At 35.6% G+C, this 72089-nt stretch overlaps 5 protein-coding genes and 1 non-coding gene across 6 annotated transcripts in view; 3 read left to right on the forward strand and 3 right to left on the reverse strand.

Annotated features, from left to right (window-relative positions):
• The first annotated feature begins 4810 nt into the window (after nucleotides 1-4810).
• On the forward strand, nucleotides 4811-18221 carry LOC131183355 (flowering locus K homology domain-like). The gene is made up of 6 exons (XM_058154142.1): nucleotides 4811-5122; nucleotides 6907-7144; nucleotides 7981-8129; nucleotides 15586-15855; nucleotides 16735-16929; nucleotides 17822-18221. The coding sequence occupies exons 1-6, from the start codon at nucleotides 4811-4813 to the stop codon at nucleotides 18053-18055; spliced, it is 1398 nt and encodes a 465-aa protein (XP_058010125.1). The 3' UTR covers nucleotides 18056-18221.
• Nucleotides 18222-35048: 16827 nt separating this feature from the next.
• LOC131183583 (small nucleolar RNA R71) lies at nucleotides 35049-35154 on the reverse strand. Its single transcript, XR_009151627.1, has one exon. It is a non-coding gene; the product is annotated as a small nucleolar RNA R71 (small nucleolar RNA).
• Nucleotides 35155-38496: 3342 nt separating this feature from the next.
• On the reverse strand, nucleotides 38497-42067 carry LOC110662300 (fructokinase-1). Its single transcript, XM_021821231.2, has 5 exons — nucleotides 41693-42067; nucleotides 40972-41216; nucleotides 40528-40819; nucleotides 39842-39994; nucleotides 38497-39423 (listed from the first exon to the last, which is right to left on the reverse strand). The coding sequence occupies exons 1-5, from the start codon at nucleotides 42065-42067 to the stop codon at nucleotides 39040-39042; spliced, it is 1449 nt and encodes a 482-aa protein (XP_021676923.2). The 3' UTR covers nucleotides 38497-39039.
• Nucleotides 42068-43283: 1216 nt separating this feature from the next.
• Nucleotides 43284-47958, reverse strand: LOC131182798 (iron-sulfur protein required for NADH dehydrogenase, mitochondrial-like). The gene is made up of 8 exons (XM_058152110.1): nucleotides 47932-47958; nucleotides 47702-47825; nucleotides 47140-47262; nucleotides 46468-46565; nucleotides 46062-46188; nucleotides 44586-44671; nucleotides 43943-44068; nucleotides 43284-43701 (listed from the first exon to the last, which is right to left on the reverse strand). The coding sequence occupies exons 1-8, from the start codon at nucleotides 47956-47958 to the stop codon at nucleotides 43531-43533; spliced, it is 882 nt and encodes a 293-aa protein (XP_058008093.1). The 3' UTR covers nucleotides 43284-43530.
• Nucleotides 47959-62026: 14068 nt separating this feature from the next.
• LOC131168933 (probable myosin-binding protein 4) lies at nucleotides 62027-65010 on the forward strand. Its single transcript, XM_058152111.1, has 2 exons — nucleotides 62027-63242; nucleotides 63341-65010. The coding sequence occupies exons 1-2, from the start codon at nucleotides 62027-62029 to the stop codon at nucleotides 64855-64857; spliced, it is 2733 nt and encodes a 910-aa protein (XP_058008094.1). The 3' UTR covers nucleotides 64858-65010.
• Nucleotides 65011-68767: 3757 nt separating this feature from the next.
• The window catches only part of LOC131183043 (cytochrome P450 94A2-like), a 3345-nt gene continuing 23 nt past the window's right edge, over nucleotides 68768-72089 (forward strand). The window contains exons 1-2 of the mRNA XM_058152769.1: nucleotides 68768-70401; nucleotides 71759-72089. The exon at nucleotides 71759-72089 is cut by the window's right edge and continues 23 nt beyond it. Of these exons, the coding sequence (XP_058008752.1) occupies nucleotides 68886-70401; nucleotides 71759-71958 (1716 nt within the window). The 5' untranslated portion in view covers nucleotides 68768-68885 and the 3' untranslated portion in view covers nucleotides 71959-72089. The remainder of the gene's footprint in view (nucleotides 70402-71758) is intronic.

A 72089-nucleotide genomic window follows, 5' to 3' on the forward strand; every position in this document is an offset into this window, starting at 1 on the left:
TAATTGAACTTTCAAAACATACAGAAATATCAGCAATATTATATGAATGGCATTTTACCATCAGCTCGAATTAGCATTAAATTAACCTTCTGGTTTGGTAAATTGGGTCTGCTGAATAATTACTGTTTCTTAGTTTTTCCTTTTGTTAACCTATTCTTCACTCCCTTTCAAGCTTTCTCCCAATATTATATTGTAGCCCTTATGTTTGGTAGAATTAAGGAAACTTATTCCCAGTACTGTATGTAAAATCCTTGTCCTAGAAAACATTTGTCTTCTCTAGCTAACACATGAATTGTATACTGATATTAATATAAAATCGATATACAAGTTGTAATTATATGGAAGAGAGTGATGGCTGAGGTGCTACAACACAACACAACGCAACCCTTTCAGTCAGAAAAGAAAAGAGAGGGAAATTGTCTATAAAATTTGCATTTCTTTTCTTGGATCGTTAACCTAGCTTATGATTACCTGTAAAATCACATAAAGAAACCAAAAGTTTACCAAGGTTTCCTTGAAGGCTTAGGTTTCGAATTAAAATGTTTAATGAAACAAGACATATATACAATGTTCATCCAATAGAGATAATGTATAATAAAAGGACACTTTTGTTATAAAAAACGCCAGACAAACCCTCGCATCACTTTGAAAAAAAAAAAAAAAAACCCTTGCATCATGCAGCTCTTGTTATTGGTCTAGAGGGCAATCATTCCAAGAAAAATCTCTTTTTTTAAGAGGTAGAGGATTCAAGCTCTCGACGATCTGTACTATGCAATAATTCTCCACTGCTTTTAAAGTCCAAATTGTCTAATCAAACCTACGATGCTAAAAGATCACCAGCAAAAGGGCTACTCCTACATCCTGAATTCAGGATAAATACAAAATAACTATGGATCCATCTTGGATCCAACATTAATCAGTATAGGGGATGTACTGGGTGACCAGAGGAAGCAAAGCCAGACAAGTTAGAAACAATAATTATGAGTTCCAGCTAAGGTACTCTGCATTATTATCACATTCCTGTGGACACTGGTCATGGTGGAGCTCCACCATGAAACTCAGCATCAACCAAAAAGAAGAAGAAGGAAAAAAAAAAAAAAAGGATGTGTTGTCGACACCTCTCTCACTCTCTTGCAATACAGCCAAACGATTCTTGGCCCAGAAATCTATATGTTTGCACCAAAATTGTAGTCTAATGGAAAATATGGAGTTAAAATAAGCCTTTTGGGTCCCCATTTGATGTAGACTTCCAAAGAAAAAATTGATAGATCTAACACCTATAAATTTGAACCAAAAAGCAAAGTGGAATCATTGCCTCTATGCAGATTTAATCCACATTTTGCAATTGAAATAGCATAAAAGTCAAAGAACCTTTTCAATAGCATTCTGTTTCTACATTTCAAGCAAGGTCCTCCCTGAAAAAGAGTTGCAGTTTTTAATTGTTGGGGTAGGGGTCTATAATTGAGAAGATTTCCACCAAGGATTTGTACCTATTCAAATTAGAGTATAGGCACCTTTTCCTTTGAGTATGCTAGAATTCCTCATTGTTAGACTGTAATTATTAAGCAATAATTTCATGTCCAATCTGTATTACATAGTAACTGGTAGGTCCCTTCACTCTGAAAATTATCTAATAATTGCTAGTATAAGGCCTTGTGTGATTAAATGTCACTTCATCTGAAAATGAGCAATAATTGAAAAAGAGGAGTTGAGAATCCCTTGCTTCTTCCAAGGAAATTAAATGTTATGATTTTGGTGCCAACGTGTTTGTCAAAGTATCTGCCCATTCTAAAATTTTCTAATTCATAATAAAAGTTCTTATTTACTTTATAATAGTAAAATAAAGGATGGACTTTATATAAGAATAAATTTAAATATTTATATTTAATTTTATTCACTCGTTTTATATATTTTAATTAATTATATATAAATTTTAATATAAATATTTAATTTAATAATTATTAAATTTATTTTTATATAAAATCGAGTTTATATTAAGAGGATATTTAATTTAACTTATAAATCAACTATACTTATCTATAAATAAAAATTATAAGTAGATTAATATTTAATAAAATTTATAAATTAAAAAAATATTATTTAAAATAAATTAAAAATTATAAGTAAGGATAATTTATCTATTAAATTTAAAACTACATTTTAACCAAGTAAAATACTTTATTACATATCCTAATAATTTTTATAAATATCTACATTACCTTTATTTTAATAACTATAACACTTAATTATATATATATATATATATATTTAATTTTAATCAATTAAATTACTTTTAAGTATTTTTTTAATTAAATATTTAAATTATTTAAAATTATTTTAAAGTAATTTTATTAAATAATAAATTATTTATTTTTAATTTAATTTATAAATTAAAAAATATACTTTAAGTTAAAAATAACTAAACTAAACATTCTCTGAATATACCTAAAATAAATAAAAAAAATCTCAATTTTTTGGCCTACCTTTTGACATGTTTAACAATTAATTTCAAATTGTCTGGCACTGGGGGACTGCAGTAGGATTCAGGAAACAAGATTTGGTCAGCAACAGCACATGAAGAAGTCTCCTTTTGCGAGCTTAAGTTGATGATTATAATGAAAAAATAATAAAATATTTAATCATTATAAAAGAAAATTATGACTTGCTTAGATAAACACCAATATGATCAGTTCTTAATTTGTTCCAAAATGTCTGCAACCTTTAATGACTTTTGTTTTATCATCTCTAAATGTTTTGCATTTAGGGTTCAAATTGATGTCTGCACTGTCCTTAATTAAATCTTTGCGCATCAACGCGCGTATGATACACGTTTTTAAAGCTTTGCTAGACTATGGGTTTCCTCTACTGGGCTTCTTTAGTTATATGGATTGGGCTGAAGTTTGCTAACCTACTTTAATTATGGACATGGAGTATAATAACTTCTTTAAAAAAATAATTTGAAAAATATAATAATTTTTTATAATTAATTTTCAACATTTTAAAATTTATTATTATTATTATTATTATTATTATTATTATTATTATTAATTCTATCAAATAATAGAATTTTTTTTTATAAAATTCATTAACGCACTAAAATCATATAATAATATAGTTATAATACTGCTCGTCAAAACACAAATATACATATTGTTGTCTCGTCTAACTACCGCCTCACCCTCGAGCACCGTTTACCAGTAGCCCAATGAAAAGCGATCTATTGAAAAAGGACAAAGACACTTGCCCTTTTTCCATTGGAGCATAATCTATTTAAGCGAGGCATTCGGTTTAATGTAAATGTTTCTGAAGAGAAGTCATGACGTTGTCACATTGACTGTTATAGTTGTTGCCATCACTCTGACGGTGCTAGTTTGAAAGAGGAGAAGGAGAGGAGAGGGACGATGGTGGAAGCAGAAAGAAGAAGAATTTGAGCTCACAAATAATCGATTTTAATATTCGTCTCCTCACATATTGACAAGTTAAATGGTTAAAATGAGTGATTTACAAATTGAAAACGTTAAGAAAATAAAGGGGAAAATAAAATTTAGTACCATGTATTTTCGCATTTTTTCAATTTAAAAATTAAAAAAAATTTTGTGATTAAACGAGGGTTTAAATTATCGTAATAATAATTTGAAAATTTAGTGGCTAATCTATACTGACATTAGCATCACGTGTATGCAGTGTAATTTGATGATATGGCGTTGACATCGGTATATACCTTATATGTTATGTAGGTCAGATGTGATGTTAATATCATGTCATTATGATACATTAGCACTACTTAAATAGAGTTAACGGCGTCAAGTGTGACGTTAATATCAATATGATATAATAGTGCCACGTAAATAGAGTTAACGGCATTAATTATTAATTAGCTAATGGTACGATAGTCTAATTATCGATATGTTAGGAAATTTTTTTCAATTTTTAAATTAAAAAAGCACAAAAGTACACTATCCTAATTGTACTATCTAATGAAAATATTGAAGGGCTTGAACTTGTGCTTCATTGCATTGCATGACCCTTGTTTTGTTGCGTCATAGATTGTCCTCCCATCTCGCTTAGGTGTTGCTTCTCTCTGCATATCTAGGTAGGTACCGCCAATTTCGTTTCGTAAATTTATCTAAGTGTAGTGACTTCAACATCTTTGTTTGACTTAAACATCTTTGTTTCTTTTATGTGATTTCTCTACTTAATTGTTTATTGTTCTCACAAAAAAAATATTTCATGTGTTCTTTGGTCTACATTGGATGCTTTGTGGCTTTTGCTAAAATGTGAAATGTTACTGTCATATCTTCTGTTTTTTTGGGGGGAATGTTGAGGAAATTGATGGAAATTTAAACAATGGCCCTGCTAATTTTGTCAAACTGCACTAGTTGACTGGGCCTTTTGCATTCTTTGGAAATAAATAGCTATGTTGTTCCTGGAGGCTTTTTTTTTTTTTCTTTCAATTTTTACTTCCCTTTCCTTTTAATTGTAAATGATTTTCGTTTTCTTGATCGTTATAAGGTAATGTTTTCATTCAACCATTGGGAATTTGAGGAAGGAAGTTGGAATTAATCATTTTTTGTTATGTTGGAATTTGTTGAGGATGAAAGAATTGTCCTCGAGGATGACTATATTATATTTTGTAGGCAAGTTTAATGCTGTTTTAATTGCAAGCTAATTAGCGGAGTAAATTATAGCAAACTGAAGTCTTTAAAAAAATTGGTAGGACTTGTAGACATCATGTCCTTATCCTGTATGTTTTGTGTTGGACATAAATATGAATTGATTTCATGGGTTGTATTTGCCTAGATAACTTTTTATGGCGGGGGAAGATTTACTGAAACGTAATGATGGAGGTGCACCAGAGGACTTGCAGTTGAAACATGATGATGTTGATGTTCTTGAAGACTCAGAGTCTCCAAAAATACAAGAATCTGACCCTGAATTGGCCCATGATGAGGGAAAGAGGTGGCCTGGATGGCCTGGAGAGAATGTTTTCAGGATGCTGATTCCTGTGCAAAAGGTTGGTAGTATCATTGGCCGAAAGGGAGAATCCATTAAGAAAATTATTAAGGAGACAAAGGCTCGGATTAAAATTCTGGATGGCCCTCCTGGGATCTTGGAAAGAGCAGTGAGTTTCACATTTTCATTGAGTTATATTATATACCAATGAGAAATTTTATAATAATTGCTTTAGTGCTATTTTCTACCTTATTGGTAAGTCCTTATGTCAGCAACTGAACGTTATACTGATTTGCTGATACTTAACCTGTTTCTAGTGCGTGAACTGTTCTCTGCTTTCATTGTTGGATGCATGCTCCCTCTGCATCCCCCACCTGTCTTTGGCACACATGTTTTATGGTTTTGATGTATGTATTTCATATTGAGCTGATATTCCTCAAATATTAATTGCTGAAGCATGGTTGACAACACTGAAAAGCTAGTTAATCTCAAATATTTTACCCCAATTTTCATGGTTTTGTTTTGGAACTCATCAATCGCATGTGTAGACTTGCCATCTCTTGCAAACATTATTAGATGTTAGGACTTGCCAAAAATTTTATTCTTCTAGGATCATCTTGAATAGTGTTATTAATGTTTCATGTCAAAACAAACTTGTTTCCTAGTTATTTTGATTTTCTTATAATTATGGAAGTGTATATTGTGGGAACCTCTTAGTGCGGTAGATGTTCTCCACTGCCATTTTCCCCTCAATAAGGCAAAATTTATTTGTGGTTGCTCCAATCATGGTTAATTAATAACAATCGGCAAACAATAACAAAACATACATTCTTAAATTAAAAGTTTTTGTTAAACAGTCAGACAGGAAAGATGCAAAGACATAATAAATGGAAATGCCAACTTAAACAACACATTACATGGATGTCTACAGGTTCTTCTCAGATCTAAAGCCACAAATCAATGATGAAAGTGGCATCAAACTAGAAGAACCAAACATCAAGATCGAAGGGGTGAGCACCAAGTGCTGAAAGTACATTTTGACTTAACTATCAGAATTCAGAAATACTTTACGTGGATTTCAGTTCCTAGAAGATTTGCATTGTATCTAGTAACTTCAGAACTTGGTCAGTTAATGTCTCACAAGAAATTGTTAAGCTGTTTAGAAGAAATCTTCAATAATTGACATAAATATTATCCAAAATTACTAAAAGAAATCTCAAACTAACAGCTCAGCTGTTTAAAATTTGGTCAAATGGTGTATTATAAAATATTTCTTGATCCATTTTATTACATGAGTGACATAAAACACATTAACACAACAGCAATCAGATTCTGTTTTGCAAATTATATTTACCTGGTGTAATGTTGTCTCATGGGTACACTCTCACAAGCAAATTCATGCAACCCTCAAGCAAGTCGGAGCAAATGAATATGTTGCTCCAGTTAGGGCATTGTTCCACTGTACCAGCCTGTGGAAACCATGAACCTGATATCAGAACCTGTTATTAGCATAATATCGGGATTGTTATTTTTTGCATCAATGAATGCAGTTTAGGGATTAGCATTTTTTTCTTTCTTCAATTGTCTTGATGTTTTATTTTACAAGTTATACATGTTTATATAACAGTTTATGTGTGCCAACATTTTGATGAGATATTTTGGTTTGGGATGAATCATCTAGCTAATGATGTATCAAAATTATGGATATTGACTATTTATTCTACATTTAATTGAAGTTTGATAAAGAGACCTTCAATGGGAGTTTAGAAAAATATTTTAGTCTGATCAATTTTTATCATGTGTTTATTTTGAATTTTTTGTACAGTGTTGCATAAGATGCTAGATTTTATTTGCATGTCCTAGTATTAAATTCTGCCGCTTGATCTTACTATACATTAAGTATGAGAATCGTTTGGAAAGTTATTGATTTACCATCTTCTGCTCTTTTTAAAGGTCATGGTTTCTGCAAAAGAAGAGCCCAATGTTTCTATATCTCCAGCTATGGATGGTTTGCTGAGGGTTCATAAGCAAATTCTTGGTTCAGATGATTCTGCAAGTCCTGCTACTTCAGACATCAAAGCCAGACTTCTAGTGGCTGGTGCTCAAGCAGCAAGCTTGATTGGGAAGCAAGGCTCCACTATAAAATCTATTCAAGATGCTTCTGGTTGTACCATTCGAATTCTTGGAGCAGGTAATCTTATGAATTGTAGTGTTGTTATGAATGCTACAACCTGGCACATGCCAAGTACAGGCACACACTTGAGTGAAGTAAAGTTCACATCTTTGAAATGAGTTGTATCATAAAATTTTAAAGAAATGACACTAAGAAAGCTAAACTTAACATGTTTGCTTAAATGTGGGGGCATTGGGCTGTGACACAAAGGTTGTAGTTCCTGGTCATTATGTTGTCTAATCTCATTAAAATTTCTATGCAGTAAGTAATTAAGCAAAACAACTATCGAATCATAAAAATGGTAACACTACTCTTCACATGATTTCCTTTTGCCTTAAAGGCACTTCACCTGAGGGTTTAGAAGTCCACCTTGGGGCTTCGTGTCTTGTGTCTTTGGTGTGCCTATAACAACACTATAAGCATTATGCTCCATATTAGAATGTTTGAATCATTCTCATACTTCAACCATTGCTGTAGAAATGTGGATGCACAATATTATGCTCGATTGGAGACTGCTTAAATCATGTTTGTGAAACTACTCTGTCTGTCTAATTTATTTATGGGCTTTTTTTTTTCTTAATTTTTTTTTGTTTAACACTTTTTGTCTCTAATTATCCCCTTGTGTTATTGTTTCATGCAACATTTTCATTTGTAACTGTCTTATATGTCTGTTACTTGAAACTTGTTCTGGTTGAGCTCTACGCACTTCCCCCCTCACCCATTTTTGTGAAATAAAGAAGGGGCTTAATTTAGAAAATAGAAAGTGAATGCATTTTGTTTATCAAACACGCTGCAGTAATATTTGAAGTGTTATGTCAATTTGGCTTTACTACTGTTTAATTAATTTACTGCAGAACGCCTGCCACCTTTTGCTCTGAAAGATGATAATATTGTTGAGATACTAGGTGAGCCAGCAAGTGTGCACAAAGGAGTTGAACTAATTGCTAATCATCTTCGGAAGTTCTTAGTTGACCACAGTATTATTGGAGTGTTTGAAACACAAGTAAGTTTGCCAATTCTTCTCTCATCTATGGTACATTTTTAAAAATGGAAACCGAATGTGGATGGGTTCGATCTAGGTTATTATAGTCAACTAATATCGAATGCAATTGTTTCCTAAAGTAGCAATGGCCTTGTTCTATTGGTGTAGAAAACAGAGAATTTAGAAAATTTTCTTTTATATTTCTTCATACTAAAATGATTTACAAGCATTCTAATTTATATACGAAGGCTAGTACTAACTAGGAAACTAATAATAGCCAATAAATACAATGATTTCTAATTATATTCTAATTTACAGCTAATTTACATTGATTAAGGGATTTACACTAATTGAAGAATTCTAACACTCCCACTCAAGTTGATTCATGTATGTTGCATATGCCCAACTTGCAAACTAAGGTATAAAACCCCTTACAACTTAATTTCTTAGTGAACACATCAGCTAACTGGTCTTTCGACCCTCTGTAAGAGATACTTAAGGAACCATTGACAATTTTTTCTTTTATGTAGTGTCTGTCAATCTCTATATGCTTAGTCCGATCATGCTGAACTGGATTGTGAACTATAGTAATGGTAGCTTTGTTATCACAGAACAGAGACAAACTACTAGTTTCCAGCAATTGTAATTCCTCCATCAACTTTCGTAACCACAATAGTTTATAAATACCTTGAGCCATTGCTCTAAACTCAACCTCTGCACTGGATCTAACTGTCACATTTTGCTTCTTGCTTCTCCAAGTGACTAGACTACCACCAACAAAAGTACAATAACCAGATGTCAATCTCCTATCATCAAGAGATACACCCCAATCTGCATCTGTAAAGGCCTTAATCTGAAAATGGCCATTCTTTGAGAAAATAAGTCCTTTCCCAGGTGCAAATTTTAAGTATCACAAGATGCGAAAAATAGCCTCCAAATGAGGTTCACGAGGATCATGCATATACTGACTCACTAGACCCACTGCATATGCTATATCTGGTCTGGTATGCGAAAGGACCTAGCATTCCTGTTTCCTCCAACAAATCTAGTATGTACTTCCTTTGAGAAATAAAGATTCCTTTATCTGATTTGACAACCTCTATTCCAAGAAAGTACTTTAGCCTTCCAAAATCTTTGATTTCAAACTCCTGTGCTAGTTGTTCCTTTAGATGAATCATTTATTCCCTATCATCACTAGTTACTACAATATCATCCACATAGACAATAAGCAGAGTGATCTTACCCTTATAGTGTTTTATAAACAAGCTGTGATCAGCATTGCTTTGGCAGTATCCAAAAGAAACCATAACCTTACTAAACTTGTCAAACCATGCCCTAGGTGACTGTTTTAAACCATACAGTGCTTTCTTCAATCTGCAAACTTTTTCTTTGGTCTTTCCATTCTCAAACCCTGGAGGGATTTCTATATATACTTTTCTTCCAAATCACCATGTAGAAAGTCATTTTTTACATCAAACTGCTACAAATTCCACTCAAGATTTATTGCACAAGATAGTAAAATTCTAATGGTATTCATTTTAGCAACAGGAGCAAACATTTCCTGATAATCTACCCCATACATCTGTGTGAAGCCTTTTGCTATCAGCCTAGCCTTATACCTTTCAATTGAACCATCTGCTCTATGTTTCACAGTGAACACCCACTTGCAGCTAACTGGTTTTTTCCCCATTAGAAGAGTAACAAGTTCCCAAGTCTCATTCTTTGCTAGAGTTTTCATCTCCTTCACCATGGTTGCCTTCCATTTCGGATCAAGACATGCTTTCTTCTAATCCTGTGGGATAGAAACAGAGGAAACAGACAATAGAAAGGCTCTATAGGATAGAGACAAAGAATCATAGGAAATGAAGTTAGAGATGGGATGTTTAGTACAAGTTCTAACACCTTTTCTGAGAGTAATAGGAATATCAAGATCATTATTAGAAGAAGGAAGAGTAGACTGAGAATTAAAATTAGACTCTTCAGGAACCAAAGGAGACTCATCATATACCTCAGGATATTCAGGAATTGAATCCAGAGATTCCGATTGATCAGCAGTCTCCTACTCGATGGCTACATCTGTCTTGTTCTGTCGAGTATAGATTCTCAAATCTGGTCCATTTAGTCTCCCTCGAGATTTAGGTGACTCCCCCTAAGTATCATTATTATGTATAGTCTTTAAATCCAGATTTTCCCTTTGAAGTTGAAAGTTGGGAGAGCACAAAGAAGAAGGGAAAGAAACCTCTTCTTCCTTCCTATGCTCGCCCTGAAGAGGTGGATAGAAATAAGATTCAGATTCCCTAAAAGTAACATCCATGCTCACAAAATATTTCGTGTAGGAGGGTCGTAACACCTATACCCTTTATGAGTACTGGAATAACCAACAAAGACACTTGAGGGCTAGAGGTTCTAACTTCCCCCTATTAGGCTGATGAACAAAGCAAACACAATCAAAGACCTTTGGAGGAACAGTATATGAATTTTTACCTTACAAAACCTCTAAAGGACTCTTAAACTCCAAAATTCGGAGTGGCATCCTGTTAATAAGATATACAGCAGAAAGAATTGCATCCCCCAGTAAGGTTTGGGAATATTCATTGTAAATATAAGAGACCTAGCAACCTCAACTAAATGTTTATTTTTTCTTTTAGACACTCCATTTTGAGCACTAGTGTTAACATAATTAGTCTGGTGCAAAATTCCGTGTGACTTTAAATATTTCTGAAAAACTCCATTCATATACTCTGTGCTATTATTAGTTCTCAATATTTTAACATGAGCATAAAACTGGATGCTAATCATTTTGTGAAACTGCTGAAAACATGAAAATACTTCATTTTTTCCTTTCATCAGATATAACAAAGTTAACCTACTGCAACAATCAATAAAAGTCACAAACCATTTATAACCTGATAAAGATACAGTTTGAGTAGGCTCCCACACATCAGAATGGATAGTCATAAAAGAAATTGAAGCCTTATTATTTATTGCAGGATAAGATTGTCTAGTATGTTTGGCAAACTCACAAGCATCACATACTAACAATTCAATTTTGCATTACTTAAACAAAAGAGGATAAAGTTTCTCTAAAACAGTAAATGAAGGATGTCACTGAATAATTTCTTCCTCAACACCCATAGACTGTCCCAACATGGCCTGATCAATACAATCATTCAATAGATATAGCCGATCTTGCTCTCTGCCACTGCCAATCATTCTCCCTGTTATCAACTCCTGAAACACACAGTGAGTGGGAAAAAATTCAATTATGCAGTTGAAAGCTTTTGTGATAGAACTAACAAATAAAAGGTTAATAGGAAAGTTAGGCATATGTAAGACAGAACTAAGACTTATAGTAGAAGTCCATTTAATAGAACCTGTTCCAGAAACATTAGATAAGGATCCATTCACAATACAGACTTTTCTTTGCCTGAACATGAAGAATAGGATGTGAATTTATTCCAAGAGCCTGTCATATATGTGTTTGCTCTAGAATCTATAACCCAAGGCATATGAACAGTACAAGATAGCAAAGAAAGAAGCAAAAAAGCCAGTTAGTCAAGCAAGAGCACAGGCTTTTGAGAAACTTGGAACTAAAGAAGGGGAGAAAGATATTTATAGATTAGCAAGGAAGAGAGAAAAAAAATATCAAGATCTTAATCAAGTTAGGTGCATTAAGGATAAAGAAGGAAAAGTGTTGGTGAAAGATGAGGACATTAAAGAAAGATGGAGAAATTATTTTAATGATCTCTTTAATAATAGTCAAAATGGTAATAGCGTGAATATAGACTACAGAAAAATAGAAAAGAATGTGAATTATACTAGAAGGATTAGATCTTTAGAAGTAAAGGAAGCATTTAAGAGAATGAAAGTGAGTAAAGCCTGTAGACCCGATGAAATACCAATTGAAGTGTGGAAGTGTTTGGGAGATATGAGAGTAGCATGGTTAACTAAATTATTTAATAAGATTCTAAACTCAAAGAAAATGCCTGATGAATGGAGGAGGAGTATTTTAGTACCTATTTTTAAAAATAAGGGAGACATATAGAGTTGCTCAAACTATAGAGGAATTAAACTCATGAGTCATACTATGAATTTGTGGGAGAGAGTTGTGGAGCATCGACTACGTCATGATACTTCTATCTCTCTCAATCAATTTGGTTTCATGCCCGGTCATTCAACTATGAAAGCGATCTTTCTCATTAGAAGCTTGATGGATAAATATAGAGATGTGAAGAAAGATCTACACATGGTTTTTATTGATTTGGAGAAGGCTTATGATAGTGTTCCAAGAGATGTCTTATGGAATGTGTTAGAATAAAAGAGGGTATCTATTAGATACATACAAGTGTTGAAAGATATGTATGAAGGAGCAACTACTATTGTGCGTACAGTGGGAGGGAACACAAGAGATTTTCTGATCTCAATTAGATTACACCAAGGATCAGTCATAAGCCCTTACCTTTTTACATTAGTTTTAGATGAATTTACGAAACATATACAAGAGAGTATTCCTTGGTGCATGATGTTTGCGGATGATATTGTTCTGATAGATGAGACATGAGAAGGAGTCAATAGAAAGCTAGAGTTTTGGAGAAGTACTCTAGAGTCAAAAGGTTTTAAGTTAAGTAGAACGAAGACAGAATACATGTATTGCAAGTTCAGTGAAGGCCAAACTGATGATAGGGAAGGAGTTAGTTTGAATGGAGTTGTATTGTCCCAAAGTAATCACTTTAAATATCTAGGCTCAGTCCTTCAAGTAGATGGGGCATGTGAGGAGGATGTTAGTCATAGGATTAAAGTCGGATGGTTGAAGTGGAGACGTGCCACTGGAGTTTTATGTGATCGTAAGATTCCCAATAAGTTGAAACGAAAATTTTATCGTACAGCCATACGATCGGCTATGTTATATGGTAGTGAGTGTTGGGCACTGAAAGAGTCGTATGCGTCTAAGATAAGAGTTACCGAGATGAAAATGTTAAGGTGGATGAGTGGCCATACTAGACTAGATAAAGTCTATAATGAGAGTATTAGAGAAAAGGTAGGAGTGGTGCCAATTGAAGATAAGTTGAGAGAAGGAAGATTGAGGTGATTTGGTCATGTGAAGCATAGACATACGGAGGCTCCAGTTAGACAAGTAGAGCACATTAGGTTAGATGATAGAAAGAAAAAAAGGGGTAGACCTAAATTGACTTGGAGGAGAGTAGTACAATATGACCTAGAAGCATTACATATTTTTGAAGATTTAACTCAAAATCGTTTAGAGTGGAGAAAGTGAATCCATATAGCCGATCCCAAATTTTTGAGATAAAAGCTTAGTTGAGTTGAGTTGAGTTGAGTTAAGAATCTATAACCCAAAATGAATTATTATGATTGGCAAGAAAAGCATTACCTGAGTTGATGAAGTTAGAAGAGGCAACTGTAGTGAATTGTGATTCAAGTTATGATAGGAATCGTCTCAGAGTCTGTACCTCTTCATTGGAAAACATCCCAGTGATAGCAGTATCTTCAAAAACACTCACAGCCTCAGATACATTTGCTTATGATCTAGCAGAGCCCGTCCTTTCTTCTCCACGCCCTTTAGGTAGTGCGGCAGACTTCAACATTGTTCTTTGGTGTGCCGAGATTTTCCACAGTAGTCACAATACAAGTGATCCTTATCTAATGGACCATATGACTATTCTCGTAAGGAGTTAGCAGTTAACTCAGTCTTATCAATAGCTGTAGAATTGATCATGACACTCCTTCTGCTCTTCTCCTGCTGAACATAAGAGTATGTCTGCCTTAAGGTGGGCAAAGGATCCTTACCAAGCACTTGAACCCGAATCTGATCATACTCCACATTTAGCCCAGCAAGAAAATCATATATGCGCTCATTCTCAACCAATTTCTAGAATTTAACTGCATCAACTAGACATGAAGCCTGAAAGTCCTAATAGAAATCCAACTCTTGCCATAGATCACTCAGTTTCGCATAATACTGAGCAACAATCAACTCACCTTATTTCATTCCATTAATCTTGTTTCTAAGCTCATAAACTTATGCATCATTCTCAACTTGAGAATAAGTCTGAGAAACAGCACTCCAAATAGTAGCGACACTATCCAATAGTAAATACCCACAAGCTATATGATGTTGCATAGAATTGATGAGCCATAACATAACAAGAGAGTTCTCCGACTCTCACTGGCCGTGGGTAGAACTAATACTTTTTGGCTTTTTTCTATCACTAGTGATATACCTCTACAGTCTTCTAGCCGGAATGAACAGTAGACAAGATCTAGACCATGTCAAATAATTAGTTCCATCCAACTTTATAGGACTAATTTATAAAGAGGGATTATTATCAACAAATCCAGCCTTTGTTTCAGAGGCTTTTTTCTTTTTATCAGTCATTTTTCAATTAAAAAAATAGGTACTGAGACAGAAAGCAAGAAATTGGGCAACAGAAGGTATCCAAAAAAATAAATGTGCAAACTAGGAGTAAAAACATGTTGGTTAGAGGCCCACCGGACAATGAAGGTTGTTAGTAAGAGGCGCGGTCGAAAAAATCACTGAAAAAAAGGGTGCACGCGTCGGCGTGTAAAGAGTGACATGAGACTTCTGGAGGCGCGTGACCTCACGCACTTCATCAGACGATGGCAGGACTCCGGGCGTAGGCCGATCAGATGGTGTCCTTCCTACTCAAGTGGGTGGTGACAGTCACCTCCCTTCCTACAACGACATAGAAGCTTGACCCAAAAAAAAAAAAAAAACCCAGAACTACACTGTTCATGCCAATAAATTTTGGCACTGCTTTGATACCATGTAGAAAACAGAGAATTTGGAAAATTTTATTTTATATTTCTTCATACTAAATTGATTTACAAGCATTCTAATTTATATACAAAGGCTAGGACTAACTAGAAAACTAATAATAGTCAATAAATACAATGATTTCTAATTATAATTTAGGGCTAATTTACACTGATTAAAGGTTTTACACTAATTGAGGGATTCTAACAATTGGTTTTCAGGATAGTTGACCAGCGGCTGGTTCATTAGTCATCCATACATTACTTGATTGGCCCATTCAATCAGCTGTTGGCATGGTAGTCAAATTTGAGTGCAACATGACTAAGATTAGGCAAAAACTCCCCATATTTTCCAATAATAATTCAAACTTGGTTCAGACAGCCTATTTTGCTTGTACTCATATATAAGGTCCTACATATGTGGCCAACCTCAAAATCCTTTGGACTCAAACAACAAAACTAATCTCGTTCAATTCAACTTTTTAGGTCATTTAACTTATTTCCTTCTCAAGTTTGCGTTTGTAAAATATAGCATGTGAAACTTGTTGATGGATTGCATGGGGTTCAAGTTATTGTAATGGTTTTGGTAACTTTGCAAGATGATGCATATTTATATATTGCACATACATTTGTAGGTTTATCTGCAGCTTGTGTTTATTAAGAATTAGAAAATTTATGATGTCAGATGCAAATGCCAAATGTTCGATCAAACCAGAACATGATCCCACAACAATCTTGGGGCCCTCTGCAGGCTTTTCTGAACAATGCTGGTGGTAGAAATGTTTATGGGCCCAATTCCCAATATTTGCTGCCTCAACATCAACATGATCATTATCATCCGCATTCTGATATACCTCCTTTTGATCAGCAGCCCCATCTAGGTCCTTCCATATATGGAAGAGATACTTCTATAGGCCATTCATCAAATGCACAGCCACAATCAGTGGTTGGAAAGGTTTATTTTCTTCGCTTTGATCTTGATTTTTTTCTTAGTTAATAGCATTTTTCGATGAGCAAATTGGACAGTAGCAAAATTTTGGCAAATGATGTTTTCTGTTGAATTTGTGCTTCCTCTGTTGAGGAAATCACTAAATTAAGTCCTTTCAGTGTCTCACACAGTGGTTGTTTTTGTTTGATTAGTATGGTTCTTAAATATATAATCCTATTTTCTAAGGTGTGGTACCATTAAAAACAACCTTAGGATATGACTGAAATTTGAGGGCCTTGAGGATAGGTTTTCTAAACATAAACTTCTTTCGTGTTGATTTTGTACTTGATCTGGCATTTGTTATTTGGTAAGTGTGCTTCCAAGGAGCCTCTTTATGCATATAAATGCCACTGCTTTTTACACATAAATTCTACTTCTATGTTCTATGGATACCTTATATAGGATCTATTGCTGAATATACAGTTGTGAATGCTTAATTAATTTATCATTTTCGCCTTGAGTTAGTATTCACTTGATGTGACATTATTCAAATTAAGAGGTATTTTTGGTTAAAATGACTGTTAATACTTTGGAGTGTTTGAGTTAAATGTAATTAGTAAGTATTAGTTAATAGGTTGAATTCAGAAGTATCATACTGGGTTTGGGTTTTTCATTTTCTTACTGTTGGTTTTAGTCCTTTTACTCCAAGTTTAAACTGTTACACTCTCTGTTAAGCTACACACTTGAAGATGTCATATACTAGGGCTATAATTACGTAAAAAAATTTACAATTGATGCGGAATTGGTTTCTAATAGAGCTGAATTGCGAATAAGGATTCATATATCCAACCCCAACTTGTTTGGAATTTAGGCTTAATTGCTGTTGTTGTTTTTGTTGTTGTGTAGATGATACACCATATGCAAATCCCTCTGTCATATGCTGATGCTTTGATTGGTGTATCTGGTGCAAACATAAGCTATATACGTCGTGCCAGTGGGGCTGCTATTGCAGTACAGGAAACAAGGGATGTGCCTGGTGAGATGACTGTTGAAATTAATGGAACTGCTTCACAAATGCAAACAGCTCAACAGTTGATACAGGTATTTCTATTATTTCCCTGATGATCTTTTGAAGGAGCTCAGCCCAATATTTCTGTTTTCTTATTTGACTACCGCATACAGAAAGGTCGACAGCTATTGTGTCATGAAATTGTCCTGGGCTCAAAGTCTGGTGCAGGCACAAACTATTCAAAGAAATGCTTCCAGTTTGATTAATTTCCTGTTTGTTGCTGCCCAAACATTGATTTGGAGAAGGGATATCTGTCCATTAATTAATTTTCTTTTCCCTACTCTATCTGTTTTTAGGGATCAGGGTGGGCAGGTGGGTTGTGAATGAGCTAGCATTTTAGCTATTCTTTATGGCATCAATATTGAGAGTTCAGGTCTAATATTCACAATATATTTGAGCAAAGATTAAGCTAAAAGAGGCATGATGATTCCTAGGATTCAGCATTTTGCTGGTTCATCAATTAGATGTAATGTAGCTAGTGCATGGCAGTATGAGCATGTCAATAAATGTATGACAACAAAGCCTGGAAGATGTTTCACTTTCGTTAGAATTGTATTTGCACTTTTCTGTTGTTTAGCCGTATATAAAGTTGCATTTATTCATCTCCCTGGTAAAGCCTGTTTAAAGATGGAGTCACGTTTCATGCTGCAATTATTGTCCTGGGAAAATTTGCTTGAAGCACAGAATTGTCACTACCAGTTGCATATAATAGGATACTGATGTCTATTCGTGTCTTCTTATTGACCTGCCAATAAAATGTGTTTTATTCTGATGAACTAGCAGCAAGAGTTGCATTGCTATACTGGTTACCTTAATAGTACATGTTGAACTAGTTTAGTTTCTTTTTCCCTTTCTTTTTGGGGGGATTGGAGGAGCATTTGTTTTGTTGATTTATTTAAATTACCCTCTTTTTTTGTGATGCAGAACGTCATTGCTGAAGGTAAAAGTAACTCGCAGAACCGAACAAGAGAATCAATTGGTCAGGGATTTAATGCCTATCCAGCTTTCTCATCCAGTGGATCAGTCAGTCGAGAGTACACTCCTTATCCAGCTAAAGGTCTGATATACGCATCGCAACCATCTGAAGTTACTAGACATGTGGGCCATTCACCAGCTGAAAACCATGGTTCAGGGCATGGCACTGATTATGGCTACTGAGAAGCCAAGGTTCTACATTTGGGGTTTTGATTTGCTTGCGATAGAATATATATTTGGGTCCATTCACCTGGAAATGTGGTGAATTTGATATTAACTATTTATGTTTTGGTTTACAAATAGTTTGATTTGTGTTTAGTGAATTTGAACAAAAGGACTATTCCATAAACAAAAATATATCTCAGGGATAAATTTATTTTTCATTAAAAATTAAAAAAAAAAAAAGTTAAACTGTGATTTTTATTATAATTAAGGGATTAAATTGTAAAATATCCAATATTTTACTTAGTAATATTGTTAAAATGTTAATTGGTAAATATGAATTTTAATAGCAGTGAATTTATTGAAATAAACTTAATTTAATGCATTTAAATATACATATAGATTAATTCTAAACGGAAAAAATAAAATTAATAATTATGTTTCTAAGTGTTAGAGATATGGGGAGTTTAAAACGCTTTATGAGAATCCTTCTTGATCTAAGAAATAAACATACTCATCTAATTAAAATTTTGCAATGGATTTATCGGTTCTTCTCACTTATATGTCTCGCATTTATTCTTTCTTTTTTCCAATATGAAAATTTCACACTTGCATATTTCCTTAGACAATTTAACTTTCACAATTTTAATTGAATCTCTTAGGTTTTTCGATAATTTTTAATTAATATATACTTTTTCACTTATTATTGTTGGATGTTTAGTATTTTGAGTGTTTAAATAATTAAATGTAAACGTTTACATTTCAGTTTTTATTTAATAAAAAATAAATTTGAAATTGCACACTGTAGACACCACATTTTAGGTCGATCTCTAGTCACGACTTGCATTTTAGCCGATCTCCCTCGTAGGCGTTTTACCCGATCTCTACCATTTACTTGATCTCAAGTCATTTTCTCCGAATCCACAATAACTTGTTTTCAGATGATTAGTAAATCCAGAGTCTGTCTGATCTCATGAACAAATTAAGTATTTTTCGATCCCTATGTTTATTCGACCTGTTGTCGAACCACCGGAATTTGCATTGTGTTTTCCGATCCCCTAACCCCAAACTTCAGGTAATTCCAGGTAGTTTCTGGATCAGGTCTCCCTCGCATTATTCAAATTAATATCTTATCTGATCTATAAATGATCCTGAACCTAGCAAAATTGGATCGAGACCTGATCTCAAATCATTTATTTTCAAAGGTTTTCTAATCTCATCTTTGCGCTTAATGTTTACCGAGCTCTTTAAGTAGTCATGCTCGATAACCAATCTTAAACTTTGTGTTTGGACTTATCCAATTAATTGGGAATTGAGTTAACGTTCATTCGTTCTTAGTTTGGTATTTTTCCGATCTCATCAAGAACCGATCACTAAAGAAATTAAAATTCATTCCAAAGAAAAATTATACAAAAGTTATTCGGTAGGAGGGTCTTCCCTAACCTGCTCTTTAGTTACATTTTCGATCTCAAAATTCTCTCTCTCCTCTCTCTCAGGCTCTTCCTTGCTCTCATCTTCAGCTCTCAGGACAAGCTTCTCCATCCAGGAGAAGTCCTCTTCAAGATAGTGCTTCACGAGTTCGGCCAAAAGATCACTATGGGCATTCACATGGGCTCCAGCCTCTCTCGCCAGGGCCTCTTCCTCCTTCGCTTTGATCTATTTAGTAATTTGAGCGAGATCGGCAAGCCCGAGCGTCTTTAAGTTCCCTCTCCAGTTCGGCTATCCTTTCTTCACCAGACTTCGCCCGATCTTCTAACTTAGCAATATGATCACTGGCAGTTGAGAGTTGGGCTTTGGCAGCTGCTGCGTCCTGAACAGCTTTTATAATCTCTCGTATTAAGAGATGAGCCTTTTTTCTGATCATATGCTGGTTCGCAATAGCCTCCAAACCCAAGCTCATCTTCTGAGTCAGGAGATCGTCAATGCTATTGTAACATCCCTATATGCATAGCCTGGTATATTTCACTATTCTAGTGACCGGTGTCGGTCCGGACAATTAAGGAGATTAGAATCACATCTAAGACACCTAGAAAAGCCCTGAATGCAAATAATTAGTGATTGTCAGATAGTTAAGTATAAATAAGAAAAATAGAACATAAAAAGTTAAATGAGCCGGGAGTCACAGCGATGGGTGACCTTCCCGAGAAGTGGCTGCGAAGGCCATTGTAACTCGAATTTTGAACCGAAAAATATGATGCCGATGTCCTTAGGACTATTGCGAATATAGTGGAAAAGAGAAAATCACAGAAAAGAATTATTAAGTAGGTCAAATAAATAGGTCCGGGATCCAAAAAAAAATTGAATAACTAACAAACTGGATCAAACCGGCGAGGGGCAATTTGGTCAATTTACCCCTAGAACTGACTCCTGACCTAATTGTCCAATAAAATCGGAGAAACGAAAATTTCGGAGCCGAGAATTAAATTAAAGAAATAAGAAAAAATAAATAAAAAAAGAAAAAAAAAAAAGAAAAGAAAAGCTTTTATTACATCACTTTACCTCATATATATGACCTCATAATTCAAATTTAAATTTCCTACAATTTTTGACTAAGTCAAATTGACTTAATAAATACAAAATACATAAAAATTAAAACAAAAATTCACTCTCTTCTCTCCCCACAAGTTTCGGCAGCCCCTCACTCTCTCTCTCACCTCCATGTGCAATCTCCATTAAAGCTTGAACTCAAGCTTGAATTTCACCCAACTAAACATAAATTCCCCAAAATTATTACACAAAAGCTTGCTATCTTCACTTGAGAAGGCATTTGAAGAAGGAAAGAAAAGAAGAAAAGAGAAGAAAGTGAAGAAGTAAAAATCAAAGAAATGTTAGTAGTTTGAATTGAAACTTTTTGTTTAACACTTATGTTCTTAGTTTAATTAACTTAGATTTTAACTTAAAATTTAAAGAAAACCATTATGAGGGACCGAAGGGGATTTTCGGCCAGCAATAAAGGGAGTTAGTAGTGCATGAGTTTGATGAAATTGAATGGCTAATTGAGGTGACACATAGACAATGAATATATACTTTAATTTCATTAGATTTCATAATTATGAAATTAGGGTTCTTAAACATCTTGAAGATTGGGAAAAATTGGAAAAATGGTCAATTGGTGCAAATGACTCTAATTGAAGTGAGAAATGGTCAATTGGGACTATTTGCAGTATGTTTGAATTGGTAGAAACCAAGTGCAATTCAGATTGGTTAGGGTCACTATTCTGACAGCTTGACCCAGGTCTCTTTCAGAGACTAAAAATGAAAATTTATCAACCCAATTGATGTGAGGCTAATTGAGAATGAAAATAGACACATAATGGCACATTTTTCATAGGAACCATGCCCAGAAAATGACATTAGGATAGTGAACAATTAGGTCAAACTTGGGTGTAGTGCATTGTCACTGTACCAAAATGACCAATTTGTTCATTTGGCCATAACTTGGGCTATACAAGTCCAAATGACCTAATTTTTGTGGCATTGGAAAGGATGACATAGCACTACAACTTTCATGAAGAACACCAACCCAAATTCTTCCCATAACATAGTCATTTTGCCACCTAAAGTTAGTGGTCCATAACTGCCAGAACCAAATTAGGTGCCCAGAAATCTGGGTTAGACCAATCTGGCCAGCCATGTTCAAATGGCCATATCTTGGGCTATAAAACTTCGAATGGAGTGATTCAAAAAGGGGATTAAAGCTAAGACAATAAGGAACAACTTCTATGAAGAACACTTAGCCAAATTCATACAGCAACATGACCAATGGAACAGTGCAAAAAAAGGACACCAAATCTGAAAATTTGAAATTGTACTTAGGAGACCTAAAAATTGAAGGGGCAACTAAAACCAACAAATTTGGTAACCAAAATGTGTTATGTGGGTGTAATTGAAATTTCCATACCTATTAAGCATAAGAAAGTCAACGTTTTGACTTGAATAGTGCCGTGAATAGTAACTCCGAAATACAAATTTTAAAGAACGTTAATTTAAGCGTATTAGAGCTAGAAATAAATAGATGTGAATTTGTTGTTGGATTTATTATAAGTTGTGATACTGAAACACTGTGAAATTTTGTATTTCAGTTGAAAAGAATACTGGGAAAGAACCTGAGACATTGAGTCAAGGCCTAAAGGCGACTCGCACAAGGTTTGTGCACAACATAAAATTTTTCTGCAAATTCTCTTTGACAATTTATTTTGATGAATAAATTATGATTTATCTTTATTGCAAATTTGTGACTAAAATGAATATTATACTTTTGACCTAAATTGTTGGAAATGCAATTGTATGTGTTTGAATTGTTAATAAATGTTTAGTAAAATATTAATATAGTTTTGAAACTACAGTGTCATGACCATATATCTGAATGTCTCACTAGCATGCCTAGTGGGAGGAATTAGTTTTGAATTTTGGTTCTCTCTCTGGCTGAAGTGTTGAAGTGTGTGCCAATAGAGGAAGAAATTGAATGGGTACCCATAGATTGAGCTTACTAGCCTTGAGATTTCTCATAAGCCTCTGGCTATTGAGATGAACATTGTACTAATGGCATGATATAACTATGTGTTTTTATGAAATTGTTTTGTGACTTCCAAAATGAGAATGTTTGACTGAAAGTATAAATTGTGTTTTGTATCTGCTTTTCCTTTTCAGTACCATAATTGAATAAATGTGATTTGATTTACACATAAAATTGTATTTCTGTTATGTTGTGCACCACTAAGTCATTATACTCAACGATAGCTTTTCATTGATGTCGCAGATAGAGAGACTAGTAGAGTAGCGGAGCGAGCTTCTAAGGATTTTAGAGCTACTTCTGAACCTTTTGTCGGGTATAATCTTATACCCTGATTGTACATATTTATTTTGATGTAATTAACTGTATATACATTTGTAAATTGGTCATGAGCAGTTGTATAGATTTTGTAATATTATTATTTTGGATTTTCAGAAGAAATTTCTGGACTGATAAATGTAACTTAATTTTTCTTTAATGAAATATATATGAAACTAATTATTACTATTTTCGAAAATATTTGAATTGAAATTTTGAGTTGTGAAATTTTGATTTGAATTATGGGAGTTGAGCTAATTTGTATCGATTTGAGTTGAAATGGTAGTTGAGATTTGATGAAGTGTTATATTGAAAGTGTTTTCTACAGGTTAAAATTTTCGGTTTTCTCAAATACAGCTGGCACTCTGTCGAAATTTTTCTAAAATTTAAGGAAAAACAAAAATGGACAAAAATTTTATCAAATCTTTAAACTTCAAGTAAATGTTTTTAATACCTGCTAGAAAAGCTTATCACTTTCAAAAAGTAAGAAAATTGTTTTAAAATCCCTTATAGTGTATTTAATGGGTTATCGGTAGACGGAGTCGGTAATTCATTAGGTATACTACGGGATCATGTTATGCCTTACAGAGGGGTAAGGTGTGACATGTTTTAGTGGTATCAGAGCAAGTTTTTAAAGTATGTTTTGATTTGTGAATTTGTCTATTTCTTTGATAAGTACAACTGCCCAATGTCCTTATTTGTTACATACAGTGCATTACATTATAAATATGAACTAACGGAGAGAAATCTCTTTGTGTTATTTGTTCAGGAGATATCCTACCCCAAATTGTAATGGAAGAAAAGGACCGCTCAGTTGAGCAATCTGTAGAGGCTGAAACACAAGAGGAAGCCCCAACTCTCCAAAATATTAGTGGTTCAGTGGCACCAGCCCCACAAATACCGCAGTTTTCTGCACAATTTGCACTGCAGATGGCTGCAATGTTCCAACAGATGGCTGGAAGTATGCCTGTTCAAGCTCCACTTCAGACACCGGTGGTGCAACCTCAGGCTCCAGCTAGACAGTATGATAAACTACTAAAGTATGGGGCTGCAGAGTTTAAAGGCACAGTGGACCGTTTAGAGGCAGAGCAGTGGTTAGAGAGAATGGACAGAATATTCAAGAAACTGCACTGCCCGGATGAATTGAAGTTTGAATATTCAGTGTCACTACTTCAAAGGGATGCATACGATTGGTGGAAGACCATTCCCCACAGCTTGGTGGAACCACCAGTACTGACCTGGGACGACTTCATCAGAGAGTTCAGACAGAAATATGTCCCAGATGCATATGTGGATCAGAAATTGCAAGAATTTTTAAGTCTGAAGCAAGGCAATAGATCAGTGGCAGAGTATAATAGGGAGTTCTCCCGCCTGAGCCACTATGCTGGAAGTCTCTTTTCTACCTGCAAAGAAAGATGTGAGAGGTTTGAAACTAGTTTGAAGCCTAGTCTGAGGATGCAAGTAGTTGGATTCAAACATAATAACTTCTCTGAGCTCGTCTCTCAAGCAGTTGAGTTAGAAAGAATTGAGTCAGAAGGGGCACCAGTGAAAGAGAAATCAGAGAAGACCGAAAAATCAGAGAAAGATAAAAGTGGCAAGACAGTGGATTAGGGTCCCAGTGGTACTACTAGAAAAAGGAAATACTTTGGGGGACCGAGCAAAGGAAGAAGGTTTGGAAGGGGCAGATCTTCTGAATAGAGACCTCCTCGATGCAGTCGGCTGACACAGGGTTCTTATCCTCCCCGCCCCTCCCCGCCCCTGTGAGACACGTGGTAAGACCCACGGTGGTGTTTGCTATTGGGCTACAGGAGCTTGTTTTAACTATGAGGGCACAGGCCATCTGGCCAAGGACTGCACCAGTGCCCGTAGATTTGGGCCAACTCCTACTACGGCAAAAGGATCCATTCAGAGTTCTACTACCAGAGGTTCACAACCGGTTAGCAGAGGTAAAGGCAATGCTTCTGGCAGTCAGGTTACTGTTAAGCAGTCAGAATAAGGGAGTGCTCTGGCCAGAGTTTACATGATGAGACAGCGAAAAGAGGCAAAGACTTTGGATATTGTGGCCAGTATATTTTCTATCTCTGATCAAGAAGTATTTATCTTGTTTGATCCCGGTTCTACCCATTTGTATGTTAGTGTTAGCATCATCAGTTCCCTTGTGGTTTCATGTGCCAAAATGGATTTTGAGGTGTTAGTAACAAGTCCGTTAGGACAAGAGGTCAGGGTCAACCGAATATATAGAGATTGTCCTTTGGTGATCCAAGGACATGTTTTTCTATCCGATTTGATTGAAATGCCCTTCAGACATTATGATATCATCTTGGGCATGGATTGGTTAGCCAGGCATCATGCAATGATTGACTGTAGACTGAAGACAGTCACTTTTGGTCTCCCTCTATACGGTGATGTGGTAATACCCGGGGAGAGACAGTTGTTGCCATCAAAAATCATTTCGGCTGCACTAGCCAGAAAGATGATTAGAAAGGGGTGTGAAGCATACTTGGCACATGTGATAGACACCCAAGTGGAAAGTTCAGCATTGAGGGACATCCCTACAGTATGTAATTTTCCAGATGTGTTTCCTGATGAGTTTTCAGGATTACCTTCGGAAAGAGAGGTGCAGTTTGAGATTGATGTTATGCCTGGTGTGAACCCAATCTTCATAACACAATACAGAATGGCACCCGCAGAACTGAAAGAATTGAAAGTGCAGTTGTAAGAGCTGCTTGATAAGGGCTTTATTCGCCCTAGTATGTCACCTTGAGGAGTGCCAGTGTTGTTTGTTAAGAAGAAGGATGGCACTCTCTGCTTATGTATTGACTACCAGCAGTTGAATAAGGTGACAATAAAGAATAGATACCCATTGCCCTGCATTGATGACTTATTTGATCAGTTAAAGGGTGCAGTTGTGTTCTCCAAAATTGACCTGAGATCGGATTATTATCAGTTGAAAGTACAAGAGCAGAGTATCCCTAAAACTGCTTTCAGAACTCGATATGGCCATTATGAGTTTTTGGTCATGCCATTCGGGTTAACCAATGATCCAGCTGCTTTTATGGATCTGATGAACATTATTTTCAGACCACACCTCGATCAGTTTGTGGTGGTATTTATCGACGACATATTAGTTTATTCGAGGAGTGTAGAGGAGCATGATCGACATCTGTGAATTGTGCTACAGACTTTGAGGGAGAAACAACTATATGCAAAATTGTCAAAGTGTGAATTTTAGCTGAAGGAAATATCCTTCTTAGGGCACATAGTATCAGTAGAAGGCATCAAGATAGATCCAAGTAAAATAGAAGCTATCCTTAATTGGAAGCCACCCAGACATGTCACAGAGATTCACAGTTTTCTAGGTCTAGCTGGATACTACTGCCATTTTGTAAAAGGATTCTCCATATTGGCATCTCCATTGACCAAGCTACTTCGAAAAGATGTGAAATTTCAATGGACGGATAAATGTCAGCAGAGTTTTGATGAGTTAAAAAAATGTTTGACTGAAGCTCCAGTCCTTACTTTACCTATACCGGGTAAAGAATACACAGTTTATAATGATGCTTCTCATAATGGGTTAGGCTGTGTATTAATGCAAGATCAAAATATCATTGCATATGCATCACGCCAGCTGAAACCGCTTGAGAGGAACTATCCGACACATGACTTGGAGCTTGCAGCTATTGTATTTGCTCTTAAGATCTGGAGACACTACTTATATGGGGAGAAGTGTTACATCTACACAGATCATAAGAGTTTGAAGTATTTGAGCACTCAGAAAGAGTTGAATTTGAGATAGAGGAGATGGTTAGAGTTGATAAAAGACTATGATTGTCTGATAGACTATCAGCCAGGGAAATCTAATGTGGTGGCTGACGCCTTAAATAGCAAAACTATGATAAGTCTGAGAGTTTCTCCTTTATCTATGGTACATGATTTGAGAGCATTGCATGCCCGCTTAGAGATTAATAATGAGGGGCAGACAATAGTTGCATGGCATGTACAACCAGTGTTGATTGATCAGATCAGAATGGCTGCTCAGAATGATGAAAGATATCAGAAACTACTGGAAGAAGTCCGGCAGGGCAAGAAACCTGAATTCTCAGTGCGAGAAGATGGTCTACTGCTACACCAGGGTAGAATGTGCATTCGAAATGAAGTTGACTTGAGACAAATCATTATGAAGGAAGCACATGAATCTCCTTTTACTATGCACCCTGGTGGTACTAAAATGTATAGAGGACTGAAAGAACATTACTGGTGGATGGGTATGAAAAGAGATGTAGCCGATTTTGTCTCCAAATGCCTAACTTGTTAGCAAGTAAAGGCAGAACATCAAGTATCAGCTGGTTTGTCACATCCATTACCAGTGCCTGAATGGAAATAGGAACGAATAACTATGGATTTTGTGATGGGACTTCCGAGGACACAAAAGAGTCATGATGCAGTATGGGTCATTATTGATAAATTGACCAAATCTGCTCACTTTCTGCTAGTCTGAAAGGACTATAGCCTAGAAAGATTGGCCAAATTGTACATAGATGAGATTGTGAAACTACATGGGGTGCCAATATCGATTGTGTCAGACGGAGATCCTAGGTTCACTTCTAGATTCTGGGGTAGTCTTTAGAGAGAGCCCTAGGAACTAGATTGAACTTCAGCACGGTATTCCACCCACAGACAGATGGCCAATCTGAGAGGGTAATTCAGATCTTGGAAGACATGCTACGGGCTTGTGTGATTGAGTTTGAGGGCAGTTGGGACACACACTTGCCTCTGATTGAGTTTGCTTATAACAACAGCTACCAATCAAGCATTGGGATGCCTCTATATAAAGCTTTATATGGTAGGAAGTACAGAACTCCCCTGTGTTGGGATGAAGTGGGTGAAAGAAAGATGATTGGGCCCAAAATTATTTAGCAGACTAAAGAGAAAATCAGATTAATCAGAGATCAACTCAAAGCTGCATTAGACCGTCAGAAGTCTTATATTGATCTGAAGAAAAGGGATATTGAGTATACAGTGGGTGAGAAAGTATTCCTCAAGGTTTTTCCTTGGAAGAAAATTACGATATTTGGCAGAAAGGGAAAATTACGAGGTTTTTCCTCAAGGTTTCATCGGGCCATATGAGGTTCTGGAGAGAGTGGGTCCTTTGGCATGCCGTTTGGCACTACCTCTAGAGTTGGAGAAGATACATAATGTCTTCCATGTGTCTATGTTAAGGAGGTACAGATCTGACCATTTTCATGTGTTACCAGTGGAAGAAATTGAAGTGAATCCAGACCTCACATATGAGGAAGAACCCATAGAGATTCTGGCTTATGAGGTGAAGCAGTTACGGAACAAGCACATACCGTTGGTAAAAGTGTTGTGGAACCATCATTCAGGCCAAGAAGCTACTTGGGAATGTGAGGAGGACATGAGGAGGCAGCACCCACAATTGTTCAGAGACTAATACCAGGTAAAAATTTTGAGACGAAATTTATTTTAAAGAGGGAGAGAATTGTAACATCCTTATATGCATAGCCTGGTATATTTCACTGTTTCGATGACCGGTGTCGGTCCGGACAATTAAGGAGATTAGAATCACACCTAAGACACCTAGATAAGCCCTAAACGCAAATAATTAGTGATTGCCAGATAGTTAAGTATAAATAAGAAAAACATAACATAAAAGATTAAATGAGCCGAGAGTCACAGCGATGGGTGACCTTCCCGGAAAGTGACTGCGAAGGCCATCGTAATTCGAATTTTGAACCAAAAAATATGACGTCGCGATCCTTAGGACTATGGCGAACATAGTGAAAAAGAGAAAATCACAGAAAAGAATTGTTAAGTAGGTCAAATAATTAGGTCAGGGATCCGAAAGAAATATTGAATAACTAACAAATCGGATCAAACCAGCGAGGGCCAATTTGGTCAATTTACCCCTAGAGCTGACTCCTGACCTAATTTTCCAATAAAATTGGAGAAACAAAAATTTCAGAGCTGAGAATTAAATTAAAGAAATAAGGAAAAATAAATGAAAAAAAGAAAAAAAAGAAAAGAAAAGCTTTTATTATATCACTTTACCTCATATATATGACCTCATAATTCAAATTTAAATTTCCTACAATTTTTTACTAAGTGAAATTGACTTATACATAAAAATTAAAACAAAAATTCACTCTCTTCTCTCCCCACAAGTTTCGGCAGCCCCTTACTTTCTCTCTCACCTCCATGTGCAATCTCCATTAAAGCATGAACTCAAGCTTGAATTCCACCCAACTAAACATAAATTCCCTAAAATTATTACATAAAAGCTTGCTATCTTCACTTGAGAAGGCATTTGAAGAAGGAAAGAAAAGAAGAAAAGAGAAGAAAGTGAAGAAGTAAAAATCAAAGAATGGTTAGTAGTTTGAATTGAAACTTTTTGTTTAACACTTATTTTTTAGTTCAATTAACTTAGATTTTAACTTAAAATTTAAAGAAAACCATTATGAGGGACCAAAGGGGATTTTTGGAAAGAAATTAAGGGAGTTAGTAGTGCATGAGTTTGATGAAATTAAATGGCTAATTGAAGTGAATTAAGCATGTAGACAATGAATATATACTTTAATTGCATTAGATTTCATAATTGTGAAATTAGGGCTCTTAAACATTTTGAAGATTGGGGAAAAATTAAGGAAATGGTCAATTGGTGCAAATGACCCTAATTGAAGTGATAAATGGTCAATTGGAACCATTTGTGGTATGTTTGAATTGGTAGAAACCAAGTGCAATTCGGATTGGTTAGGGTCACTATTCTGGCAGCTTGACCTAGGTCTCTTTCAGGGACTAAAACTGAAAATTTACCAACCAAATTGGTGTGAGGCCAATTGGGAATGAAAATAGACACATAATGACACATTTTTCATTTAGGAACCATGCCCAAAAAATGACATTAGGATAGTAAACAATTAGGTCAAACCCGGGTGTAGTGCACTGCCACTGTACCAAAATGACCAATTTGTTCATTTAGCCATAACTTGGGCTATACAGGTCCAAATGACCTGATTTTTATGGCATTGGAAAGGCATGACATAGCACTGCAACTTTCATAATGAACACCAACCCAAATTCTGCCCATAACTCAGTCATTTTGCCATATAAAGTTAGTGGTCCAAAACTACCAGAACCAAATTAGGTGCCCAGAAATCTAGGTTAGACCAATCCGACCAGCCATGTTCAAATGACCATATCTTAGGCTACAAAATTTCGAATGGAGTGATTCAAAAAAAGGATTAAAGCTAAGACAATAAGGAACAACTTCTATGAAGAACACTTAGCCAAGTTCTCACAGCAACAAGACTAATGGAACAGTGCAAAACAGTACACAAAATCTGAAATTTTGAAATTGTACTTAGGAGACCTAAAAATTGAAGGGACAACTGAAACCAACAAATTTGGTAACCAAAATGTGGTATGTGGATATAATTGAAATTCTCATACCTATTAAGCATAAGAAAGTCAACGTTTTGCCATGAATAGTGCATGAATAGTAACCCCAAAATGCAAATTTTAAAGAACGTTAATTTAAGTGTATTAGAGCTAAAAATAAATAGATGTGAATTTTTTATTGGATTTATTATAAGTTGTGATACTGAAACACTGTGAAATTTTATATTTCAGTTGAAAAAAATACCATGAAAGAACCTGAGACATCGAGTCAAGGCTTAGAGGTCACTCGCACAAGGTTTGTGCACAACATAAAATTTTTCTGAAAATTCTCTTTGACAATTTGTTTTGATGAATAAATTATGATTTATCTTTATTGCAAATTTGTTACTGAAATGAATATTATGTTTTTGACCTAAATTGTTGGAAATGCAATTGTATGTGTTTGAATTGTTAATAAATGTTTAGTAAAATGTTAAGATAGTTTTGAAACCACAGTGTCATGACCATATATCTGAATGCCTCACTAGCATGCCTAGTGGGAGGAATTAGTTTTGAATTTTGATTCCTTCTCTAGCTGAAGTGTTGAGGTGTGTGCCAGTTGAAGAAGAAATTGAATGGGTACCCATAGATTGAGCTAGCTAGCCTTGAGATTCCTCATAAGTCTCTGGCTATTGAGATGAACATTGTACTGATGGTATGATATAACTGTGTGTTTTTATGAAATTATTTTGTGACTTCCGAAATGAGAATGTTTGACTAAAAGTATAAATTGTGTTTTGTATCTGCTTTTCCTTTTCAGTACCATAATTGAATAAATGTGATTTGATTTACACATAAAATTGTATTTCTGTTATGTTGTGCACCACTGAATCATTGTACTCAGCGATAGCTTTTCATTGCTGTCTCAGATAGAGAGACTAGTAGAACAGCGAAGTGAGTTGCTAAGGATTTCAGAGCTACTTCTGGACCTTTTGTCGGGTATAATCTTATAACCTAATTGTACATGTTTATTTTGATGTAATTAACTGTATGTACATTTGTAAATTGGTCATGAGCAGTTGTACAAATTTTGTAATATTATTATTTTGGATTTTCAGATGAAATTTCTGGACTGATGAATGTAACTTAATTTTTCTTTAATGAAATATGTATGAAACTAATTATTACTATTTTCGAAAATATTTGAATTGAAATTTTGAGTTGTAAAATTTTGATTTGAATTATGGGAGTTGAGCTAATTTGTGTCGATTTGAGTTGAAATGGTGGTTGAGATTTGATGAAGTGTTATATTGGAAGTGTTTTCTACAGGTTAAAATTTTCGATTTTCTCAAATACAGCCGGCACTCTGCCGAAATTTTTCCAAAATTTATGGAAAAATAAAAATGGACAAAAATTTTATTAAATCTTTAAACTTCAAGTAAATGTTTTTAATACCTGCTAGAAAAGATCACCACTTTCAAAAAGCAAGAAAATTATTTTAAAATCCCTTGTAGTGTATTTAATGGATTATCGGTAGACGAAGTCGGTAATTCATTAAGTATACTACGGGATCATGTTATGCCTTACAGAGAGGTAAGGTGTGACAGCTATCCTGGGCCATCCTATTCCAATCTTCTTGAAAACATATGGTAGCGCCTAATACCTTAGCCAGATCAGGATTGCTCCGAACTAAGCGATTCCTTTTCAGAGACTGAAGGAGGACCTGAGCTCCTCGGGAGAGTGTCCTAACGGCTGGCCCGGAAGACCCCCCTTCTGTACTTGAAGAGACTGGAGGAGGTAGAGGTTCAGCCTATCGAGGCAGAGAAGGAATGACCTCTACCTCCAAGGTTGGCTGCTCTGGGGGTCAGAACGGAGAGCTCGGTACTTCTACCAAGTCCCGTCTCGGTGTTTAGGCAGCAGTAGCAGCTTCTTTCATCTCTCATACTTTCCCGGTGAGCTCCCTCTTTCGCTTACGACTTTCCTTTGCAGTCTCACCTCCCGCCATACCTGCACAAAGAATAAGTTAGTGAGTTCACTAAGGTAAAGAGACTAAGGTTCTAGATTATACCGATCCCAGGGCCGAGGTCAAAGAGTTGCAGCTCATAGTCCTCATGGGTGATCACCGGCATCATCCAACATTTTAGTTCGGCTATAACCACATCCAAACATGAATACTTATGAGTAGTCGCCTGATCCTTCAACTCCTTCACCATGGCGTCCTCGTCTTTATTTAGGGTGATCTTCTTCGATACTTTAGGAACTAAATACTGCCAGCTACATGGAATGTCCTCAAAACCATTTGGATTCTTGCTTCTCCCGCAGTTCAGCTTGGCTTGGAAAAACCAATATTCGTCATCTTTTCGCTGAGCGAGCCTATGTAATTCAATAAAAACCTTCACCGTGGGCTCAAGCTTTTTAGCCCGGCAAAGATGATACATGCATTTTATATCATCATTTAGGTGTAATTTTTGCACATAATTTACCCTTGTTCATAGCTATTATTATAGATAATAGTATATATTTAGTCAATTTTATAATTTTCACACTTCTTAGTTTAATTTTTGGAATTTATTTGTTTTGTAGGGTAAATTTGGAGAAATTTGATGTATTTTGATCAGAGTAGCCAATTGGAGGAGATTAAAGTCGAATTGCAAAAATTTTGAAGTTGAGTAAAATGGTAGAGCGACACAACTGCTGGCAAAGAATTAGCTTATGTCGCAGGTTGTGTCGATCGTCAGATATTCACGCCGAGAGCAACACAACCCGCGACACAACTGACTCGGCTTGTGTCATTTTTACTGGAAATAATTGACGTGGCATTTCCGTTACTCCAGCTTTTTACCTCACTTTCTCTGGAACCTTCCCCCTTTTACCCATTCTAGGGCGGACCCTTAGCCTATATAAAGCCTTATTTTATCATTATCTGGATATAGAGATCAAGGGAGGCAAATTCGGAAAAGTTAGAAAGAGAGAAGGAGGAGCACTTTCTGCATTCTTTTTCCAGCAGCTGCAGATCACGTTTTCTGCACTTTTGTGCAGCAGAATCTGCTGCAAATTTGCTGGGTTTTTCTACCCCTTTAGCTTACATTTCCATTATTTCTTCATTTCTTCATTTGGGTTTGTTTTTAAACAATGATTTGTGAGTAGTTGATTGAGATTCTAGAGATGGGTTTGTAAATATTGATTTGTTTTGTGGTTTTGAACTGATTTGGCCATTTAAATGAAGATTGTTATATTTTGATTTATTGCTTGTGTGCTTATTGCCTTGCTTGATGAATGGGCCCTCATTAAGTTAAGTTTTAATCCTTAATAGATGGACTGAAAAGTGAATATTGGGGATGGATAATCTTGCAATAAACTTTATTTTCTTGGTGTTAGAAATAAGCTAAGAAGATTAAGGGGAACTTTCCAAAAATCAATTAGAGCATTAATTGGGTTTTTGTTAGATTTGAAATACCGTGAAAACAGGGTTTGATTTAATGAAAACCAACTTTGAGATGCTTGAAAAAGGTTTCAAAAATTTAAGAATTGATTTCCCTCAAAATTGCAATTCTCATGTGTTTGGCTAAATTAAGGATAAACCACATGCAAACAATATTGAAAATCCAATCTCTAGAATCAATTTAATTTTCATTGAATTTAGATTTAAATCCTCCAAATCATTTAAATAGCAATTTCAATTTAAATCCAATTTAAATTTAAATCCAATTTAAATCCAATCTCTAGAATCACTTTATTTTTATTTTTATTGAATTTAGATTTAATTCCTCTCAAATTTCATAAATAGAAATTTCAAATTAATTTTTGGTAATCTAGTTTAATTAATTTTAGTTAATTGATTGATTTAGTTTTAATTTCTCAAATACCAATTTTAATTCCAAATTTCATTTTACATCTTTAATTTTTGTCTTAATTTAAAATTTCATTTTACATCTTTAATTTTTGTCATTCTAATTAGCTTATACTTTTATTTCCAATTTAAGCACAATTCCCTGTGGGATCGATATCATTTTTTTTAAAACTATACTACTGTGACCCGTGCACTTGCGGATATACACAACAGTTATCAAGTTTTTGGCGCCGTTGCCGGGGAATTGTTTGTTTTTAAGTTGGATTTTAATTGTTTTAAGCTAATTAGAATTTTTATTTTCTTTTATTTTCACTATTGTTCCTTGTGTTTTTCAGGTACTTTTCTTGTTTATGAGACGATCGAAAAGCAGCGACCTTTGATTGTTGTTCAATCCTGAAATTGAAAAATTACGAGCTAACAAAAAGGAATACAAGAGAGAAGAAAAGCGAGAAAAGAAAAACAACAAAGATTTGAGCAAGAGGAGACAATTGAAAATATGGAGAATCAAAATAGAGCTATTGGTGGAAACAATGGAGGAGATGAGCAAAACGGGAAAAATGCTGTGGTTAATCAAAATGATCCTCAAAGAAGATCCATGTTAGACTATGTTTTTCCTAGATGTACTGATGTGAGAGATAACAGACCTATTATTGGAGCTAATCAATTTGAATTAAAAACTGGTCTCATTCAAATGGTTCAGAATTCACAATTTGGAGGTAGTCCACTTGAAAATCCTCATTCTCATTTGAAGAAATTTTTAATGATATGTGGTACACAAAGACAACTGGAGTTTCAGATGAAGTTATTCGGCTCACCTTATTTCCATTCTCTCTTGAGTTCAGATTGGAGTGGTATGACTCACTTCCACAAGCTATTATAGCTACTTGGGAGCAGGTATCTCAAGCTTTTCTGTCTCAATTTTCCCACAGGAAAACCACTCATTGAGGAATTTGATGGTAGCTTTTAAACAAGAGATGATGAAACTTTGTATGAATCTTGGATGAGATTTAAGGAGCTTGAAAGGCAATGTCCTCATCATGAAATACCAAATGGATGATTGTTCGAATTTCTACACGAGTTACTCCGACCATAAGAAACACCATTGATTCACAAGCGGAGGAGATTTCATGAGAATGACAAGTGAAGAATGCTATGATTTATTAGAAGATTGCTCATAATACCCATTTGTGGGGAAATCCTAGAGCACTTGAGCCAAAGAAGGTGGGATTTATGAACTTGACTCGATTAGCTACATGAATGCAAGATTTGATCGATTGACTCAAACTTAGTGATTTTTGCACAAAGGCAACAACCTCAACTCCTACAACTGCAACAAGTTGCCTTCACGAATGGAACTCAAAGTTGTGGAGTTGATTATTCTTCTTATGGTGATGATTATTTGCAAGAGCAAGCTGCTTATGCAGGAGGTTATCAACAAAACCTATGGGAAATTCTTACTCTAATGAACAACTCAACATGGAGACCACAAGCAACTTTTGCTCAACAAGGCCAAAGCTCAAATTATGCTCATAACCAGCATGTGTGCAGCAAAATAGGCCTCAAGTTCACCCTCAATTTCAGCCCACAAGGCAGCCACAACAGGGATATCAAGCAAGAGCACAACAATCCCTTCCACCTCATGAACCGAAGCCAACCTTGGAAAGCATGATTGAGAAATTTTTTGCTGAACAAAGTAAGATGAATAACAAATTGGAGGAAGAAATGCAACACATGAGACAAACCATGGATCAATTACAAGTTCGTTAATAGGATCGTGCTTTCATCACCTTCGGCACCTCAGAGTCACCAAACTGTTTCAATTTTAGCAGCTCCAGATTCGCAAGGACATTGGTATCAGCTCATCCATTATTACAGCTCTCTGCAGGTAAGCGTTTAACTTATCATTCTCAAAGTATCACTAGCCTATATTCATGACATGAGTATCTTTGAGATTCTATGTCATACCGAATCTTCAGAATAAGTTTACATCAAATTCAACTTATCCCACAAATATAACTTTTGTTTTTTTTTTTTTGTGACGATTCGCGAGTTTTACTTTTATCTTTGCGTTATTCTTAATTTCCTTATATTATTTCGTGTGAGAAATGACAGTTCGAGTCACTGATATTCCGTAAGTATCATAAGGAGTACGGATGGAAATGATGATGTGGAGATTCTTGATCTGGATGAAAGAAAATGATTAGGCAAAGTTCGGATAAATTGAGAGGTCAACTACTTAAACTAGCTTGGAAAAGTAAGGATGAGATCAGGAGCCGAGATTAGCTTGGACAAGCAAACTACGAGATAGGAAATCTAAAAATGAGTTGAAATAAGCCGAGTAGAGTTCGGACATTAAATCATGAGATCGGAAACTAAGAAAGTTTAGATAATATGAAAAGTGAGAAGTGATGCACACTATGCCTTCGTTCTAGTTTTGAAGTAAGGTTGAAAAGAGTTTGGTTCCACGTTCGAAACCTTTAGAATTCACCTTTAACGAATCAGGGGGATCAAGAGAGAGCCCTTTCCTGGAATTCCTGTAACTTAACCTTTTATAAAGTGTCTGATACTATATCAAAAAGACCAGGAGAGAGTCATTTCCTGAGTTCTTAACCAAAAGAGATCGGGAGACAGTTTTTTCCTGAATTCTCTTAGCCAAAAGTTCTAAATTATTTTAAGAGATCGGGAGAGAGTCATTTCCTGAATTCTCTTAGCCAAAATTCTAATAAAAAATATTTTAAGAGATCGGGAGAAAGTCCTTACCTGAATTCTTTTGTCTAAAGTTTTAATAAAAATATTTTAAGAAATTGGCAGAGAATCCTTTCCTGAATTCTCTTAGCCAAAATTATAATAGAAATATTTCAAGAAATCGGGGGAGTGTCCTTACCTGAATTCTCTTGGCTAAAGTTCTAATAAAAATACTTTAAGCGATCGGGAGAGAGTCATTTCCTGAATTCTCTTAGCCAAAATTATAATAAAAATATTTTAAGAGATCGGAAGAGAGTCTTTTCCTGAATTCTCTTAGCTAAAGTTCTAATAAAAAATATTTTAAGAGATCGGGATAGAGTTATTTCCTGAATTCTCTTAGCCAAAATTATAATAAAAATGTTTTAAGAGATCGGGAGAGAATCCTTTCCTGAATTCTCTTAGCCGAAGTTCTAATAAAATGTTTTAAGAGACCGGAAGAGAGTCCTTTCCTGAATTCTCTTGGCCAAAATTCTAATAAAGATGTTTTGTATAAATTAGGAGAGATCGGAAGAGAGTTCTTTCCTTTCTAGCCCTGATACTTTCATTATAAAATTCATCATATATTCTAAGCAATGGGTCTGCGGGAGAGTCCTTCCAAAGAATCCCGAATTTTATATTGAGGCCCGATAGAGAGTTCTCCTCAAGGCCCTCATATTTATATTATTAAGGTAGAGTTCTTCCTTCAGTTCGGCTTAATCAAAATATCGAAGTTCCAAAAATATTAAATTATTTTAAGATGAAACGATATGGGCAAAGGTTTCACTGGTAATTATGCCAATGATGAGACCTTCCTCTATTAACTGAAAGTCCTCATTAATAAAGGAAATTCTCTAGGTTTTAATTAATACATCCTTTTGAATTAGAGTCCTAATTAAAAAGGAATTAAAATCTATACCCATATCAGTTCTCAAAGTATCCTTTACACACACCGTACCCTCAGTTATTTGAATGCCAACGATGAGGTACATAATGTGTGATTCGAGAGTCATCCTCACTCGTTATGAATCTTTAGGGACCAAATAACAACTCTTCGGAATTAGAGTCCTAATTCGATGAGGGAGGAACTTAACAAATACATAACAAATTAAACGAACACAACATCAATTCATTAAAAGGTCATCCCATATACTTGTGTTCCTGGGGAATCCAAAATAGTGAAATATCAAATGTTCCTCTCATCAACAACAGAGACCAACATCATAATACTAACCCCAAAATTATCAATCTTAAATTATAAAGAGCACATCTTTAAATCTGCTTGCCCTCATTGAGGGACGAGGTAGAGTACCTAATAACTTTCCCACACGTACACGGATCCCGAACCTAGAATCTCTGTTTTAGAAGTGATTTTATAAATTTTTATTCTTACAAATAATTTCCTTTAATTTCTCTCAAAATTAAAGTGGCACTCCTCACTTTTTTCACTTCGGTGAGAATCGTCCGGCAACCGCAAAACTCTTGTGACACACACAACTTAAATTTAGTTGAATAAAAATTATCTTACATATAACTTAGCTAACATTTTTTATTAATAATAAAATCATAAATCATGAAAATTTCTTGCCTAGAAATAATTTGGAGGGGTTTTCCATTTCACAAATAAGATTCTTTTGAAACATACCAAGAGAAAGAAGCTCAAAGGAGATGAAATAATTCTTTAATGTTTTCCTGATCTCTTCAATATGCTTCAGGAATTCAAGAGAACGAGTCATACAACTTTCATACTTGCAATTTCAAAAACCTAGTAGCAAAAACAATACAATAAAGATGTCATATCAAAGGATTTTAGACACCTGCTAGACAGGTATAATGTCCTAGTGGTTGGAGGAAAAAAAAATGCAGCTTCACATGGGCATAAGAATGCAGAAAATTTGCCTGCAGAACCCCAATTCAGAAAACGAAAAGGCGTTCATTGGGGTACCAAATCACCATTGCTGAACAATCATTTAAAAATATGCTCAGTAAGAGAGGGAGATAAATAGAAGGAAGGAGCTTGCTAATGCTAACTCTTCAGCAGAACAAAGCTTTGCTCAGTATCTCATCCTTTTTCCACAAATGATGAGTTTAACATAGGTTAATTGCCTGAGTCCAGGCCTTAATTGATGCCAGCACATCTGCCACTAGAATCAGGCACCAAAACCATGAGCAAATTCATTGCTATATGCCTACTTTCCATCATATCTATCAAAAAGGTACTTTTCCCTCTACTTGTGCAGACTTGAGCTTAGGCAGCAACTCAGAGACCACCTTTTGTAAGGCAACACGATTCAGCCGACCGTTGCTTCCATTAATGACCATTTTGGAAAGAAATGTAACTTCCTGAGCATCCAAATTATTTACGAGTTCATTCCAAAACTCATCATCCTCATTGAGATTTGATGCTCTCACGAGTTCTATTACTTTCTCCAAGGTTGCTACATTTCGACCAGCTCCACAACCCATGGCAGTTGCAGCACCCACTGCATTTGCAATTGTTAACGTATTTACCAAAGGCATGTTATGTATGAAACCATATGCAATAGCGGCTACAAAACTATCTCCACACCCAACAGTGTCAATGACATCCACCTGAGCACATGACAAAATACCAATTAATTTCTATTTTAACTTTCTGATATTTAATGATGGAGAGCAAAATTAAATTAAAAGAAAGTAAAGGAAGGTGCCCTTTGCATTAATATAAAAGCTAAATCTGGAAGTTTTATGCAAAAACAGGTTAAGAAAGGGAAGAAAAACTACAGAAAGAAAAAGTAGGGAAGAAGCAAATTCAAAGCACGCAATACTCTTGTGCTTTCTTTTTGAAGTTTTGTAACTAAAATGCCTTTGGTGATGTCATGCAAGCAACATGTATGCAGCATGGCTTGAATTAAACACGAAGAACACATTCAAAAATAACATCCTCATTAACACACTATAACAAAATGGCTCATACAGAATAGAATTATTACTTCAAACAAGTAAAAGGACAATTATAGAAACATCATACCTTGAATGCAGGTGCACAAGAAATACTTGACATGGTGACTAGAATTGAACCCCTATAACCCATCTTCACAATCACCCATTTCGTACGAATGCCACTCCTAAGCAACTCCTGCCCTGCTAACAGTGAGTCTCCTATGCCAGTCAAAGACTCAGCCTGGGAGATTAATTAAAATGAAGTAATGAACTAAGTCCGATCAACAGCAAGAAAACTACTTGTCAATTCAAAATTTGCAGATGGGAGCATTTCTAAAGTAGTGAAGGGAGAGTTAAATGAACATGATAAAATAATATATGATAACAAATATGTGGCAGCAACTCTAGTTAATCTACTACCACATTGGTGGTGTGTAGTTGTTCAGTTATAATTCTGTTCTAGGCTAACAATGGGCTAGAAATCATTTTTCCATTTCACGTGCCCCTCCCCTGGACGGTACAATGTTGCAGCACTGATACATCAGTCATGAACAATAATGCAATAATGAAAGTAGAACCAATTTAGTTTTTCCTCTAAACATCTCAAATGCAAAAACAAAACACCAAAACACTTATAATCAACAAAGTAAGTTAATGTTTTCTTTTGCACTACAGCTTCTTAATTTTGGAGTTGTTTTCAAAACAAAAACGAGTTTTGATATGAGATTGAATGGTGAAATTTTGAGAGGAGCTGAAGGTAATGTTAGCCCAAACCTCATCAGATGTTAGAAGAAGAACATCACTCATCTTCAAGAAATGGTGAAATGTTTTTTGTTCTTCAGGTGTTCCAGTAGAAAGACTCCTTCCACGTGGTCCAGGATCAAAGAAAACAGATGTCCCAACTTCAACAGCATAATCTAGAACTGAGACCATCAAACTGGGGGAGAGCTCATCAAAGCCAAAACCATTACAGAACAGGACCTTTGACTGTTTAATAGCCATCTTTATCTCTGCTGATAACTTGCTCAACCAGCTAAATGCCGGCTCATTACTAAAATCAGCTCGACTGAAAATACAAAAGTTACATAAAACTCATGATCCTACAAGTTAGACCATGACAAAGAAATAATGAATTCAATAATACACAAAAATAGCGACATTCCCGTGGTGGGCACAAGCTGTTCAGCGCAGGCTGGAAAAATAGACCGAGTAATTTACCTACAAAAGCCATGCCTTTGCAAAGGGTCCACGAGAACCCAGCATAAAAGTGTCTCATACGAGGTACTGTCAGTGACATCAATATCTTCACTGATCCCAACCACGCTAATCCGTTCATCACGAAGCACGTCTAGGAGGAAATTTCCATAAATTTCATTGCCCACATGACCGATTGTGGCACAAGAGAGTCCTAGCCTTGCAGCTGCTATGGCCACATTGCAGTTTCCACCAGCTTCCCAGTATTGCTATGCGAAAAGACATATAATCGACCGAACAAATTAACAGCTGATATAAACGGTTAGAACACTAAAAATTTTATGAAATACAAGTATTTATATTTCATTTGATCTATAAAAGGATTGCATTTTCTAAAATATTTGCATCTATTAATCAGAGAATTGTACATATATCAAACAAAATAATAACCATGCAGAGGGTGAAATCGTGGATAGAATATGAAATCTAATCCAAACCCTTTAATTATTGTACCATGCATATCTTAATTATTCTTAATATTCTGATATTATCACCATTTTCTTCTTCATTTCCTCTGCATTCTGGGTTGTAAAAGATAACCGGATCAAAATTGAAACAGAGTCTCGATTACATTAAATAATTCAATTATTTAGTTCAAAAAACAAAGCTTAAAAAGAAGAAGTTACTAAAGGAAGATGATCAAATCAATAGGAGCATAATTCGGAGAAGCAAAAAAAGAGCAGACCTTATCAGGTGGGGAAGCGGATAACTGTTCCAGATAAGCCTTGCGAGCCTCCAGCGAACGAGGCGGCAATTTGAGAACATTAAGAACAATATCGACGCAGAGATTACCGAGGGTGGCGACATCGATGTTTTTGAGTCCAAGACTGCGCAATTTCCAACCGTGAATGAGGCCGTTTTGGGAGGCGAGAGAGGTAGAGTAGTAGTTGGGCAGAGAAAGTTGGATTCCGGAGGAGGCGAAGTTGGAATGGGGCCGGTTGGGGATTGAAATGGGGAGGATTAGTATAGGGTATTGAGGGAAGACGGAAAGCGAAGAGTGAGCATGAGAAGGGAAAGAGTGAGTGGAAGGAGAATGGAGGGATATGGTGAGTTGATGCATAGAGAGAAAGTGGAGGTGAAGGGAGTGTGGAAGGAAAGGAAATTGAGAGTAAGAATACAAAATACAGAATGTAAATGAATATATTTGAAGGATTCTTTTCCTCGGTCAAGCTGACACTGCAACTTTCAATGTTCCTCCTTTTCTTCTTTTTCTTGGAATCTTTTTCTTTTTCTCCTCCTCAACCTTCATCTTTTTTATATGTTATCTCTCTTCATTTTCATTAGGTGGGGTGGCCGGATAATGTCATATTTTCCCTTATTTCTTTTTTAAAAAGAAATATTTTTCTTTAAATGTTTTATATAGTTATTTTAATTTTAACTCACTTTATTTATATTTTATATATTTTAATATTAAATTTTATTTTAATAACTCATTTAATAATAATTATTAACAAAATAAATTTTTTTTTTATAAAGTTACCATAAAAATTAAAAAATAAATTCCCCTTCTTTAAATATAAATACTTGTTTAGATGGTAGATATTGGGAAATGAAGGGCAAGCCATAGGTGTGTTGGGATTTGGATTCTTGCAAGTTGAGCATAGGACAACGAATTGAAATTTTTTTCACTTTGGAAATTTGATCATTATAATTAGGGTTCAAATTCTAAATCATAATCCAGTTGGAGGAGTTTATGCGGCGGGTCCAGAAGTCACAGATTCCAGTTTCCTTTCTTCCTCCCAACCGTTGAAAAAGAAGAGTGCATTACTCCTTTTGTTGAAATGAACCCAACACCACAAAATCAACATCGTGCTAAACAAGTGAATACACACAGAATTTCAGGTTTTATGTTTAACCAGTTAAGAGCTCACGGCATATGCGTTCACCCCAAATGTGAAATGAATATTAGCGTTAAACTTTCTCATATATAATCTCATTCTCATTTAGCCTGCTTACTTTGTTGACAGACTGGAGCCTCCAAACACCTTCAGCTCCCACAAGGATATTGCAAACTTGCATGCAGATGCAGCTTTTGGCCAACCACAAGGTTTTCTCCTATAACTCATCACAATCTAGTTTTCAGTACTTATCAAATTAATGTCCCCAATATTAACTACAAATTCAGTATCAGTGATATAACCACATGGAAAAAAGGGAGAAAGAGCCATATTGTGGCTAAACATTTGAAGCGATTACAACAAATGGTCAATATTTGATTAACAAACTCATCCTTTGGCAAAACCATTACATCCCTAGTTGGCAATTTGCAGTCCATCTAGTGCAAAACAGTCCCAATTTCAACTTTATCAAAGTTGCTACCTACTGAGTGTACTTCCAATCTAATCATGCCTAGAATACATTAATTTCTTCTTCAAACAGTGAAAAGGATAAATGAATCAAATTGGCATTCATAACATACAATTTTGGTACCTAGAGCAATTACAAAAGCATGACCAAGTATACTGGTTAACATGACCATCTTATGATATTTAAGGCAACCATTCACCAAGCAGCACCATTTCATCATAGATTAATCTCTGGTTGAAGAATTTGTTCCTTTGCCAATTCCTCAAGTCTCTTAACAAGATTTTGTGCTGCATCGCCATATGCCTTGGAGACTACAGAGTCAGGTGATGATATTGTTATTGGGACACCTTCATCGCCACTTTTCCTGATCTCCACTTCTAATGGTATCTGAAAAAAGAAACGCATTAATGTTTAATCATGGTAAACTAACCTATTCATATTTCGCTCATACACTTCAATTGCATTGCCTTCAATATTTATGAAGGCAGCTTGAGTTTGGAATGCACCTAACTGAAGATGCATCTTACAACAAGAATAATAACAAGAACAATTAGAGTTCCTAGTTTCCCATGAATGAAAGATTCACCACAAAGATGATTCTTGAAGCTGCTCAAAATATTTAGCATACCTCACCAATAAAATTATAACCCATTGAAGCAGCTGTCTTTCGGGTTCCTCCTTCCCCAAAAATGAAAGAAGGTTCACCACAATGTGGACACTTGAAGCAGCTCATGTTCTCTACAAATCCCAAAATCTGCAAAGCAATCAGAATGTTCACCTATAGAATTATTAATGGCAGCTTTCATTTCATTTCAAGTAAAGAGGCCAAAAATTTGAAATAAAAATTTCAACCATTTCCATGACTAGTAGGAGAGCCAAGCATAAGATAAAGGGGCGAACATTTTCCTGTCAGTTTCTAGTAATCTTACTAGGATGTGGAAACTGCTTCTGCATGTAAATAAATGCATGACGAGAAACATCCATGCACCTCTACATGCCCACATGTCTAAACATGCATGCCAACAAATTAGTTCAATGCATAATGCCTTCTGACAACGAGAATTTAAACTATTTTCTTTTGTGATATATATATATATATCAGGAAGCATATAAAATGATTATCCGTAACAGTAATTAGTGGGGTAAATTAACCAAGAACAATATACTTCCAATCAAGCATTCATGTGTCATCCAGCATAATCTTTCTGATTTAAGCCAAGTTATTTGAGGAAATTGAAATCTTTCAGAATTTGGAAAAGAAATCAGCATACAGGAACTTGAACTTTTGAGAACATTTTAACTCCTCTACGAGCATCTATTAATGCAACATCTTGTGGAGTTGAGACAATAATAGCACCTGCCAGCAAATCAACAATGATTAGTTACAAACATAAATATAAGAAGCTAAGTTACTCGTAGGCAATAAAATTAGAAAAACGATTAAAATCTTCTCGCCGCTTTCTTTTTTCTCCTTTTTGGTTAATATACCCCCAAGGAATAGGGCATTGTGTAACATAAGGAAAAAAGAAAAACAATTTTGTGATCATTACAATCTTTTTACTTATTATAAAAGAGAAAAATTTACAAGAGTTGCTCTGAAATAAGAGTCCACAAAAATCAAAATAAAAAAGCCCCAAAGATATATTCAGAGTCTTCCAAAATCATTGCAGATGCGAAAAACATATTGGAATTTATTTCCAGCAGCCTACAGTGTCAGAACAGGCCTGTTGCCATGTCCAGGAAATCATCAAACAAGAGGCCAAGAACAAAATATAAGTGCAGAAATATAAATAGTGTGCCAACAGACACGAACGTAGCACCATAAATTCAGATAAAAGGCTAGCAGTAACGGCATAATATCACCTTCATAATCAAATTGACAGAATGATGCTTCATATAATACGTCATATATTCTACTCAACTCAACTCAACTAAGCCTTTATCCCAAAAATTTGGGGTCGGCTATATGGATTCGCTTTTTCCACTCTGAACGATTTTGGGTTAAATCCTCAGAAATGTTTAATGCTTCTAAGTCATGTTGTACTACTCTCCTCCAAGTTAATTTAGGTCTACCCCTTTTTTCTTTCTATCCTCTAACCTAATGTGCTCTACTTGTCTAACTGGAGCCTCCGTATGTCTACGCTTCACATGACCAAACCACCTCAATCTCCCTTCTCTCAACTTATCTTCAATTGGCACCACTCCTACCTTTTCTCTAATACTCTCATTACGGACTTTATCTAGTCTAGTATGGCCACTCATCCACCTTAACATTCTCATCTCTGCAACTCTTATCTTAGATGCATACGACTCTTTCAGTGCCCAACACTCACTACCATATAACATAGCCGGTCGTATGGCTGTACGGTAAAATTTTCCTTTTAATTTATTGGGAATCTTACGATCACATAAAACTCCCGTGGCACGTCTCCACTTCAACCATCCGGCTTTAATCCTATGACTAACATCCTCCTCACATCCCCCATCTACTTGAAGGACTGAGCCTAGATATTTAAAGTGATTACTTTGGGACAGTACCACTCCATTCAAACTAACTCCTTCCCTATCACCAGTTTGGCCTTCACTGAACTTGCAATAATACGTCATATATTCATTAATGGAAATATTATCCTTAGACACCTCCCAACCCCCAAATTTTTTTGCTAACAAAAGATTGTATAGAAGCAATTTCAAGTATGTTTAATAGAATGTAATGTCAAGTATGATGGAGAACAAAATTCAAACACCTGATAATTGCAGATTTTGACTCATAGTTATCTGAGCATCACCAGTACCAGGGGGCATATCCACCACAAGTATGTCAAGATTTCCCCAATCAACTCCCCTCAGCATTTTCTCAAGAGCACTCATCACCTTTAAAAAGAAAAAAGGTTAACGAAACTTCTCAAATAAAGCAGTAGAAAAGTTATACAAAAGCAAAGCACTATGATATTACACGAGTAATTATCTATAGATCTCTATTTTTCATCAGTGTCAATGTTAACACAGTGTTTTGCACTATAAGTGAAGAAAGGCACTACTTACTAGAGTTTGAAAATAATTATAAATTTATTATGTTTATGTAAATCATTGTAACTGTCTGGAAAAATGTTCCAATACTTATGCAAAAGCACTGTGAAGGAGATGGCATACCATGGGACCTCTCCACACAATAGGGGCATCATTCTCCACAAGAAATCCCATTGACATACACCTAACTCCATAATTTTCAATTGGTATCATCTTTGCATCTGCACCAGAGAGGAAGAAAAAGTAGTAAGTTCTGTCTAACTGTTACTAAAGAAGGCATAGTCATGGCCAATAGAAATTTTTACAATATTTTTGGGCGTGATTGTCTATCAGTTCAAGTTCCCAGTGGATGTTAAATTCAAAAGACTTTCAACCAATAGGGGAACCACCAGAAGTATAAGAAATTACAGAAATATAAATCCATTCTCCAATGTCTGTATCTGCTATGCAGGTAGACATGAAGAGAGAAAGAAAGAAAGAAAAAGGGGGGAAGAGGAGGGGGGAGGGGGCTGCGCGCCGGGCGGGGGGGTGGTGGGGGTGGTGAGGGGGAAGAGTGAGATGAAGGAAGAGTTTGGATCAAATTAGTGCTAATGTAAGCCAGTAGTGAAAATGAAAATACCTAAGTATGAAATCCTCCGGAGTTAGGATATGATTTAAAAGTGGCTCAACCAATTCCCTACTGTCCTAAACTATTGCTGTGACAATGAATAGATTCAACTGATGAATATAGATTTAGAGAACTTCTCTCATTCAACAACTTACCTTTTAAAGCACCTCAGAGAATTGAATTATTACCTTCAGTGACATCTGGCTTTTTGCTGATCTTCATCATCGTTGGAACAGATGGCCCATAAACATCAGCATCAAGCAAACCCACTTTCAGATGGCACTTGTTAGCAAGGGCAACAGCCAAATTAACTGCAAAATCAACCAGTATGTATACAAGAGAAAAATCATTAGCAATAAGGAACGGGAAAATGGCAGGTGCTTTTTTGATGTTCTACACAAAGACAAGGCAATTTGACATAGCAAATTATAAATTATTACATGCATTTGCATGCAGAGAATCATTCAGTAACCTTGTGTAGTTTGATCACTCACAAATTAATTTAATTTCAACTCCTCCTTTAGACATCTCCCAGAAAGAGCTTACAGTAAAAAATTAATCTTCCAAATCCAAATCCAAATACTACCTTCTCCACACGAAATGTAATAGAATCAAATGAGTATAGATTTTGTTTTTGATATTGAGAAAAAAAAAAAAAAAAAAAAAAACGGTTTAATCTTGCAAATTCGTCAAGCATAAAAGGCAATGACCAAAACCCACTATCAAACGAGAAAAGAAGTGAAAAACTACCAGCAGTGGTGGACTTGCCGACGCCGCCTTTACCAGAAGCAACAGCAATAACATCCTTAACCCCTTCAAGCCGCAGCTTTGATCTACTAAACGATGCCGCATAGGCTCTAAGACCTCCAAGCCTCTACGATATAAACCCACCTCACCATCATCATCATCATCACAAATGGGTCACGAAAAAGATTATAAACCAGCAACAGACTGAAATATGCAGTCCAAAAGAGTCTTACAGTTAAAGGTCGAAAGAAGCCCTTCATGAATCTCTTCCGCAGTACAAAAGGCGAAGATCCCAAAGATTGAAATTTTTCTTTTCAGACAAAATCTAAGATTAGTGTAATGTTAATTGAGAAAAAAGAAGGTAATAGTTTTGCTGAAAGAAGAGGAGGGAAAGATGAAGAAGATGGAGGAGAGGGGAGTATGCTCGTCTACTGAAACATAGCGATCAAGTATGCCCATGGACTTGTTTTTAGTTTAGAGATGAGAATGGGCTTCCTCGTTGCATAACAATATTAGTTCATGATATGCATTGATTAATCCCACTAAATAAATTTATTAAAATTTTATAAAAATTTACAAATCAAAATAATTCTAAAATAATTAAATTTTATCTATTTTTTTTAATTGATTTTTTTAAAGTTTGAAATTTTGATATCTTATTAATGAATTTTATTTTAATATCGTTAGATTCATCTTTTGAAATGTGAAATCATGAATTTGAATACTATTTAAAATAAATTAATTCAAAAAATTAATATATTAAAATACAATAGGACGATAATTTTTTTTTTCAACTAAATTCATGATATTTCATTTGTAATATAAAGTATTGAAATTTAAGAAACAAATATCACAAAGAAAGAGAAAATTGAGTAATTAGAATGGGATATATGAATCCATTGACAGGAAAAGAATAGTCTTTGATTGATTAGGAAACCATAATAATAATAACAATAAATGATTATGAGATTGAGGAAACTTATTTGCAGAGTGTAACACCCTACTTTTTAAATTTATTATCTTGTGAAAAAATATTAATATTTTATTTTATTTAAATTTTAAAAAATTATTTGAAATTTTTCAGATTTTAGAAATTGAGTTCGATTTTTTGAAATTATAAAACTTTGATGATTTTTAAAAATTAATTTAAAGACCACGTAGTAAAACTAAAAATATATTTAGACTCTATGAATTTTTCTGAGTTTTGTAGAATTTTTTTAAAATTTTTGGGCCTCGTTTTCGATCCCAAGGTAAAAATTTAAAATTTTGTATCTTGAATCGGATCGGCCGAATCGGACTGGCCTCCTTCTTCCTTTTCTCTCTTCCCCGCACGCGTCCTGTCTCTATTCCTCTCTCTCCCATTTTCTCTCTCCTCCCTCCTCCCCACGCCGGCCAGCCACCGCCCTAGCTTCCCCAGCCCACTGGCGCCCCTCCAGCAATCATCCCCCTCGCCGGCAACCTCCTGGAATGCCGGGAAAGTGTGCGTGAAGACACGCGACGCGCAACGCCCCGCTTCTTTTTCCAGCCAAAATCTGGCCGATCCGGCAACTGTTTGGGCCGGGTCTTGTGTCAAACACCATCTACACCTCGAGAGCTTTCCATAGACACTAAAAACACCAAAATCCATTGAACGATTTGCCTAATTTTTGCCCAGAAAGTTTTACCCATTTCGACTTTTGAGCTAGATTTCTAGCAAACTGTGAACCCCACGAGAAAACCGAGAGTACCAGAGCTCTCCACTCATCGAGAGTATTGCGGCAATATAAATTTTGAAATTTTCCGATACCGTTTTTTGGTGGGTCCCATGAAACTTCGTAGTATTTTTTCGAGCACTAAATGAGCTTAGAAAATTCCGTAAAAATTTTGTACTAACCCCCGTGTTGTGGGCTTCGTGTAGGTACCTTCAATTCGCGAAAATTCGACGGTTGCCCAGGTCTGCAAATTTCCGGCCAGACAGACAGGCTACCAAAAAAGTCTTAGAATTGGATCGAGATTTTGGCTACCCCACCATTGTCAGACGTCCCGAGCGCGTCCCTAGAGTAGGAATCGGCATAGGTAAACCCGAACCTTACTTTTTCGTAATTTTCTAGTGCTTGAATTGGATTAAAAATTCATAAAATATTCGTGGTAGTTCAAAAAATTATAATTCCTTTTGCATTAGCTTAGTAATGATGCTAAAGACCACAGGACAAAGTTTTAGAATTTTTAGAATTCATTTGGGTAGTTCTTGCAAAAGGGTTAAATTATGAGGACTAAACTGTAATTTTACATATTGTGATTGATGACTGTTTGGATGGGCCCAGGAGGGGCTGTGTGATGTGATTGAGTTATGGGTGTATAGTTTGTGGATATAGAAGTGCGTTTTAAGCCCTTTTGCAGGTTGGGTAGGTCCTAAGTATAAGAGAGACTCTGCCGAATTTTCGACACAACTTATGATATCTTTGGTCTTTTTCTTAGTTTGTATTGAGTCAAATATACTAAATAATTGTAATGAAAATTGTCAGGTGAGCCAAGACAGCCTTCTTTCTCTGCCCAGCCGCCACAGTGACTTCGGTTAAGTCTGTGAGTAAAATATTAATTTTAATTGTAATTTCGATATTATTATATGTTCAAGCATACCCATGCATCACCTATATGTATGTATCTATGTAGTTAAACTTTAGGCACATTTTATATTGCATTCACAACTGTTAAAGTGCCCTGGATATATTTGTGGTAATTTGGAGCAGTGTGCGTGCGTTGGCGTGCATGTGGTATAGTGTTGGATATGGACAGGACGGGTAGACACGACTTGAGATCTTCGCTGGGACCCGATCCTTCAGGGTAGACACGGCTTCAATTCTTCGCTAGGACCCCGTATTGGTTTATTAAGCGAAAGTCCGGCTTGAGTTCTTCGCTGGCAGAGGTTGGATTAAGAGGGCTGTATAGGGGATCAGCTCCTATATATTTATGGTTTGACCTTATTGGGTGTATGAGTGCTCCAAATTACCTTTTTGCTATTATGATGTGAAAATATTGACGATGTTGCATTTCACTCTACAGGGTGCATTAGCTTTAGATAGTTATAGAGATTATGGTTAAAATTAATATTTTACTCTCTGAGTCGAACGCTTACTCCTGTTCAATATTTTTCCAGGCTACAGAAGGATTATTGTTGTGGTTAACCTGCTTTTCTCCTTCGCAGGTCGTCTATTCATGTTTGTATAATTTTGTTAACTCCTAGAATTTCCGCATGTGTTAGAAATATTTATTTGATTTGGGTCTGTAATATAATTTGTCATGTTGGACCTGTAACTTATTATATGCATGTATGTTGGACTGGATGAGGGAGCATAGCTCCCATTTGACTTTATGTTATTATGAGTATGTGGAGAGTGAGCTGAGCTCCCCAATCGATTATATATTGTGTTTACAGGTCGGGTGAGTCAAAAACTCCCCGTTAAATGGCCCATGTTATGGCCGGACTCTGTCCAGTTGAATTCTTGAAATTGGACCCAAATGAGCCTTAGAGTTGAGTTGACGAATAATTAGACTTACTATGGGCCTCGGGGGCTTTAGGATGGCCCAGGTCCTAATGCCGGTCCGGCCCATAGGTTGGGTCGTGACAAATGTGGTATCAGAGCTTAGGCTCTAGATTCATAGAGAAAAATTGTCTAAAGTGTTGGGAAGAGTCTAATAGGAGTCACATGCGAAAAATAGGATCCACATTCGTCTTGCATTGTCATCTTTGCTTCTAGTTTCTGCTTCATATATTGTGTGTAAATATGAGTCTATAGAGTTGTGTAATATGCAGTTTTGAAATTTTATGGGCTAATACTGCTGAATTTTAGGAAAATGTATAGAAGCAGAAAAGCTGCCACTGTACCAGAACCAGATGTTCCTAACGAGGTGTCAGCACAGGATGAGGCGCCTGCCCAGAGGAGGCGGGGTAGGAGGCCTAGAGCTGCTCAAGTAGAGGAGCAGCCACCACCAGTTCAGGATCAGTCTTTTATGGCTCAAGGTCCCTTGGACCCAATGGCAGCTACTCTAGTTGGTTTGCAGAGAACCATCGATATGATGGCATAGTATATGGTCCACCTTCCCCAACAGCAGTAGTCCACAGCACCAAGAGGGGAACCCTATAAACAAATAATAAATTTCAAGAAGTTGGTACCTGGTACTAATGATGTGTCAGACGATGCCTATCGATTTTTGGATTCCTACAGACAGGCAGGGACGGAGTTGCAGTTGAATAATATGAGACTTATAGAGTGTGTGCAGTATGTCATGGGGCCTATGCCTAGACAATGGATGAATGACTACATATTACCTCTGATGGAAGGTTTGTCATGGACCCAGTTTGTGGAACTGTTTATCAACAGATTTGTACTAGAAAGTTTCAGAGATCAAAAGCAGTGGGCCTTTGAGGCCTTAAGGCGGCAGAATGGCAGGTTTGTAGATGAATATGCTATAGAATTTCTGAAACTGAGCAGATATGCCCCTACAACAGTGGTTACAGAAAGTATGAAGGTAAAAAGGTTCCTAAAGGGGCTGGACAGGAGGTATGCAAACCTGGCCATGATGTCTGATCAGTCTTTTGATATGGTAGTTGATCAAGCCCGACAAATTGAGATTAGTTATACTAGAGATGACAGTGGAAGGACAAAGAAAAATAGAGCAGAGGGTTCTTCAGGTGTTCCCCATATGGGTAATACGGATAGTGGAGGCCAAAGTAATTACAAAAGAAGAAGTAGGAATAAGAATAGTGGTTTTAGACACAAATCTCGAGGATTCGCACCAGGTGCGAATCCAGAAAGGGTCACGATCTGTGGTATGCAGCCTGGTCAGTTCAGGATCCTCCTTTGCACCGTGTGCATAGTGTGGAAGAGGACATTCAGGACCTTGTATGATGGGTTCAGGAGTATGCTTTAGGTGTGGCCAACCAGGTCACTTTACTAGGGAATGCCCCGTGTTCAGCGAGCCACAGATGGGGTCACAGGGTTCTGTTGCTAATGTTCCTTGTCAGTTGTATCCTAGTGCTTCCAAAGATGGCGGCGATTAGTTCGAGCCAACAGGGCCGAGGACAAGGGGGACGTGGATTTGGAGGCAGATCAGGAGGTAAAAGTCAGTATTAGGGTTCTGCAACCCAGGGTAGGGGTCAAGCTTGGGTTTTCACCCTGACCCACCAGGATGCTCAGGCTTCCAATGCAGTTGTGGTAGGTATTCTTCTAGTCTGTTCCTATGAGGCTCATGTTTTGATAGATCCGAGTGCTACGCACTCATTTGTCTCCCCAATTTTTGCTATGAGATTGGATAGGAACCCTACAACTTTAGAATGCCCTTTGTCTGTAGCTACCCCGCTTAGTGACAACATATATGTAAATATGGTTTTTCTGGGTAGCCCAGTAGTAATGGATGGAAGAATCCTCCCAGCAGACTTGGTTCCTCTGCCAGTAATGGATTTCGATGTGATATTAGGAATGGGTTGGTTGGCAACTCATTATGCCGCTTTAGATTGCAAGAACAAAAAGGTGTATTTTCACATACCTGGTGTGGAAGAGTTTAGCTTTGATGGTGACAGGAGCATAGCTCCATATAATTTGGTGTCAGCAATTAGTGCTAGAAAAATGTTGAGGCGTGGATGTCAAGGGTATTTGGCATTGGTGAGAGATACATCTGTAGAAGGTGTCAACATGGAAAATGTTCCTACTGTCAGAGAATTCATGGATGTCTTCCCTGAGGAGCTTCCAGGGTTGCCACCAGGAAGGGAAATAGAGTTCTTCATTGATATTGTGCCGGGTACAAACCCCATATCAATGCCGTCTTACAGGATGGCACCAGCAAAATTGAAAGAGCTAAAGGAGCAACTACAGGAGCTTTTGGACAAGGGTTTCATACGTCCAAGTACTTCACTCTAGGGCGCTCCTGTTCTATTCGTGAGAAAGAAAGATGGGTCATTGAGGTTGTGCATTGACTATAGACAACTGAATAAGGTGACTGTGAAGAATAAGTATCCACTTTCTCAGATCGATGATCTGTTTGATCAGCTCCAAGGGGCTAGATTCTTTTCTAAGATAGACCTATGATCAGGCTACCATCAGTTGAGAATCAGGAATGAGGATGTGTCCAAAACAGCATTCAGGACAAGAAATGGTCATTATGAGTTCTCGGTGATGTCTTTTGGACTCGCTAATGCACCAACAGCCATTATGGACTTGATGAACAAGGTGTTCAGGCCATTCCTATACCGTTTTGTCATCGTATTCATAGATGACATTTTGATATACTCTCGGACCGAGGAAGAACACGTGTGGCATTTGAGGATGGTGTTGCAGACTTTGAGGGAGCACCAGCTATATGCCAAATTTTCAATATGTGAATTTTGGCTGGAAAGCATCTCATTCTTGGGACACGTAGTTTCTAGTGAAGGCATTCAAGTGGATCCCAAAAAAATTAAGGCTGTAACTGATTAGCTTAAGCCTACAACAGTCACTGAGGTGTGAAGTTTTCTGGGCCTAGCTAGCTACTATAGGCGTTTTGTGCAGGATTTTTCCAGGATATCAGCTCCCCTAACTAAGTTGACTCAGAAGAATATTCCATTTATTTGGACAAATAATTGTGAGGAGAGTTTCCAGAAGCTTAAGGAGTGTCTAACCACTGCCCCTGTGTTGACACTATCGATGAGTGGTGAAGGATATACCGTGTACTGTGACGCCTCTAGAGTTGGCTTAGGATGTGTTTTGATGCAGAATGGAAAAGTAGTGGCTTATGCTTCAAGGCAGCTAAAGAGGCATGAGGAGAACTACCCCACCCATGATTTGGAAATGGCAGCTATAGTCTTTGCACTAAAGATTTGGAGACATTACCTGTATGATGAAGTGTGCGACATATATACAGACCACAATAGTTTGAAGTACATCTTCTAACAGAGGGATTTAAACTTGAGACAGAGGAGATGGATGGAGCTTCTGAAGGACTATGATTGTACCATCCAGTACCACCCTAGGAAGGCCAATGTAGTAGTAGATGCTTTGAGCAGAAAATCTTCTGGCAGCTTGATGCACATATCAGTGGAGAAGAGACCGTTGATTCAGAAAGTACATGAGTTGATGGATCCAGGTCAGATCTTAGATCTTTCATATGAGGGGGTATTGTTGACTCATTTTTCAGTGAGACCGGACTTACGAGACAGAGTTAGAGTTTCTCAGCACAGAGACCAGCAAATGATGAAAATCATAGAAAGAGTACAGCAGGGTGAAGGTAGTGAGTTTGGATTTGCCAATGATAGCACCCTTATGCAAGGTTCAAGGATATGTGTGCCCGACGTGGACAATCTCAGAAATAAAATCATGTGAGAGGCACACTGTACAATGTCCACCAAGATGTACCATGATGTGAAATATAGCTATTGGTGGAATAACATAAAGAGGGACATAGCAGATTTTGTGTCCAAATGCTTGACTTGTCAGAAGGTGAAGTTTGAACACCAGAGGCCGTCAGGGAAGCTGCAAGAGCTCCCTATCCCAGAATGGAAGTGGGAAATGATTACTATAGATTTTGTGACTGGGTTGCCTCGTACCACGCGGGGATATGATTCGATATGGGTAATTGTAGACCGTCTGACTAAATCAGCTCATTTCTTGCCTGTGAAGACCACATATTCTGTTGCACAGTATGCTCGACTCTATATTCGAGAAATAGTCAGATTGCATGGAGTTCCTGCTTCCATAATATCTGACAAAGGGTCCCAGTTTACTTCTCGGTTTTAGAGAAAGTTGCAGGAGGCACTTGGCACACAGTTGAACTTTAGTACTGCTTTCCACCCTCAGACAGACGGACAGTCCGAAAGGACAATCCAAACACTGGAAGACATGCTTCGCATGAGTGTTTTGGATTTTGGAGGTCAATGGGATGATCAGCTACCTTTGGTGGAGTTTGCCTACGACAATAGTTATCATTCCAGCATAAGGATGGCACCCTATGAGGCACTATATGGTAGGAAGTGTAGGTCTCCTTTGTGTTGGATGGAAATGAGAGAAGCGAAGGTGCATGATATAGACCTAGTGCAGTACACTTCAGAGATAGTTTCTTTAATCAAGGAACGATTGAAAACAGCTTTCAGTAGCCAGAAGAGTTATGCAGATCCTAGATGGAGGGATGTAGAGTTTACAGTAGGCGATTACGTATTCCTAAAGGTTTCTTCGATGAAGGGAGTCATGAGATTTGGAAAGAAGGGCAAGTTGGCACCTCGATATATTGGACCTTTTGAGGTTACTGATAGAGTTGGAGCAGTTGCCTATCGGTTGGAGTTACCACCCAACCTTTCTCATGTTCATCCTGTATTTCACATCTCCATGCTCAGGAAATATATACCTGATCCTTCTCATGTGTTACAACCAGATGTAGTAGAGCTGAAAGAAGACTTGACATTTGAGGAGCAACCTGTAGCCATAGTGGACTACTAAGTGAGGCAGCTAAGATCAAAACAGATCCCTATGGTTAAGGTTTTGTGGAGGAGCCAGTCAGTGGAAGAGTGCACCTGGGAGTCAGAGCGGGACATGCATAGCAAGTACCCTTATCTATTCAATGTGTAATTCTGTACTTTATTCTGCCTTGTGTAAAATTCGAGAACGAATTTTCTGTAAGGGGGGAAGAATGTAACACCCCTAATTTTTAAATTTATTATTTTGTGAGAAAATATTAATATTTTATTTTATTTAAATTTTAGAAAATTATTTGAATTTTAGAAATCGAGTTCGATTTTCGAAATTATAAAACTTTTATGATTTTTAAAAATTAATTTAAAGACCACGTGGCAAAACTAAACATATATTTGGACTCTACGAATTTTTCTGAGTTTTCTAGAATTTTTGGGCCTCGTTTTCGGTCCCAAGACAGAGTAAAAATTCAAAAGTTTGTATCTTGAATGGAACCGACCGAATCAAACCAGATCGGATCGGACTGGCCTATTTCTTCCTTTTCTTTCTTCCCCGCGCGCGTCCCGTCCCTCTTCCTCTCTCTCCCGTTTTCTCTCTCCTCCCTCCTCCCCACACCGCCACCACCGCTGACCTCCCAGCCCACGGCGCCTCCAAGAAACCATCCCCTCACCGGCCATCGCACTGAATACGGGAAAGTGCTCGCGAAGACACACGACGCACTGCGCGCTGCTTCTTTTTCCCGGGCAAAATCTGGCCGATCCGGCCACTGTTTGGGTCAGGTCTTATGTCAAACACCATCTACACCTCGAGAGCTTTCCATAGACACTAAGAATACCAAAATCCATCGAGCAGTTTGTCCAATTTTTGTTCGAAAAGTTTTAGCAAATTTCGAATTTTTGGCTAGTTTTCTAGCAAACCGTGAACCCCACGAGAAAACCCAGAGTACCAAAGCGCTCCACTTGTCGAGAGTTTCGCGGCAATATAAATTTCAAAATTTTTCAACGCCGTTTTTTGGTGGGTTCCACGAAACTTCGTAGTGTTTTTTCGAGTACTAAATGAGCTTAGAAAATTTCATAAAAATTATGTACTAACCCCAGTGTTGTGGGCTTCATGCTGGTACCTTCAATTCATGGAAATTCGATGGTTGCCCAGGTCTGTGAATTTCCGGCCAGACAGACCGGCTACTGAAAAAGTCTTGGAACTGGATCGATATTTTAGCTACCCCACCATTTTCAGATGTCCCGAGCGCGTCCCCGGAGTTAGAATCAGCATAGGTAAACCCGAATCTTGCTTTTTCGTAATTTTCTAGTGCTTGAATTGGATTAAAAATTTATAAAATATTCGTGGTAGCTCAGAAAATTATAATTCCTTTTGCATTAGCTTAGTAATGATGCTAAGGACCGCGGGGCAAAGTTTTAGAATTTTTAGAACTCATTTGGGTAGTTTTTGCAAAAGGGTTAAATTATGAGGACTAAACTATAATTTTACATATTGTGATTGATGACTGTTTAGATGGGCTCAGGAGGGGATGTGTGATGTGATTGAGTTATGGGTGTATAATTTGTGGATATAGAAGTGCGTTTTAAGCCCTTTTGCAGGTTGGGTAGGTCCTAGGTATAGGGAAGACTCTGCCGGATTTTCGGCACGACTTAGGACATCTTTGGTCTTTTTCTTAGCTTGTATTGAGTCAAATATACTAAATAATTGTAATAAAAATTATCAGGTGAGTTGGGACAGCCTTTCTCCTCTACCCAACCGCCACAGTGACTGCAGTTAAATCTGTGAGTAAAATATTAATTTTAATTATAATTTTGATATTATTATATGTTCAAGCGTGCCCTTGCATCACCTATATGTATGTATCTATGTAGTTAAACTCTAGGCACATTTTATGTTGCATTCAAGTTGTGCTATATTAAGCTTTGAAAATTATGATTTGTTATAAATGTGATTTGAGAAAAAAAAATTGTGAAACGCGATTATGAGATTTTTGAATGATGACTTGTTCATAAATTTTTTATATTATGCATTTTATGCTTTATTGTCACCACTGAGTATTTATATACTCAGCGATAGCTTTAACTTGCTGTCGCAGATAGAAAAAAGGACATAGCAGCAGAGCGAGCTGCTATAGTTAGAGAGGAGCACAATTGAAGAATTTTTGTACGGGTATTTGTCTATACCCTGATAGTTTAGTTTGATGTAAATATGATAGTATGCATATGTATCTCTGTAATTTGAGTAGTTGTACAGACAAAATTGTAATAATATTATTTTTGAGATTTTGCATCTGTAAATTAACTTATGATTGTAAATTAATGATTTAAAATGCAATGTGCATGAGTTATAAAATGTTTTGAAATATTAATTCTTGATTTGAAATTTGGATTTGAATTGAAGTGTTGCTATTGCTGTTGATTTAAAGTTTGGTGGTTGCAAATGGAGTTGTGATTGAGAAATATATTGGGAGTGTTTCTATTTTTAGGTTTTGAAGAACTGTTTTCTCAAAATACAGATGGCACTCTGCCGAAATTTTTGTAAAAATTGCGGAGATTTTAAATATCAAAAAATTTGATTTATGTTTGGACTCTAAATGAAGGTTTTTAATATTTGGAAAAAAAAAAAATTTACCCACCAATTCCAAAATGAACGAAAATTTTTTTAAAATCCCTTATAGTATATTTAATGGGTTACCGATAGGTGAAGTACAGTAATTCATTAGGTGTACTACGAGAACATGTTTCATCTTAAGAGGAGTAGGGTGTGACATTATGAGTATGTGGAGGGTGAGCTGAGCTCCCCAATTGATTATATACTGTGTTTACAGGTCTAGAAAGTCAAAAACTCCCCATTAAATGGCCCATGTTATGGTCGGACTCTGTCCAGTTGAGTTCTTGAAATTGGGCTCAAATGGGCCTTAGAGTTGGGTTGAGAAATAGTTAGACTTACTACGGGCCTCATGGGCTTTAGGCTGGCCTAGGTCCTAGTGCCGGTCCGGCCCATAAGTTGGGTCATGACACAGAGCTATTTGAATAAATTTTAACAATTGTCTTTGAACTTATATAGTTATAACATTATAATCCTTTAACTTTAAAATGTAACATAACACCCCCTAAATTTTCAAATTTTACATAGTAAAATCTCTCTGACTTTCAATTACTGATTTTTCAATTAGAAATTGATGTGAATAACTCCCGCATAACGCTTAGTTAACATTTCTCTCTCTTCTTTTATACAAAGTGTAAAATTATTCTCTTTACGCATGAAAAATTATTCTGTCTACACATAGAAAAAGAATTTAATTTACACATGGCTTGAGAGAGAAAAGAGAAATACCAACTAAATTTCATGCTGGAACTATTCAGGTCAGCGTTTAACTGAAAAATTGATAATTGGATGTTAGAGGGATTTTACTGTGTAAAATATGAAAATTGATGTAGTTTTATGTTACATTTTTAAATCAAGGGACTGTAATATTACAACTAAATAAGTTCAAGGACAGTTTTCAAAATTTATCCGATCTATTTTGATGGTGTAAACTGGAGTGCACCTCTGCTTATTCTGAAGCATTTCCTTTATTTGGTAACCAAACAAATACAAATACGGTTAATTTCCATTTTCAACGGTCACTTCATTTCTAAGTCAAGGATGTACTCGTAATTTCCATCATATTTTTCCTTCCTTTTTTTTTTCTCATATTCTTCTTTCCTGCAATAATTCTTAATAATTTTCATCATTAATTTATCAGCAACAACCTGCAATTATCATCACCATCTTCTTCTTTAAATTCATCGTCATTCATCAAACGGGTACACTTCTTTCCCACCTCTCTTTTTTTTTTTGTTCCCTTGCACATTATTGAAATCCATGTGTTGTGTCCCTTTTATGTGAATCTTTATTGTGATGGCAATGTACATTGCACTTGATACTTACTCTTTTGCCTTTAGTCCATATTCATGGTTTTAGCCATTATTAATTTATCGATATTTGTGGTTTTTAACCCGGAAAAACTGCGATCTTGAATGTCATGCCTCTGTTTCTATTTATCTCCCAATTAGTGCAATTCACAATTAAATAGGGTTTTTTTTTTTTTCTGGACCACATAGCTTGCAATTTTAAAACTGAATCTGGGTTTGCTTTCTCTAAATTTAATTGTTTTGATTGTGCATTCAATTTATTGTTTTGTTGTTGTTAGTTGCTTCTAGCTTTATATTGTGCAGTTTGGTTGGATTATAGCTTTCTGGTCTTAATTAGAACTGTTATTGCTAGTTGTTGTTTGTTAGTTTATTAGATTATTACAATTTGGTTGGGTGCCTTTTTGTTTGGTTCGTATTTAGAGCTTGGCTTTTCTCAGTTTGTGGGGTTTAAGTAGAGGTGGCCATGGTCCGGTTTTGAATAGGAATCGAACTAGAACCGGTTCGGTTAAAACCAGACCAAAATCATAATCGACTTTGAACTGGACCGAAACCGTCCTTCTGCGGTTTAGTTCAGGTTCATATTTTTTAAGAACCATGAACCGGTGGTTCCGAACCGTATTGAACTGATGATTTCAAACCGGATTAAACCGGCGATTTAAATATAAAAAATTCAATAAATATATTACCTCACTCATAATTTATTTATATATATCATTAATTCTCTATACAATTATTCTCTGCACTTTCTTCAATTCTTAATATTTTTTCAATTTTTCTCAAATTCTCTAAATAATTATTTTCTACACTCATTTTAATTTTCAATACTCTCTCAATTTTCCTACTTTATTATTTTATATACTTACTGAAATTTTCAATACTATCTCAATGACTTTGTTATTACTTTAAATTCTCAATAAAATTTCCAATACCCTCTATTTTAATTTTTTTTTCTCTTTTATACTTTTTAATCATCAATTATTATATAATTTTTTAAAAAAGGCAAGTAATAGAACTAAAAATTTTTATTCCTCTAAATCCTAAAGGGTTATTTAGGCAAAATTAAGTTTATACACTTTTTGCTAATTTCTTTAAAAAAAATTAATTTCATCTCTAGTTTTTTAATCAGGTTCAAGTCTTTATTTATTAAATTTTTCTTAAAGATAAATTATTTTCTTTTTTTTTCTTATTTTATTTTGATTAAAAGATTTCTAAGAAAAATTAAAATATTTTTATAAATATAACTTAAATTTTGGATCAATAAAATTTTTCTCTAATTTTTTTTTATCTAAGCTACCCTTAAACCATCCCTAAACCACTTTCAAACCGTCCTCCAAACTGTCTTGAAACGTTCTTTTTCGAACCGCTCTTCAAACCGTTTTAAACCAGAGTTCAAACCGAAATCGGTGGTTCAGAAATCGTCTTTCAAATCGTACCCTGACGGTTTGGTTCAAGTTCATGATTTCATTGAACCTAAACCGACGGTTCCTCAACCGTAGCCAACCCTAGGTTTAAGCATTTGACTCAAACTTAGCTTATTTACGAGGACATCATTCTACTTATGATCTTAAGCAGTTTATAGTTTTTATTTTGATTTTAGTTAAGGAAGAAGGGGAAAAAGCGAAGAAAAGAGTTTGCTTACTGAATTTACCATGATATTCTTTATTGGCTTTGTTTTAAATCATTTATGGGTGAAGTCTCCACCATTTACAGAGTTTGTGATTTCTTCTTTTCTTCTTCATCTTTTTCTCTTTTTTTTTTATAAAAAAATATTTTTTAAAAGAATTACTGTAGATTTATTTATAATTGGCTGTTCCAATATTGATTGATCTTTTTCTTGTATCAGGGGGTGGTTGTTGCTTACTCAATTGAATTCAAGATGGGAACCTCAAATTTACACTTGGATGATTGGCATATGTATTTTGTTGACCAAATAAAACTTTACTATATTCACCCAGCTCAGAATCTCTTGCAATTCTAAAATGATTCTGGCGGGAATGGCTGAAAATGGTACTTCATTTGTTAAAGTACGGAAGAACTTGCAGGGTTTTATGACTCTTCTAAAATTTGCAGCTTGTGAATTGCTTCTGAATTTTTTGCTGCTTCTTGATGCTGTATTCTCATATCTGCTGACGAAATTTGCACGCCACTGCAAGCTGCAAATACCTTGCATTTTGTGTTCCAGGCTGGATCATTTTTTGGGCAATGAAAAACCAGGCTTTTATCGCAATCTACTGTGCAGCAACCATAGATCAGAAATATCATCCTTGTTTTCATGCCGTATGCATGGCAAGCTCGCAGATGGCCGTGGCATGTGTGAGGAATGTCTCTTGTCATTTGCCATGAAAACCAAATCAAACCCAGAAATGCACAGGCTACTGGTGGGTAAATTTGGGTACGATCTTAGCACTTATGGTTGCCAAAGTTCATTGCCGAACAGGGAAATTGTTTCTGGTTCTGTGGGTGTGCGGTTGTGCTCATGTTGCAATAAGCCTTGGAGATCAAGACCAAATGTTGACAAACTAATTCTGCTAAAATCACTGAGGAGTGAGAAGACAATGCCTACTATTCCTTTGTCACGGTGTTTGACTCACCACGAGGGCTTAAAGAAAATGAGGGAGATATTTTCTGGGTTAGCAACACCCTGCAATCTTAGGAAAACTGTTTTTGATCCCTTGTCTCATGTAGGATGCATGAAGCTAAAATTGGCTTCTGATTCTGAGTCAGAATTCCCTTTCTATTCTGATGATGAGGGTAGTAATATTGTTCCTGAAATAAAAGAGCCTAAGGAAGAATCTAAATTTCAGCATGCTAGAGAAATTTTACCTAAAACACTGACAAATTGTGTGGCCCCAGATAAGCTGATGTATAATTCCTATAAACCACAGATGCAGCCTGATGTCAGAGAGCCCCAGGATGTGAAATGTTTTCAGTCTGATTCTGACATAGCTCGTGGTCTTGGTGAGCTTAACTGGCAGCAAGCTGATCAGAAAACCTATCCTTCTATACCTGAGCTTATTTCACTTGATGATTTTCCTCCTTTGTCCAATGGGATGGAAGCCTCTGCAGCAGTGTCAACAGAGAAGTGTGAGCTCAAGTTTCCTCTATCAGAAAATTCGAATCCTTCTGCACTATCTGAGCTCATGTCCCTTGTTGATTCTCCCTCATCATTCAATGTTGTTGAAGGTCCTTTTGAAGCACTACAATGGAAGTGTGAGTCTCCATCTCTTTCTCTAAATGCCTGTTTTCTGTGCATGCGTGGACATCTATTTGATATTTAACTTATATCTCCAATGTGGAATTGTTTCTAGCAGCAGTTGGCACTGGAACAGACAACATTAGAAATATTTCCATAAACAAGCATGGGGAAATTTTGAAGTCAGTAGCTGCAACAGCAGGAAGAAATGTTAAAAATGATCAGGTTGTTAATGAAGTGCCTTACATAAATCCAACTTACATGAATCAGGGTAATGTGTGGAAGTTCATAGTAAGCAGTAAGGAAGAAGAAGCATCTGGTTTTGTGGAAAAAGAACCCACTCTGAAAGAACCTGAAAGAGTTAATGAAGACAAAAGGTTGTTGCCAATAGAAAATACTTCTGCTCAAGGGCTTGGTTTATCTTCAGACAAGACAATCCCCAGCACTCAGGTTCATGATGATGAATTGCAGATAAATGAAGCTTCTAGCTCCGATGTAGTTCAGATGCTTCAGGACACAGTCCCAATAGAGAGAACTGAATCTTCTGGTCTTGAATCTCTTGATGCAACATCTGTCAGTAAGATTGAAGGTGAAAATATTGTTGATCGATTAAAGCGACAAGTTGAGTATGATAGAAGGTGCATAAATGCTTTGTATAAGGAATTAGATGAAGAAAGAAATGCTGCTGCAATTGCAGCAAATCAGGCAATGGACATGATCACAAGGTTGCAGGAAGAAAAGGCATCACTCCATATGGAGGCCTTGCATTACTTGAGAATGATGGAAGAGCAAGCAGAGTATGACGTAGAAGCACTAGAAAAGGCTAATAATCTCTTGGCTGAAAAGGAGAAAGACATTCAAGATTTGGAAGCAGATTTAGAGTTTTTCAGGTTAAATTTCCCAGATGAGCCAGTGGAGACCATAGCAGAGGGAACCTGTGGAATGAAGGGGGAAAATCCAAATTCAGAAAATACTAGCATAAGCTTTGCAAAATATGATGTCAATATTCCTCCTAGCTCAATCTTTATGGAGGTGTCAAATGACCAGGAAAATTCTATTGATGTCAGGTCTTTGTGGTCAGAATTTGAAGATGAGAAGTTATTCCTTTCAAAATGTTTGAAAGATTTGGGGAGGAAATTTTGTCAATTCTCTCAGCAGCAGGCTTTGACGTACATTTCTGGTGGTCACTCTGAAGAAACAGTAGAGAGAGGAGTTAACAAGGGAGAGTCTCTTGAAAAGCAGGAGACTCAAATAAATGGTGAGACGAAAGAGAATAGTTCATCACTGCAAAAGGATATAGCTGTGTCTAATGGAAGCCTTCCTGCCCATGAAAAGTGCAATGCTAAAAATGATGAAGATCAAATTGCTGGGAATGAAAGAAATCATCCTGTTTCCAGTGGACAAAAATTCTCCAAGCAGTGGAAAAAAATTGATTTTTTCACTCTTGAAAATGAAATCTCAGACCTAAATGAAAGGCTGGAAGCACTTGAGAGTGATCGGAACTTCCTTGAGCATACTTTTAACTCTCTTCAAACTGGAAAAGAGGGACTGAATTATGTCAAAGAAATAGCTCAGGAGCTACAAGAATTGCGAAAAACTATGACATGGAACAGGCGCCAATTTATTCCTTGAGAATACATCCGTTATTCTGAGGTTAGCTTATTGACTATGAAAATTAATTGGTCTGACATCTGCACTTGCAGAAATCAAACATTTCATATGTGCATTTCGCTGTTTTAATGTCCTGTCATTTCTACTTGAACATAATTCCACAGAACAGCCAGTCTCGGGGTGAAAAGCGAATTTGTGTGAGTGTGAGAAAGAGCTAGCTTTCTTTTCTTAATATCTTTTGTCCACTTAGCCTCATTAGTCTTCAAGGAAGTCAGCTCAAGATCCTTAGGAAGATCAAGTTAACTGATAAGAAAAGCTATCAATAATAACACCATTATTTGGTATGGAAATTGAACTGCAAGTCCTTTAAAATTATATATATTCTGCAGAACACTCACACACATCATGCATCCTTCTAGCAATCTACAATATTGAAATTGTCACTTGTCTTGATCAGCATGACAGAAAAGGGTGCTAAAGTAATGGTTTCCACATCATTAATATGGTTTTTGGTGAATAGCTTTTGTTGATTGTTGTGTACTGTGCTAAAGCAATGGTTCCTGAGTCATGAATCTTAATAGCTTCCAGGTTAAACAGTGCTAACGCCTGAATTTGTGGGATGTGATTTAAGTAGGGTTGGTAATTGTAAAAGAGAATGGTGAATATGGCTGGAAAACAATCTTGAGGAACTTCTTTTATATCCTGGATTAGTAATTTTTTTTCCTTTTCCTTTTTGTAATTGAGCTATAGTGAGTTCTTAGCTTTTTAGCCTATATTATTGTAGCACATTCGTTAATACCAGTTGAAAGCCCACAACGAATAAAATTTAGGGAGTGTTTGGTTTTTTTTCTTTTTATCGAAGGCTGACATACTGATTTAATAAAGGGACATAACTCTTAATAAAATCATGATAATTTTACTAAGCACGATAATTTTTATAAGTCCACATGCACACCCATCTATAATCCAGAGATTTTGAAAGATCAACCTACTGACAATGGATCTGTTCTAAATTTTTCGCTACGGACACACGCATACATCACCTCTCCGCAATTTCCCCTTTTTTTTTTATCGAAAATAGATGTACACATACATGTTCAGAAAATGGACACACTAGGTGAAATGACACGCTCCTTTAATATAAAATCATGTCAATTTTATCAAGGTGCGTTAACTTTTATAAGTCTATACATAAAATATTTACATTTAAATCGTTAAATAAATTTATTTTGTTAACTTATCAAAATTGTAACTGATAAATGATAGAAATTTAAACAATTATATTTTGTATTAGATTTATTTTTGAATTTTTTTTCTGAATTTTTTTATTTATGCTATATGATCATTTTAAAAATTATTAATTATAAAATTTTTATATTTTTTAAATTAATTTTTTATATTAATAAATTATTTAAATTACAAGAACTAACAGATAAAAATAAAAAAAATATTATAGTATATATTAACCAGTATAAATGTTATTTTTATATGATAATATATATATATATTAAAAGTAATTATATTTTAAATTTTTATATATTATTATATAATAAATTAATAATTATATTTATTTTAATAATAAAAAATATCATATATATATATACTATTATTAAATAAAATATAATTTTAATAAAATATATTAATGACAATTAGTTTTAAACAATACCTATCGCATTAACAGCTAAATAAAGTACGCGAAGCATATTGTTTCCATTTCTTTAGATTTCATATATATTCAGATACAGAGCTTTTCTTTAGATTTCATGTGGATTCACATAACAAGGAGAGAGAAAATTTAAAAAATAAAAATAAAAATAAAAAACCAAAAGGAGACAGCCTGTCCCTGTCCCTGTCCCTGTCCCACTTTACAAGGAGGGGCAAAAAAAATTCATTTATGTGGAAAGGCATCTCTTTTTTTTTTTTTTAAATAATAATTGAAAGGCATTTATTTCCATCTGACAACCTGCCAGAAATAATTAAATAAAGGATCTGGCAATGTCATCAATTAACTTTTTTTTTTTAATTTAAGCTTTATTTATTTTGTAAAAATATTTTTCATATTTTTAATATATTTTTTAAAATTAATCAGTGTAAATTATTTTTATTATCAAAGAAAAGAGTAAATTATTTTTAAAAAAGTAATATTATAATTAAATAATAAAAAATATTTTCATAAAAATTTTTATATAATATTCAAAAAAATTATTTATTTTCTACAAAAGAAATAGAATTTTAATAGTCATTTATTTTTTAAACAATGCATAAACTAAATTTATATTAATCAATTTAAACTCTTTTTTATTAAAAGAAACTTTAATAACAACGATTACTTTCTTGTACAAAAGTTATTTTTTATATTTATACTTATTTTTATTATTATTATTAAGTTTATATATATATATATATATATATATATATATATATATATATATATATATATTATTCCCATTGCATAACATATTAAAAATTTTAAAATATGAATTTATAAAAAATTACGATTCAAAATTAAAATTTTATTTATTAAACATATTTATATTTAAAAAATAATATTTATTTATACACTTTCGTACATTCAGTTAATCATTAATTTGAAAATCAAAATCATACGTTGGACATTTGGAAATTAATTGGTTCATTTATCCCTATATCGGTTCGATTTCTATAATTTTTTTGTCAATAATTTAATTTTTCATTTTGTCTTTCACACTCTAAATACTGACACTCACTTAACCATGAAAATTAAGACAGATTTTTGTTCATAAATTTAAAACAATCAATGAAAATACATAAGAGGTTAAGCTATATGTTTTTTTTTCTTTAATTATAAAAAAAAAAATTGTATTATTTTGACTTATTGACACTTTTGGTTGCAAGAAAATTGAAAAGGCCCTTAATTAAATAATTATTATTAATAGCTTTAATTTATTAGTATCTGATTTGTCTCAAGGAAGGACTATAAGGTCTTAATTCAAATCTCAATTGAAAATTAATTATATCAAAATAATTTAATAATTATTTAAAATTTATCTATAATGACAAAAATTAATTACAGGGTTTGTTGAGACTTCTTTATATTTTGGATCATTATCCCAATTTCTATTGTTCAATTAACAAAAAAGGTTTTGTTGAGACTTGTTTATATTTTCTGATCAGAACTTTTATATTCTATAACCAAGTGGCGAAATGCAACAGATCAGACAACGCTTAGTCTAAAAATTGTAACCCAATAAGAGCTGATAACGTGCTAATGTTGATCTTTGCAAAGGATTATTATAAAGAATCACTTCTGTAGATAGGTGAATGATGATATCCATTACCATAAATTCAGTTAAATAAAGACAAAAGTCAATAGTACGGTTGTATATTATCAAGATTTGATATTAAAAAAAAAAAAAAAAGGCCACAAATTCAGGATTGGCTATGGGAAAACAACTACGATAGTTAATTAAAGATGTAAGCAGAGACTACCCTGATAAAAGTAAGCTTCCATGGGGGACCGGAGGTTAAAATTAAATTGTTCCGACTCTCAGATGCATGAATCTTTATACATGGTGACTAGCTAAATGCTTATGCAAAAACACATGGATGTATTAAAATACTTTTCAGTGAGTATTTATCCATTTATATAAACTGAGGCATATATTTTTTTAAGACACAATAATCCTAAAGTCATTTATAAATTATAAGTTTCAACCTCTCTATTTATATTAATGTTACATTCACCTGTCTTGAATTTAAAAAATATATATAATCACATCTATATATTTAATTTCACACGTCATATTTATCATTTTTATTTTTTATCAGATGTTTTATCAGTAATTATTATTGTATCTCATCAAATGGAAAATTAAGACGTATCTAATCTTGAATAGGGACGCCTCACACCTATCATCGGTCTAAGGAGAAATATCATTGACAAGATTCCAACAGCAACATGACCACGGTTTGCGAAGCTTGTAGATCCCTGCCAATTTATAAATACGCCCCATGCCTTGGCCCAAAAAAACACATCCAGAAGAGAAAATCATCCTCCACCACCCATTAACATGTCAGTTGAGCTCGAGCTTCTATTATCTTTTCTCCTTCTCATTGTCTCGTTCTTCTTCGTCTTTTTCTTTATCACTGGAAGCTCCAAATCTGAAAAATCTAGCTCTACTCACCTCCCAAAATCTTACCCATTGATCGGTTCTTCTTTCGCTATAAAGGCAAACTTCGACCGACGAATTCAATGGACGTCGGATATTCTCCAAAACATTCCTTCTGCAACATTTGTCCTCCACCGTCCTATGGGTCACCGCCAGATCTTCACCGGAAACCCAACCAACGTGCAACACATACTCAAGACTAACTTTCACCACTACCAGAAAGGCTCATTTACTCGACACACTCTCTTCGATTTCCTTGGTAATGGCATCTTCAATGCCGATGGTGACACCTGGAAATTTCAAAGGCAAGTTGCCAGCCACGAATTCAGCAACAGGTCTCTGCGTAAATTTGTTGAGACTGTGGTCAATACGGAACTCTCTCAACGCTTAATTCCAATCCTCTCCATTGCGGCTGCCAACAAAACAGTGCTCGATTTGCAAGATATTCTTCAGAGATTTGCTTTTGACAATATATGCAAAATCGCTTTTGGGTATGATCCCGCATATTTGTTGCCATCTCTTACACCCGCACAGTTCGCAGAAGCTTTCGAAGAGAGTACCAGGATAATCAGTGCCAGACTCAATCGCCCATTCCCTATAATATGGAAAATCAAAAAGCTTTTCCGTGTTGGATCTGAAAAACGTCTCCAAAAATCCATGTCTGAGGTACGCAATTTTGCCATGAACATCGTCAAAGAGAAGAAGGAAGAACTCAAACAGAACTCATCCCTCGAATCAGTTGATCTCTTGTCGCGATTCTTAAGTTCTGGCATTTCCGACGAGACCTTCGTCACTGATGTTGTCATCAGCTTCATATTAGCCGGTCGTGACACCACATCTGCGGCTTTAACGTGGTTTTTCTGGTTAATCTCGAAAAACCAACATGTAGAAACTGAAATTCTTAAAGAAATACAGGAGAAATCGAACGTAGCCATTTTCGAAGAAGTGAAGGACATGGTATACACCCACGCTTCCTTGTGCGAGACTATGAGGTTGTACCCTCCAGTTCCTGTGGACACCAAAATAGCAGTTAGCGATGACGTTTTGCCTGACGGGACGTGGGTGAAGAAGGGTACTAGAGTCACATATCATCCATACGCGATGGGGAGGCTAGAGACCCTATGGGGTCTGGATTGGGCTGATTTCAAGCCAGAGAGGTGGCTACAAGAGGGAGATGGAGTGAAGAACAAATGGAGTTTCGTTGGGAGAGATCCCTACACCTACCCGGTGTTTCAAGCTGGGCCAAGGGTTTGTTTGGGGAAAGAAATGGCCTTCTTGCAAATGAAGAGGGTGGTTTCTGAAGTTCTGAGCAGGTATAAGGTAGTGCCAGCAGCGGAGCATGGTGAGGAGCCAGTGTTTATTTCTCATGTCACCAGTAAGATGAAGGGTGGCTTTCCGGTGAGGTTCGAGGAAAGAAGTAAATGATTAATCTTGAATGAATGATGAAAAATTGTTGGTTTAACATAATTAGCTGCTTCTATTACAGAAGAAAAATGCATGTCCATAGTGGTTTTCTAATTGTGGACTACTGCAAGTTTGTAAGAAGCAAGATCAATCTATTTACTTGTATATAATTATGTAATAAATTAAAAGAAGAAAATTTTTCATAAAAAATTAATTTCATAATAATTTTGCCTTTATTAATTAATTTTAATTTAAATAGGCGTGGTCATATTCTATTTTGAATTCAAAATTGAACTTTTTTTTTTAAATAATACAAAAACTGAATGATTCAGCCCAATTTGAAAATATTATTTAGTTTAATCTCAAGTTCCTATTTTAAGAAATGAAATTGGATTAATGATCACCCTTAATATTAAAAATATCACGAAAATTATAAAGTATTAAATTTATAATTGAAGTCAAGTGAATAAGAAATAATAATATGTTATCTTTGATTTAATTGTAGTTACACTGAATAATAACAACAAAATTTGAAGAAAAAAAAAATATTAATAGCGAGTAAAATGAAGTTTACTTTAATTATAGGTTTTGAATGTAAAACTTCATAATTTTGAAACAATCACAATATCATTAATCATATTAAAAGTTTCTTATAGAAAGAAAAATATTTTATTAATAGAAAATTATGATATTTAATAACGCATATTGATTGATTAATTAATGAGCTGTGTGCTTTTAAAGTTATTACAAGACTTCGAATAATAATATAATATCAAACTGACTGTATTTCTCATATTATTGATTAAAATTTTATTTTTAAAGAAAAATCTATCGTATTTGTGTTTGTTAATTAAGTTTATTAATGGGCTACTAGCGGGCTAGCGCTATCATCCCTACATGACGAGGATTGGGCCATAGATTGACATGAACGTTTAAATTAAAATTATAATTTCACCTATTAAAAGCTGATTTTTTAATAATAAATTGTTGGGTGAAGTTTATAATAGTCCTTCGCACATACGTACGGTTCGGTTGACATTTTGATTACAAATCCAATCGCCGACTTATAAAAAAGTAAAAGCTTCAAATATAGCGGCTAGCTAGCTGGCTGGCTGGCCATTGCTTGTTATTGGCAATTAGATTAATTTTTGATTCTTGAAAGCAATCCGGATCCTCTATAAATTTCAATCTCTACCTCCTTCTTTGCCCTCACACAGAAAGAGAAAGAAAGGAAGCAGAGATGGCAGATTGCAATGGTAATTATTAATTAATTAATTAAGCATTATTTTTTGGTTTGATTTATTTATGTATTGTTTTTGTTATACACATATATTGTTTAATTCAGTAATCAAACCATACGAATTGTATAGATCCTGGAAAAAGTTCGTGGCCGGAGCTAGTGGGAGTGAAAGGAGAAGTGGCGGCAGCAACTGTGATGAGAGAAAACCCCAAAATAGGCGCTGTGATAGTGAAGGAAGGGATGATGGTGACTATGGACTTCCGTTGTGACAGGGTTCGACTTTGGGTCGACCAATGTGGAATTGTCAAACAGACCCCTCAAATTGGTTAACTAACGGTCCAATGAGCTTTTCAAGTAATTATCAATATAAAGCTTGTAATGTTTTTTAAATAAAATAAAATTATCAATAATTTTTATTCTTCCTTATCAAGGATGGAATAATACTAATAATAATATTTTCC

Source organism: Hevea brasiliensis, chromosome 9, assembly GCF_030052815.1.
Source record: "Hevea brasiliensis isolate MT/VB/25A 57/8 chromosome 9, ASM3005281v1, whole genome shotgun sequence".
In the NCBI taxonomy this organism is placed as follows: Eukaryota; Viridiplantae; Streptophyta; class Magnoliopsida; order Malpighiales; family Euphorbiaceae; genus Hevea; species Hevea brasiliensis.

Coding starts and splice junctions, on each gene's coding strand:
- LOC131182798 (XM_058152110.1), bottom strand. CDS start 47,958: ATGAAGGGCTTCTTTCGACCTTTAACT. Junction 46,566..47,139: donor AAAGCCAGATGTCACTGAAG/GTAATAATTCAA, acceptor TCTCTGGTGCAG/ATGCAAAGATGATACCAATT. Junction 43,702..43,942: donor GTTATAATTTTATTGGTGAG/GTATGCTAAATA, acceptor TTCTTTTTTCAG/ATACCATTAGAAGTGGAGAT.
- LOC131168933 (XM_058152111.1), top strand. CDS start 62,027: ATGGCTGAAAATGGTACTTCATTTGTTAAAGTACGGAAGAACTTGCAG. Junction 63,243..63,340: donor TGAAGCACTACAATGGAAGT/GTGAGTCTCCAT, acceptor AATTGTTTCTAG/CAGCAGTTGGCACTGGAACA.
- LOC110662300 (XM_021821231.2), bottom strand. CDS start 42,067: ATGCATCAACTCACCATATCCCTCCATTCTCCTTCCACTCACTCTTTC. Junction 41,217..41,692: donor CCGCTTCCCCACCTGATAAG/GTCTGCTCTTTT, acceptor CTTTTCGCATAG/CAATACTGGGAAGCTGGTGG. Junction 39,995..40,527: donor TTCTTCTAACATCTGATGAG/GTTTGGGCTAAC, acceptor TTAATCTCCCAG/GCTGAGTCTTTGACTGGCAT.
- LOC131183355 (XM_058154142.1), top strand. CDS start 4,811: ATGGCGGGGGAAGATTTACTGAAACGTAATGATGGAGGTGCACCAGAG. Junction 8,130..15,585: donor TTGGAGTGTTTGAAACACAA/GTAAGTTTGCCA, acceptor TTATGATGTCAG/ATGCAAATGCCAAATGTTCG. Junction 16,930..17,821: donor CAGCTCAACAGTTGATACAG/GTATTTCTATTA, acceptor TTTGTGATGCAG/AACGTCATTGCTGAAGGTAA.